We start from the raw sequence: 72,089 nt of genomic DNA on the forward strand, positions 1-72,089 counted from the left end.
AGCATATAACGTGCATAAAATTTTTTCACGAAGTAAATGTTTGATGAGCTGATAGCATATGGATACAGGAATCTGTAATTTATTATTTTTCCCAGTTTTGGACACAAAATACACCAGGAGCAGGTACATTAGCACGGATATTTCAATCGTGGAGAAGGAATTTTTATTCTGTGCAACTAATTCGAAGAACCGCGCAAGGAACATAAACGCTTGCTTCATCGGTAAAAAAGAAGACTCCAGCATCCCCTTAATAATATCACCGACGAGATACTATTAAAGACCGACATCTTTACGGGAGTTCGCGTCTTTGTGAATATTGAAGTGATTAAGAGTTAAAAACTGATAATATTGTACTAATTTTATGATTTATTAGTTTAGTAGATGTATTTATGCATTTATATCTCAATAATACTCGATTTTTCTTTAAAATTGAGATTTCAGTGTAATTATCATCAAAGTTTGATTATCAATAAAGATGATAAAAAAAAAATTGCAGAAAAAAAATCGTGATTTTTTTGCAATATATAGGATATTACAGCTTTACAAGTATGTATATTTATTTATGGGACATTTATGTAATAAAAAATCATGAATTTAATAATGCGTGAGCCAAATATTTTATGTTAATAATAGCAAATTTATATCAATTGTCGGTAATGTCAGCGTTCTTGAATTACCTCCGGACCCTCGAGGCCCTTTTTATACCGCCAAAAATTTGCTCAGGGTTGACGATCTTTAATAATATCTCGTCGGTGACAATACCTATTGCCGAATTGTGACCAACTGTCGAAAACGAGCTGTGCATTTAATTGCCCTACATTTGAATTCAGTCGTTGGCAGACTTTGGTTGAAGATGTCACCACCAGAGGCGGTTGGCAGATCTGAGGACGCCACGACAAATGGCGCGGTCGCTTCGCGAAACATTGTTTTGAAAAGTAACGGCGACGCTGGTTTGATCGCGCTTGTTTCACCTTAGCGTTTCGACGTTCGGAATACAGTGCAAGGGAATGTGGTGAATTTGACACAATGACGGAGTTCGAGGAGACGCTCGCACCTACGGAATTCGACATGTAAGTAAATCCACCAAGTAGATCCTTCCCAGACTCTCTCATAAATCCCCTCCGCGATCCCTCGCACGTGGGGCTTCCTGGGTTTGTAAATATAAATAGACACATATATTTTTGCCGCTCGTTGAATACCCCGTGCAATGCCTTTTCCTTCGAGAGCAGTCAAAACGCACCAGAGATCCAATTCGTTATTTACTTGTGTAAATTATAATGATAAATGACTGTTTTGTATTCATTTGTTTACAGATCATTTTTTTTATCTATTTCTAATCGATATTGTCGTTTTTGGACTGTTTTGTCACTTTGTTATAATTCCGTCTTTATCTTTCTATCTCTATTTGAATCACTTTTTTATCTTGTATAAGTGAAATTATGACAAATTATCTCATATCTGTGACTCATGTCTATTTAGCTTGGAAAACTGAATTCTTTTTGAGGAAAGTATGAAGCAAATGACATGCGAATGACATTGTTATGTCATATAATTTTACCACATGTACTCCACGATGAATCGTGAATTCACTCATTGTTTATTCATTTAACAGCGGTTATCTCCCTGCGAGGTTAAGGATCGTCTTACATATCACAGTGGTTATCAAATTCTCGTTTGTACGCTACGTCGATCTTAAACGTCAAGGGCGACTTCGAATTCCCAGTAATTTTAATCGGAAATTAACTCAACCCGTCGAATTGTTTACAGCAGAATTTAGCTATGTAATTTATCATCCTTAATCTAATTTTTTTGTGTTAGATGATAAAAGATAAATTATCCTATCCATGTTAACCAAACAACGCAGATACTGCTTGATAAATTAATCACTGTTTAAGTTAATCAGAATTTAGAAATGTACGACGTTTTTCTACTAGCAATTAGCTCTAATATTTTAATAAATTAGAAAATTAGCAACTAAAATCATACATAATTTTATAAATTATATTTTTTAGCTGCTTATTTAAAAGTATTAAATTATAGATATATTTAATTAATATAGATGTATGTAATTAAAAATATATGTAATTTATAGAACCACACGGAGAGAATTTTTTCTTATAATTTACCCTGAAAATATGACAGTCGTGGGACAACATTGTGTGGTGTGTGTGTATTTCGAAGAATTTTAATATAAATCTCTCTCATTCATTAATAAAACTACAATAAAGTATAAAATAAGTTTGATCAATTTTATTGAAGTGCATGGTAAAAATCTTTAAAATATTGTATTGTATCACAATCACCATATTTTCAGGATAAATTTTAAAAGAAAATTCTCTCCGTGCATATTTGTTACTTGCTAATTTTTTAATTTACTGGAAGTGTAGCACAACCGTTGTTATTAAAAAAGCATCGCATAAAAACAACAGACAACATTCAAAAATCTTTCATATTCTGTAGGAAAAAAGTTGATGCGAAAATTTTCTGCAGTGTTTTATTTTGTCTTTTAATGCAGCATTAATTATTATACATTTACAATTGTCACAATTGTTCGGCTGAGAAACTCTGTCTTCGATCGATGTCAGATTCGTTTTCGTGTTTTTACGATCTTCCATACTCCTCCGTTTTCTGCTTCTGTCATTTACTGTTAGTCTGCCCTTCGCATCGTCTGCTCTTCTCTCTTTATCCTCCCGCATCGTTCCTCCCCCTTTTCCCGACGTATATATGCGTTGCTCTCTTGTGGAGTCCCTTTTTCCCTTCCGCAGCTTTCGTTCTTTGATCTGACAGTACAACGGCGTTTACATTGGCTACTGCGTGCTGATTTACACGTCCGTCGATAACGAAGAAAACGAGAAGGGAGATTTACAATAAATACAAATCATGTTCTTAACGTTTACGAATATCCGTTTAATCATTAAGGTTGCACCAACGTTAGTTTAATTTTAAGCGAGGCTTAAAACTCTCTTTGTCCCTGTCTCTTTTCGATTTTAAAATGAGAGAAGATAGAGAAAGTTTTAAATTTCGCTTAAAATCAAAGTGACGTTGGTGCAACCCGGCCTAAAAGAAACAAATTGAAATTGATTGTGTAATTTCAGTTCACTGAAAAAAAATTATTAAATTTTAATAAATATTTCTTTTAGTGATATATTAATTAAATATTAACTAAATGTAAATATATATTTTTATTTTTGATACAAGAACATTAAGTTTAAAAAATTACTAAATTTTAATATTTTGTTTGATAGTATATTAATTAAATATTTACTAAATGTAAACATATTTTTATTTCTGATGCAAGAACATTAATTTGATTATCATTTTTTATTGAAATATTTATTTTGCTGTAAGTAAATCTTTAGTTACTACTTTATGAAAAAATGTATTAAGACTTTGTTGTGGTAAATATTTTCTCACTGTATAGGAACTTTAACTGATGTAATCCATCGTTTTTATCGAAAATTTATATAAATTTAAACTCTTTTTGACAAACTTATTCGAAAAAAGTGTCGATTATGCAAAATGAATATTATGTAAACAGTATATACAAAATATATCTGTAAAATTGAAATATATATGTTTTTAGACAATATCTAGAAAACAAATAGGTATCTTAAAAAGTATAAAGATTCAAAATCGAATTTTATCTAAAGAAGCTAAATGGAATAATTACTAGAAGCTAAATTATTTTTTATACAAGAAAATGCGGAACAATTTTTAAGATTTATTATATTGTTGTGTAAGGACTAGTTAATATTTTTCAAGTTTTTAAACTTGTTATTAAAGATTTTGTATTTTTGTATTTTTTCAAGTCTCGCACTGAAGAAGAGCTGCAGCCTCCCTCCTCGTCCCTCTCTCTTGTAGCAACTCCATGGCCGACATGGCGCATCCCTCGCATCTCCCCTGTTATCCCCCGCACCTCCATCCCTCTATTTCTACTCGACTCGTGTTGCCGTCTGTCGTCAGTCGTTTTCGGTGCGCCGCGCGATACGCGGTCGAGGTTTCGAAACACGATCCCTGTAGTGCGAAGAATTCGCGAGCGGCCGAGAATCGGACCGACTGATGTAGGACTTCATATACGCATCGCATTTAACTGCATTTAGCAAATCATCAAGATAAGATAGCAGGACTTGGTCTCGACGAGAGAAAAGACTTCATCCCCCTCTGGGAAATCACGATCCATCGTGTAGATTGTCGTGAACGTCGTGAAGATCATCTCAAGATCATCTCCGACGAGTGACATCGACCGTGAATGTCTCACTCTGGACTCGACAACTCGCGAGATTCGATCACGACCGTGAGGAATTGTCTGATGCGTCATCTCGTGCGAGAGCTGATGCCATTGATCGGTCCAGCTACGCGGAGGAGCATAGTCCGTTCGCGCTAACGCTGCCACCCTCGAGCAGAGTGGATCCTAAACTCTTTCCGTACTCTCGACCCTCACGTAGTGAAGGGTGAGAAGGGTTGGAAGGGTGGTATGTCTTGTTTACGTGAGAACGTGAGTGCGATTTCGATAATTAATCGCGGAGAATCATCGTCGTTCACGAGGACCTGATTTTTCCCGAGGAACACTGTCGTGTCCCACGTCTGTTGTGTTTTTAAGGAGACGAAAGAACGTTGATGTTTTTAGGATTCTAAAAGATTTGTCGTGAGGATATTGTATTCTTCGCGAAGAGTCAATCGGTGGTGCGCGTTTCATCTCGTTTTTTTTTTTGAGATCTTTTCTTGGAAGCTCAAACGATACTGCGACGTTGTAGTACCGTGGATTTAGTATCATTCGTGAACGGATCACGTGTTTTCACATCGTGATTGTTGCCAAATTGCTGCGGAATGCTTCTCGGTGGCTGCAGATATTCCATTCAGAGTCAGAATGTGCCGTCCACGAGGACTGGCGCCTGGAGTCCTTATAATTCTTTCCGAAAGTGAGTGCAGTAAATGTACTTAACTCGATTAATCATTGATTTGCTCTTTCTTAAAAGGGCAATAAATTTCGGTGCTACTTACTGTTAACTCTGTCGTTTAACTCTGTACCCAAAATATAATTTATCTTTTTACTATTTTCTTAAATTTTTTTTTCTTTACTATTTGATGACTTTGTTAATATAGGTTCTTTTTTTCTATGTAAATTTTTTATGGAACTTTTTAATTATATTGTATACGATTATATCAAACAATATAATCGTATACACTCTAAAAAATGTGAGTGTAGATTTAACACCATGTGGTGTCTATATAATTTTCACTGTGTTGATGTTGAGCACCAACATGGTGTGGATTTAAATCATGGGTTTTAAATTCTCATCATAATGATGTTAATATTAACACCAACTTGAAGAATTATATACACACCGCATGGTGTTAAATCAACACCCATATTTTTTAGAGTGAAGTAAATTTAAATAAATTAGCAGGATTATATATGCAATAATTCTTTCTATGCCTGTCTCTCTTTATTATCTCTTAATTAATTATCAATAATTAACATAATTAATGGAAAATTGACAATAAAGGAAAAAATCTGAATGGTTGACAGTAGATAATTGAATGTTATTAAATTGAACATTTCGTCAGATTTTCGATGCAGATTTAATATTTTAAATATTTATGTAATATATCTGTTTCGTTTTTTTTTAATGTAAAAAATTAAATTCTGTTTTCCGAAACACTGTTACTAGCTAGAAAATGCTTTTGCTGTCGAAAGTGATGAACATTACTTTCGCTGTACTGAGTATATTATCGGGTAAAAGGGTTAATGCAGGTTAATGACGAGATCTAGTTTGCCTGCTCTTTGTCTTCTTTATCGCATATCATTTAATGTACATGCATTTAGTTAGCATCCATTATAATATACTTGCATAGTCTGATAGAAACTAATAATTCTATAATATACTAAAGTACATCACAGAATCTGATAATTTATATTGAACATAGAAAATGTATTTTTTTACATTAAACTGATTAATATTTTATAACATAATAATATAATTATTACTCTGGATGTTCTATTAATTACTATTTGTCATGAGACGAAGTTATCGTATCTTTATTCTACATTCGGAATGTAATAATTTTTTTACCATGTTTTACTAAGCAGGAGTTTGTCAGTTACTATTGTATCGCGTATACATATGCATGAGACAAGACATATCGCATTAATTTACATATTTATAGCCTCTTTAAGTATTACTTGGATATCTTGCAATGACTCCGAAAGAATCTTCTTTTCGACAGCCAAGAGTCAAATAATGATAAATAAAAATTTTAAGTCATTACAATATAGACAGAGGAATAATTTATTCGTGCGGGTACACTTTCGCGACATCGTATTGTAAATAAAGTCCTACTGACAGGATCCAGCTAACTATTTAACTGCTCGGTCAATTCGTTTAACGAACCGTTAATTGAGGAAACTTTGCACGACTGACACCTACGTGATAGTTACATGTATGGTAACCAAGTAAAAGTCTGAATTACTTCGTATGAAATATGTTATTTGTATCAGTTGTTTATTGACTGAATATTCTAATATCGCAGCAAAACATTTATAGATAAATAGCCCGGCAAAAATGTAAGATTGAAGCGATAATAAGTACCGTATATTTTACTCGTACTATTGCTGTTTACTTATAATTATTTTAATTACAGAAATTATTTGATATTAATTATGGCAATGTTTGATAATTATAAAAATGATTGTGATGCTAGATTAACTTAATATCTTTAAATATTTCCATTCTTTCATTTTAATTTCCATAGATTGCGCTGTTAGAGATTTTTATAACTTAAAAAGCAGAAATAAGAAAATTATGTAAATCACTTGATGAGATGGTCCATAGATTTATAATGTATCTTTGATAGTCTACTAGTTACTAATATCAGAAATTGAAACATGTGCACATTGCGGTCCATGTGGCTGCTGCTATACCCGTTATATACTTTGTATCGATTATCTGTTACATCCTCCATGTTGTCAGATGATGGTAACTGATGATGCATCCTTTCATCAGACTGCTTCCTCATTTCGTGTACTTACAAAGATGCCTTGTCTAGATTCTGTTTGTTAAAAGAACGTTACGAATCGCTACACATTTGTTTACGAAACCCGTTTCAATTTATTGCATAGATTTTCCAACACTTTATTTTTGTCTTCATTGTATGAACATCAAATTTATCAGAATTTATCAATTCTGAAAGGATGTAGAAAAAATGCAAAATTTAAAATAAACTGTGTAAAGTAAAATTAAGTAAAATTAAATTGAAATGTATTTCCAAATATTAATATGAAATATTTTCTTTCTTATGCAATAAATCTAATAAACTAACTGTCCCAGTGATATACTTATGTCTGGACATTTACACAAAACTTTATTTATTTGTTTATGTTATTATTAATCTCAAATACTTTTTAGCATAATCTTTAAATGCAATTAAATTATAATATTCTAATAAAAAAAACATTTGAAATTAATAATAATAAATCTTGTTTAAGTGTCCGGGCTTATGTATATCCGGTCGACTGGGACGTTTACCTTAGTAGTGATAATTTTTATATGTATTTCACGAAAATTATATACAGCAAAAGATTTGAAAAAAAATCGAGATTAAATTTCGACAGATAGTTTCAATCTTCGTCGTAATTTAAAGTTGAATCACCTCACAATATGTCATACAAAAGGATCTAAATGAATCATATATCACGTCACGTAACACATAATTACAGCCGGGAACGAATTCATGTTTAGCGCTGTTATCGCATCATGCGCATCTTGCACTCGTCTTTGGGACCCTTTAACGTCATCCGACACGCGTGTCCCCGGTAAAGCTGCAAGATTCCGAGAAGTCCGTATCCGGAGTGGTTAAACCTGTAAGGGTAGCGATGCTTAATATAACGATGTCGGATGCATACAGGGGTAAAGTCGGAAAGCCGACAGTTGTGTCTTCTGCATCTGCTGCTCGGACATGTTGACGAAAATTCAATTTCCAAATCGGAAAATTGTCTGAGCTGATAATTTCATTTCTCTTTATGATATACATAATCGTAACATTTAATTGTTAGAACATTAGGGATAGTTTACATTATATAGATAAATAAATAAATCTTAAAATTTAACATATCAAAAGAGTTAGAATTCAGCTAAAACTATAAGTTTCAGAGAAGTAAAGTTATTTTTTTAAATTTTGAGAGAAATAGTTATATGTTATATTAATAAAAAATCAAAAAAGTTCTTTTTTTAGCATTCACATTAGGCGTTTTGCTTTCTGCTAGATGGGAAATAAAATTCGATTTGTTTGTAAATAAAAAAATAGCTTAAATATTATATCATTCGAAAATTATGCTCTTATATTCGCTTTATTTGCTTTCTTATCTTCCGTTTACCTATGCTGTTTTTATTGCAGCGTTTTTATTACAGCAAATTTTTAGTATAAGATAGATGAAAGTAGATAAAAATGGATGGAGGTTTTTGATATTTACATAAAAATTAGAAATGTGCAAAATGTTCTTTTGAACAATTCAGTTTATTTATTTTGTTACATTTTAAGTATTTCAATATTTTGTTGTCATGTTGTGGATTATTAAAATAATAGAATTATATTCGGTTGGACTTTAAGATATATGATAATACTTGTCCATAAAATAGCTTCTGCGAATATTTTCAAGGAAAATATCAGTAAGTACGACAACACTAGACATGTGTACCATTTGTATATGTACATTTGAATTCTCTCTTACGTAATATGAAATTGTAATATTCCTTATGTCTACCATATGGCTTCTATTTATAACCGAAGATTAGACACAGATACAACAACTCTGCGAACATATGTTTTGTATACGTATGTTAACTTATCAGTTAAATTATAATCTGCACATAAAAATCTTGCTCCATACTAATTAATATTATATCTATAAATAACTTAAAATATAATTTTTTATACACTAGTGTGTAGAGTAATAAGTCGAGCTAATTAGATTAGTCAATTTAAAGTAACATTTATATGTTACTAATTATGTATGTAGCAGCTGTGGTCCAGTTTAACTTCGAAGTCTCACTCTCTTCGGGGAAAATATACAATTTCCATGATACCCATTATATATATATATAGATCCTCTAATGTCGTGATCTTTAATCGCGAGCACACATTTTGTCATATATTAGTATTGTATTAGGCCCTATATTAGTAGTGTATTTCTCTTAGAATGTTGCTTTTACACAAATGTTGCCTGAAACGTGATACTCTTTGTACGAATCCTGCACTGTTATTCGTAAATGCTTTCTATGGCTATTTTTAGCCTACGAGATTCAATAGATGTATTTCGTAAAAAAAAATCTATATTCCTGAATGCCATTCTTTTATCTTATTGTTAAATTAATTGAATAATTTTGGGACAGTAAATTTTGCAGAAATAATTCAATTCTATAATAATTGAAAAAAAATTATTTTCATGAAAAGTCTTATTTTATACTATACTTAATACTAAATAAATAGGTTGCGAGATATCAAATGATTTGAGAAGTCAAACTTGAAGTCTCGTTACAGTATGTTGAATCTGTGTGTTAGGAAAAAGAGTCTGGTTGCATTAACTGAAATTTTACCAGAAATTTTTCTCAATGAATGAAAAAATAGAATAACAATATTATATATAAAGGAATGATAAAGAAGTGCGCATTATATATTCTCCAAGCTTTTTCAAATTCTTCACACATATTTGATTTATATATACCTATTTATTGAACAAAATTGACTTTCTTAAATAAAATATTTAATATAAATAACTTTAGTAGCTTCTTAAAATTCCGCACGCAAAGACAACATGAGTCATTTATCGATCCTGAGTCACTGTAAATTTCTTGCTTGCTCCACACCTATATTATTCACGTTTTAGTTACTATCTGGATTTATTTCTTTCTGTTTACGCAATTGACGGAATTTTATGTAGTTATGTACTTTAGATTTATACATATATGCACATAATATTATACATATTATATGCTTTATATTTATACATTCTATATATACATACACATATACATTATTCTATGAATTCTAATTTTACGGTGTAATTCGATATTCGTTATATTTTTAGATATTATTTGTTTTCATTTTTTATTACAATCTACGTAAGTCAGCTCTTTCATAATAGTTTCGATTTATATTTATTTAAATCTTATAAAAAATTTTTCAACTTTTAACCGCGTTATTTAACTGTTCATTTTTATTATTTTTAATTATTTACCTATTTTAGAACATCTCGGATAGCCTTCTTGGAGATCTTGCATTGGTTTGTTGATGTGATTCGCCATGCAGAATGACGTAGAAGACGACGGGCAAGGCGCAGATTAATTACTCATTTTGAGTCGCAGCGTTTCGGAAGACGAACCGAAGAGAGAGAGAGAAATAGAATTTTCGCGAAATCTAAATAAAACTTTACTGGAAATCCTGTGGTTCACTGCCGCTCGTTCCTTGTCCGAGAGAGCTGCGAGACGGCTCGGCTGCAGCGGATTAATAAACCCTCTTATATAGCGAACACTTTGTGCCACCTTAAACTATACCAATAACGACTTCTAGGTAGAGCTATGGTCCGAGTGGAATAAATTCGGCATGAACGATTAATTTCGCACAACAGGCTTTGTTCTACAGCCATTACGAAAATTACTTGTTAGGTTTCACTGTTACATAATGGGAATTTCAATGGAAATATTCTTCTGTTACAATTAGCTTTTTCCTCGTAAATCTTTAACAGTCATTTAATGGATTTTATACTGTAGTTAATAAAAATAATATACATGTATTTATTATCATGGAAAACATATATACTTACAGAAAAGTATAATCACATGAAATTTATCAAATAATAATATAAATTATTAATTACTTATTTTTAAAAATACACTAGATTACGACAAAAAATATACAGTATTTTTTTACACAAGAGATTATACAGATTATACTACAATCTTACAATTAATATAAACTTAATATGTGATACATTACTTTTAATTAAAATACTTGAACTGATAAAGAATCGCAAACGCGAAGTTTCGAAAAATTGCAGGACTATTAATAACTAAGGTACTATTAATAATATCAGCAGGCAAGTCTCATTTGCACTCTTTATGCTCTTGTAAATCATTGTCCACTCACTTACGTGTCGAGACTGGCTTTGTTAGTTTTTTGGTTTAAATGTTCCATCGGAGTCCTGAAAATAGAATCTACTGCTCACTTTGATCCTTTTCAAATGTTTTATTTATTTCGGTTCTTCTTATTTTCTACCAGGAACATTCTCATACCATTTTTGGTCTCATTCCGAAAATAATTGCTCATTCACTGTTTTTTTATTATCTTTCATTTTAATAAGGCTAAAATTATTTGTTGTATGGAATTAGTTTTCTTTTCATATGTGTATATTTTTGCATGAGCTAGGCATTAAAATCATTTAATATGTATTTAAAAAATTGATATCTAAAAATATTCGTATTTTTATTTTTTTATTTAATTACATCATTTTTTACTGTATTAGATATCATGATCAAAATTATAAAATATTTTATGTTGACAGTTGAACAATATTGTGATTCTTTTTTTAACTTTATTTTACTTTGTCGTAGCACCAATGTGCCGTTGCAGGAGATCACAATGAGTCAAACCTTGCCATTGACGAACGGTGAGTAACATTTGTATATCTTATCGAACTTAATAGTGATAATTTATCAATAAGAAATAGAAGTAATGACCATAACGATCAATGCTAGATAATATGATCATAATCTTTATTAGTACAATAATATTATGCTAGTTTGAAACTAGCATTATAAGGTAACTAAAATTACAAAATCAGTAATATTTGAGATAAAAATAAAAATTAAGCTTAAATAGGAAAATAAGGGAAATAATTAAGAATTTAAGAGGTAAAATCGAGAATCAGATATTAAAACATTTAATTTGTTTCTCTTATATTATCTATGTGTCGTACTTCTTCGATGATGCATACAATTAATATTTCTTTCGCCGGGAAGAGCGTTCCTAAGAATAGCCGGATATAATTTTACGCTCTATAAAGGCGAAGGCGAGGCGGAAGATCATAGCGATCGTACATCGAACGATTACACTCGTATTTATTATTTACGGCCTCGTAGCGGCGATTACTTATATCATATATCAGCAGAGATATCTCGGCAGATCGGTTCACCACTTGATTAAGTCGTCATCGATATTGCAGAGTACGACAGGGACTCGATTATGTGGCTTTTTCCCTTGCACACCCACCTTTATTGGTCATTTCCCTTAAGTAATTGAATCCCCCTCCGGTTCTATTTCAATTACGGCTACAGATGTAACATATATGTGATGCTGCTAGCCACACTTTCAATTATACTGCTCCTAGTTGGTTACTATTTGTTCCATTCGAGAAATATAACAGGCGTTTATCTGGAACATTACACATTTCCTCGTTATTTAAGCGAAATTTGATGTTTATTTTTTTTATAAATTTAAAATAAAATAATTATACACATCCTCATTAAAAAAACTCAGTATTAATACATAAATTTATTATCTGATTCTTGGATTGTATTGGAATTTAATTAGAATTCTTAAAAATTAAAATTTTGCCACAGTTTTCTAATTAATCTTCATCAAAAACATTAGGTAAAGCAAATATACAATTATCTGTAGAGAGTTAATATAGATTAGAATTTTGTCAGAATTAGGAAAAATTAGTTTTTAATTTATAAACAAATATATTTTATATATTTCTATTTCCGTCTGACAATTGGATTTCATAAGTCTGATGCCCAAATTTTCAATCGACGCTATTTGCTCGTCCAACACAAACAGAAACTATTTTCGACACAAGAGCCATAAGCGGTTCTCAGCGCACATATGTTTTTCGTGATCAAATGTGAATGGGTCTTTTAAATTTAAAATAATTTCAGCTCGATATCTTCTTTGTGAATGAATTCACGGATAATTTCACGAGTATAAGTATACACGTATCCAGTTTATAATCGAGATAACGTACACGTCTTCTCATCCGCTCTCGAACGGCGAACATTTACATTTGTCCGTTCAGAGGCCGCGTGAAAATGCATATAGGGGTCGCCGCTAATTTGTGTGCCGCGGTATACAGTTCATTACTCCCATTCGCATGATCTGCATTTTCCGCCGTTAGCTTCTGATTGTTCGACATTGTTCTACAGAAATTCCGTTGCGGATCAAGGAGGATATTTACGCATCCCCCAGGGCTGATTGAATCTCAGTCATTTGGGTTTAGCGAACTTACAGACTCGAGCTGAATATACCGCAAATACACACATACATTTACACATTTTTACACACTGAAAGAACGATTTTGCTGAGTGATTTAAAATTTTGCTAGATACAAATTTAAAAATAACTTTGTTGAACCATGAAAATAATTTTGTTGGAAACTCGAAACTGGTTGCGCTAGAATAAAATGTTTTGCGGTATTACTTATCATTTTTTAACTTCTATACATAATTATTTTCATGATCCAACATAATTATTTTCAGATTTGTGTCAAACTAAATTTTAGATCCTTCAGAAAATTGTTCCTTCCGGGCACATATACGTATTTTTATGAGTGATAGAACGGTAAACAATGTGAAGGAAAGTGAAAGCAATCTAATTTAAGAATAATTAGAAGAATAGGAACAGGGAAAATAATACAATCAAGAACAAAAACAAGATGTCCCTGTTTGATTTAGATGGATCAAGAAGTTTCCAGCGGAAGTTAGCTAAATCTCATTTTTTATTTATATTTCTTAATTAAAAAAAAAAAGATACGCTAGAGCACATAACACTGTGGCCGCCTAATTGTATCTCACGCGTGGTGCGAGGTCAATGAACTTTCTCGTTCGCGATTTTACTCGAGCGAACGAGTAAAATTGACATCTACAGTAACAATCTCGCACAATATATCTACCAATTCTTACGCTTCCGCGAATATGTCCAATGTCACTTTTGGAAGTTCTGCTTGATATAAGTTGGCCTATATAGAGAATGTATGGAAAGCTTGGAAATTAAATTGCATATTAAATTATATACATTAATTTTTGAAATTATAAGTACCGTACATAAGCAGAAATAAATTACGATATGAGTATTTTAATGTCCTATATGGATTTAATAAAATATTCAGTGATTCAATTTTTTGATTAATATTTACAAATAATATATAAAAAAGAACTAGTCGTGAAATAAACCATTAAATTCAATAAACTCTTGATAATTTTTGCCAATGATGTAATCAGAAATCGGTATTATAATATCATTAATATGGATACATTTCTCGAAGTTTTCATTTTAAATGTTAGAGATTTAAAGGGTCCGAACGAGCCATATGATCCAGGGCCTTCTCGACCCAAATTTTATAATTTATTCGACGTCATCGTGACAATCTAGCAGTGCTTAAATTATATCAATTGAAGCACATCCGCACTTCGATTCAGTTCTCGAGGGGATCTAAAATGGTAAAATGGTCAAGGTCATGGGTACAATTTGTATGTCGCAAAACGAAATAATGCATAGGACGCAATTAACATTGATATTTTCGAATCCCGTCGAAACGATTGTTTATATCGTCTGAAAAATGTCTGCCGCGATCTCGCGTTACAGGAAGCGAGCATTTATTTTCGTGGGTCCAGAAGCGCATTCGTATATAACGACGGGTAGGGGAACCATTCGAACGACACGAAGTGGCCAGACGTAACGTGTATTTATTTCTATAACACAGGAGAAAAATATAATTCTTTATTTGTTTCCAGTCCCTTATAGTTTAGTAGTTTAGTTAATAAAAAAACATTTTATTTTTAATTATTTATAATTAGAAAAATTATTTCCTGTTTATGAACACATAAGTCTTATATCATCGCAGATATTAAACGCGATTCCGAAGTTTCATATTTTTTGTTATATTCTGCATCATAATTCTGTATGTACAAATCTAAATTGTTTAAGATATCAATTTTTACGATATATCAATTTAGAAAACTGGAAACATTAGCATTAATAACATTTCTGGGAGTTGTCAGATTTCGTTGAAGCTACATTAAACGTACATTTATTATGTTATGTTATAATAATATATTTAATCTGTGACATAAATAAATAATATAAAATAATATTAAATATTAAATAACATGTTTAAAAATTAAAACATTAAATATATTTGTAGAAAATAATTTGAAATATTAATTGAACTATTCTTTTCAGTTACTTTCCTGTTTCTTGACTATTCTAAGATATGCTACTTCGAATTATATGCAATCTTACATATTGAATTTTTTATGTGACATATTTAGTGATGTACACGTTTGATTCTAACAAGATTTGTATTTTTAGTGCATTGTATAAAATTACATGTAAAATTTATTTTTTAAGACCAAACCAATTTCATGTTTTGCAATCACATTCTGTCAATAGTCTGTTAGGGGTAACGAATGTCGTCGAGTCACTAACACGTGGAGTCGCACCCTACTAGCAGCCGGGCTCTCGAAATAACGGCGATATCGTTTGTTTCTAATCCAGGTCTCCTGTAGAAATTATTGGCCCGCTTCTTGTTACCCGAAGATGAGCGAGCCAGAGCTTCAGCTTCAATTTTGCGCCTCCGTTAGAGACAAGTACCGGTCGTTCAAAGACAAAGCTCTTAATAAGAAGCTATTTCGTGGATAATAGTAACGTGGGCTGATTCATATATACAGGCGATCATTGTGATGCGCCAGATGTAATATATTAATAGATACAAACTCTGGCATGAGAGCCTCAAATGTGTAAAAAAAAAATTTTTTTGTTGTAAAATTTAATAATCAATTTTTAAAATCATTTCTTTATATTAAATTATATTATAATTGTATACATATATATCATTATATATGTATATGTAATTTATTTATAAAATCAAAACGTATTTCGTTAATTGTGCTTAATATACATGTTTGACCTAGAAAATCTCAATTTATTTAACTCGCAATGATTATTCTGTCAGGGTACCATAATTAATTATTATAGTACTATATATTAGTAATATAGTTGCATAATACATTACCAGACTAATAGTCTAGAGTATTAAGAATAATAAAAGTGACAGCGGATTCACTTTCAAAAATATTCTTGTCGAGGCGAAAGTAGGAGCAGCGGAGGTCTTTAGTCGGCGGTAAGATTTTAATTGCCCGCCGGGGACTGACCAGATCGGAGATCTGGAGAGAGCGGAGGCTGACCTGCCAAAATAAAGATAGTTTAAACCGTTCTGGCCTAAATGTGTCATCTATAAATACGCGAGCTCGCTCTCTTGCTTCGCGGCATCTACTCTCTGACGCGAATCGATATCGCAGTTGCATTTTTGCCGAAAATCACCGGGGCACGTAATAAAAACAACACGATCGACCGGTTAAGCAGGAAATAGATTTGTTTTAGTGGGTGCACAAAGCTTTCGTGTCTCTTCCGCTCTTTCGGGATTCTCGGAGCTTTTTACGTCGGCTATTAAAACACGTGATGGCCTCCCCGCCGCGCCTATGACAGTCGAAAAACGAATTTATGTTTAACGTTACGACGATATTAACTTTTGTGTCCACGACAAAGTCTTCGTACTCGTAAAATGCTTCTGGAACAACCACGCATGTCTAGAAGTTATTCTCCTTTGTCTTCTTTTGCGCAATGTACAAATATATTTTGTGCATATTTCTGCATAATATATTTCAAAGGATGCAAAACTTATCTTCGTAGTACAGTGAATTTTATATGAATTGGGTTTTAACGGAAAGACGTAATTAGAATTAGGACGCTACAGCGCAGTTAACCTCAGCAATCGTATTCCACGTGACAGCACGATATTTTGGACACGAAGAGTATGGAGAACATCGTTACGTTAATTAGGCAAGATGAATCATTCTTGTTCCACCGAGAAATAGCCATTTCTATGTATCTTCGTAATTTCGGCATAGACTTGTTACAAAGTTGCTATTATCGTATGAATCATGTGCATAGTGCTTGTAAACTGCTTTACACGATTTATCGCATTTCTTACAAGACTGATATTTTTCTTCTCAACTCTTTTCTATCGGTTCTGAATGGGTAGCATAAAATCTTTTATCATTGCAATATAGCTATAGTAAAGATATAAAATATCTTGTGAATCTTTTAAAGAACATTTTTCTTTTATCTTCGTTTATTTATATTTTAATGGGGTTGCATAGATCTCTTGGTATAAATTTAATTAAAATTCATAAAAAATATTGAATTTATGAAGATTAAATGCCATAACTGTTTACTGCCCTTTATGCGAGTTAAAGGGCGGGGTATTCATTGAGGCTTTTTAGGTGCGATCAATCGGTAAATGCACGTGGACGTCTGACCTTCGACAAGTACATCTATATGACATTACACACGCGCATTTAGAACATAATTTTAACCACAAGTTATAGCCTTGTGTCTTCGGCGTTGCGCTTGTTGTTCTGTCGCAGTTAGTGTTTGTACAGCCGTCGTATAAGTCTCCTTTGTGGTGCGGTGTCTTGCTTGGTCCCTTTCGTGAATTTGAACGTACGTTTCAAAATGTAACGACTTCAAAAACGCGCTTTTCGTGGAATGGGATGCGGTAGGTCGCTGCTAAGATCTTTTCTCCTCTCGAGGAACCGCGAAGACGAGCCAGTAAAGATCGAAGTTATGTTCGGTATGCCGAATTTTGAAAATTTACTTCATATTAAAATATATATTATAATAAAAAAAAAATATGCTGATTAAAGTTGAATCGATGTGGAACATAGTAAAAGTGAATATGAACTAATTCCTATTTTGTAATACCGATTACTGTTAATGATACGTTAATAAATTGATGTAATTCAATGTCATTGCAACAGCGAATGAAATTGTTTGCGACTATTTGCTTGCTGTTTGTTAGCAATTGCTAGCAAGTGATAAATGAGAATAGTTCTAAAGGTTGTGCAATAGTACTCTTTGAACGTATGAATGTAAGAGAACGAGGAGAAGAAAAGAGAGAAGAAACGACGATTAACTCATTCAGGCTAAATTACGAGCACATCTCGGCTATCTGGACCATAAAGAAACTTTTATTTCTAGTTATATTGAAATACTTATTTTTTAAATAGAATAAGAAATTTAAAATTTTTCTTTTTGTAAGATTAATAAATTTATATTTATAAAGATAATTTTAACAAATAAATAAAATTAATATATAGGATATAATAACAATGCTCATTATTATAAAAAAATTATATAAACGTAATAATTTAATTTTCTTTAAAAGTGAAATGGGAAAATACATTAGTTAATATGTGTATCAGATTTTCTTGGAATGTTTGCGTTTCGACTTGAGAGAGTGTTAAAAAGTCTTTTTGGCGCTCGATGATGCGCCAAAATAATTTAATTTCAAAGGTACATGGTGACGGCGCCGCTCGATCTTCCAAAGTAAATTTGGCATCAGTGAGATTTGCCTAGACGGGCTAAAAATAGACTGATTGATTCGGAAGATACTTTTTAAAAAATATTCTAAAAATAGTGCGTGTATGAAAAATATTCTAAAAATGTACACGTGCATGATTTATCTAAACTCATACAAATTATAAGAATATTTCTTATACTATATTATTATGTAAAGCTAAAAAAGAAAGTAAGTGGCGCTTCTTTATATTTATATAGATAATCTAAAAAAAGAAATTATATTTGTGGACGAAAATATAAACAAAAATTAGATTTTTATGAAACGTACACATTTTTTGGAATAATTTTTTGGACATGCATTTAATAAATATATGTAAATAATAATTTTTTTTAATATGTAGAATTTTATATAATAGTTAAAAAATATGCTATTATAATCTTTTTAGGGAATGTTCTTATAAGAATGTAAGCATTGAAAGTAACTGAATGGTGTTCTTTTATTTGTATCGTCTTTTTTTTATTTGTGACATCGAATGAGGAAAATCGAGTATTTTAAGATGATTAATTTCGGGTTCAATGAGGTACATGTGGCAAATCGTGGTTGTTCAAAATTTATACAGATTCCATCAGCACGTGTCGGAAATAATGCAACCAAAGTTGGAAACGTGATTATTCGAATGACAGATAGAAAATTGAGCTTGAGAGTTCATCTGCGATTACTCGTGTCGGCCTTGCACATGATATCGTCGCATTGCTCTCGTTTAAGGTACCACGTACGGGAACGTGTGGGAACGCATTATTGATGCAATTTAACTTGAAGAGTATACATATATTTGAAGAATAAGTAGAACAACAGATGTTAGCAATAATTGTTTGAGTTATATTGCATAAACAATTTCAGATTTGGTCATTTGTAGATTGTTTATGTAACATCAAAATTACTTGTGTTAGAAAACACGAAATTATTATTTTTATTTGGATTTGTATATTCGATATTCGAGATACGAATGTATGTGTATGTTATATATATATATAAAATGTATATTTTTAAAATTAATCCTTTATATTATTTAATCTTTATAATTAATGATACATAAATTACGAAGTTATGAATTACAGTGTTTTCAAATAATAATGCAAATATTATTGTACATTACTTTTTTATTTATTTTTGATTAGTTGTTCATGGATATAATTATAATATTAAATATTAAATTTATAATCTTGAATTGATAGTATTTATTGTCTTTATGAATAATTAGTATACACCTAACTTTATACATGCGTTTTAAATAATTTTATTTTTACATTATTTATTTACATTATTATATTAAAAAATAAAAAGATATTAAATTAATATTATTTAAAAAATGTTAATTAAGTATATGTGAGCAGAAATTATTATTTATATTAGAAGAATGTTTCATAATCACTATTAAAATTCATATTAATATGTGTTTATTGTACGTTTATATATAATTTAACGAATTTAAATTTATCTACAAGAAAATATCTGTTTCAGGTGGAAGACCATATGGTGAAAATTCGTCCGGAGACAAAGACAAAACAACGATGGCACGATCAGGAGATGGTGGAGGAGGTGGCGGAGGTGGTAGTAATGGAGTAGGTTACGGTAGAACAATGAAAGAGTATGAGGATGAATTAAGCAGTTTAAAAAAGGAGAACTTCCAGCTTAAGTTACGAATTTATCTCCTGGAAGAAGGAAACCCTTCAAGAAATGGCATCACTTTTTCTGACGAAGATGTTATCAAAACGAATGTAGAATTGAAGGTTAATTAATATTCAGTACACTTAACAAATAAAATATAGATTGTTTCTATATGATGATATAATTGAAAAGAGAACAATGTTTTTGAAAAAAATTAATCAAACATATCTCTCTCTCTCTCTCTCTCTCTCTCTCTCTCTCTCTCTATAGAGTAAAACGTTTTTATATAATCCTTTTATACTTTTATTTTTGTGAAAAATATTCGAAATGATTGGAAAATATATTTGAATAGGTTTATATTTAACAGATCTTGTTATGAATTATTTTTGTTTATATTTGTTTTTTTGACATTGTCAATATCATAACTTGTTTTATACTAATAGTTTTATTCTAATAGCTTTTTTTATCAGTGTAAATTCTTCACTTTACACGCCATTTTTCGAAAGAAGTTATTATGATAAATATATTATAATTATGTATCATATAAAACCTGTAAATCTATATTAATTATTATATGATACTGTTTTATATATTATTAATAACTAACCATGAAATGTTGGTATTTAGGAAGAGTTGGAGAAATTGAGGAAAGAATTGGTGGAAAAGCAGGTCCTTCTTAATCAGGCAGCGAGAGCTTTTAAATTATATGAGGAACAGAAAGCAGCAACTTCTCGTACTCAAGATCAATATCAGCAATCGCTTGAAAAAGAGCGAGAAAAAGTAACCAAGCTCGAAAGAGGTAAAAACTTATTCTGTCTGCTGCACGATTATTATACAATTATTATATTTATCATTATTTTGATAAAATTATCTTGCAATATATATAAATTTCATTCTAATGAATTTATTATTGTAATTACGTATTTATTATAAATAAATTCTTTCTATTATTCCAGAGTTAGCGGAATATCAAGAAAGAGAACTAGATACATCTATGTATTACAAGGAAACATTTGGTATCACTCCGGAACAAGCATTAAAAAATGCGGAAAAGTTACGACAGATGGAAGAATTGGTAACTTCTCTTGAAGCAGAGGTATGTTTGTATAAAATGAAGTTTAATAACTCTTAAACTCTGTTCCAAGAATATAACTCTAATATTTTGAGACATAAAAAGTTTAGTTAATAGTACTATAAATTTCTCGTTATCTGTTCTATTAATATATAGGAATAAGAAAGTTTTAAATTATATGGATTTAACAGGATTTAATTAAGTATTAATTAACAGGATTTAATTAATAGTTTCGAAATTTCTACATATTCTTATTCCAGAGATATCCCTTCCTCCAATTAATATATAATAGTGTAATTAAATAAACGTTATCAGCGTTTATTTCCTTTCGTTGCTACAAGTTAAATAATTTCAACAGTCTTGAAAGAAATTAGTTAAAAAATTCTTGCTTACACGATGACATGATTAATGCTTAGAAGAATTCATTGACAAAGCCTATAAGTTTTTATTATACATGATTAGTAAATTTTTTATACTTATTTGTTCGATTTTTATTGCAATATCGAGAATACGTTGTTTCATTAAATAGGTATAGTGGCCTTAAGAGTATCATAGAAGGGAAAAATCAAGGAGAACCGAAGAAAGCAGATAATATGAATTAAACATTTTCTCTCTTGTCTCTTGGGAACATGATACGAATTTGTTCTTTTCATTTCATGATCATAATATCTATAAAAGGAAAGTGGCACGCAAGGCGGAGAAAGATTGTATAGTATTTGTGCAATATGTGATACATTTGCTACATGATCTAGGTGAAACAGATAACCGGCAGTTTGGAAGAGGAGCGCAGTTGGACGCAGGAACTTGAGAACGAGCGAGATCAGTTCAGAGAGCGATTAGACGTGGAAACGCGGTTGCGGGAGAAGCAAGACAGTGATCGAGTACAAAGTATCGACAAGCTGCGCGACGAAGTAAAGGAATTGAAGGATCAACTGTTCAAGAAGGATTCTGTTGTGGAACAATATAAAAACGATCTCGCCGAACAAGACAGACTCATCAAACAGAAAAGCGCATTGTTAGAAGAAAAATGTCAAGCTTATGAAGAAGTCAGTCAGGTGTCCGAAAAAAGAAAAAACCAGATCATTCAATTGAGGGCATCTGTAAAATCGCGCGACGACGTCCTCGTAGAGGTCAACAATAAACATCGTGCATTGTTATCACAGGTGAATTAAATTTAATAATAATTAAATTGATGCTTTTTTCTTGAAACAAGTAACACAATGTCCAATTGTTTTACATGTGCTAGAAAAACTCGAGTCTTGAAATAGGTATTAATTGTTTTATGATTTATTATGATTTACATACACAACCTGACATTACTGTTATCTTTTTTTCTTAATGTTAAATATCTTACAATCGCACGAATTTCAAATCTTATTTGTATGTAAAGGAACTGTGCTATAGATTCTTTATTTATATTTCTTTATTTATTATATTTACATTTGTTGTAATTTATTGTAATTATATCTATTGTAATTTATAATTATATCTGTTATATACTTTGTAGTGCGAAAATAATTATGGCAAGCGTTCGCCGCCTAATAGTCCCTCGGCTGTAATTTCATTGACGAGCGATTATATATCACTATCTATGGGGCAAAAGGTATCTTGTGTTCAAAGTGCAACGAAGTATGATGGTGCTTATGATTATGAATCAAATAAAGAAAGAGCAGCGAGTTTGAATTCATCATTAAATGGAGATACCAGGGAAATCAGGCATCTTATAAAGGTTAATAACATTTCTTATTACTTGTTCTGCTATAAAATGATCTGGCAGGCTATTTGATTTATTAAAAAACTTGAATTGCAGGAACTGGAAGAAGTAGACAATAAATTAAAACAGCACGAGGATTCTAGAAAGCAGTTGATATTAAAACTATGCAACTCTCAGAAGCAAGCAGAAAATGCAGAACAGAAATTGAAAAAGATGGAAGGCGAACATCAGAAAGCCATTAAAGCGATACAAGGTTTCATGGAGCGTGAGCAACAAATGCGAGACACGGATTCTCATAAAGAACGGCAGATTGTAGAATTGGAGGCAGAATTACGTAAAAGAAGGAACAGCCACGGTCCCGTCTCGTTGAAGGATCTCGGCATTAAGAATGCGGATGATTTTGAAAACGATTCCTGCAAACAGGTCAATATTGCGATTCATGTCTAATCTTGTTTGCCGATCTCTACGTTTCAGAATTGTGTATTTAATTGTGATTGAATCTTTAAACTATTAGAAAATTATGTTATGTATGGCATAATTTTTTAAATGTTGTCTGGAATCCGGAAGTGTAGAGACGCTTTGCTTGCCAAGAAGCACGATAAGGCAACTTAATATATTGAACATTTTTCTCTTTTTTTCAAAATCATTAAATTTACTTAATTTCTGCTTCTTTTCTGCTTTATACCATCATTATTATGATTGCATGTTTCTTATTGTTTTAAACTATTTTACTTGACTGACAATTGCTTCGCTTGCAATGCATGACTGAGATTATTCTATATAATGTATTTTATTTTGAATTATCTTGTTTTTTTTATTATTTCTCTTGTACTTTTTATAGTTTTATACATGATAATTTTCTGTTATTTTTTACGAGACATATGATGTAATTATATGTGTAAGCCAGATAAATTTTAATAATACATATTTTATTTTTGTTTATTGCACTTTATTGCAACGTGATGTTCAGAATATACAGCAGATTGTATTATTTATATTTTATTGTACATAGGAATTTGCACATTTGTACAATTTCATAATTTATTTGAACAATATTAATATTTTAGATAAATATTAACTTGAAAGTTAATTGTTTCTCTAAGACTTATAATTTTATTATAACAATATTTTCAGAATTCTCATAATAGTATCATGAGTTTTTCTAATATATTTATTGAATATATATTTCGTAAATAATATAAATAATAAATTTTTTTATAAAATTTTTTTATAGGTTTTTTTCCATAACACATGTAATTTTACGTATGCACATAAGATTCACTACACTGAGAATAAAATAGTCCTTTATGCTCTATATTATATAAAAACGTTTTACTCTAGATGTTAAATTAATTTTTTTCAAAAACATTGTTCTCTTTTCAATTATATCATCATATAAAAACAATCTATATTTTATTTGTTAAGTGTATTGAATATTAATTAACCAATATTGAATATTAATTAACATTACATTCGTTTTGATAACATCTTCGTCAGAAAAAGTGATGCCATTTCTTGAAGAGTTTCCTTCTTCTCCAGGAGATATTTATTTATATAAAATGCTCTTTGTTATAGAAGAGCATTTCATATAAATGTATTAAATACTTAAATTCGTTTTTATACTGCCATATTAAATTCTACATTAAATTGTATCTTTTTATTTAACATTTATTTTATTTTTACATTTTAATAAATTGCTTTTGTACTTTATTTATGTAATTTGATATAGATAGTAAATATCTACAGAACATTATTTTTTGAACTATTGCTTCCCTAATTTTTTATTATTTATTGCCTTCGGATTACATATATTTGTATCTTCCATAATTTTTACTAGATTTCTCTTATCTTTATCTTGCAAAGCTTTGTCGTTGTATAGTTTCTCAATATTATAAAGTTTTCTAAGTAGTCCGTTGCATTGAGAAAGATTTTGGAGCGCGACTCGTCTGGTATCTCGAGAATACCGTGCGGGAAGACGCGGTCGTCGTCTATTAATAGAGACCGCCGTCTTTTCTCGCGGCTTCTTACGGTGTATGTATCGCGATACGCGGCAGTCCTCATACGAAAATTCATCTCGATCGATCAGCCGCCGTAGCTGCGGTAGTCCCGAACGAATAATAATACAAGAATACAACAATACGAGCAACAACGATTCATCGCCGATCGTCCAGCAATCTCGACGATACGACTACTACGAAAACGACTCGTGTCTGTACGCTCTGGAAATAGCGCACGATTGCTCTAATACAGCACAAAGGAAGGAAGTTGTTACTTTGCTCTATGTGTCGAATAAGTTGAGAGAGTATAAAGAACCAAGAAATTTGTGAAAATTAAACAAACTGTACCTTTTTAAAAAATTTGAAAAGTGAAAAAGTCTTGTTAGCGATTGCGCTCCATGAAAGCTATAATAATTTCAAATTAGCCAGTAATTATAGATTGCCAGATGCGTAGGTAACTGATATTGGCGTAGTCTTTACTAAGGATATTCACCAGTGCTGATCACACTAGCACTGACGTAGAGTATCTATCCGCGAGTCGATTAATCGATCGCTGCTTCTGTTGCTGTTCTTTAAGTTAAAAGTTTAACAACTAAATATGTTCTCTTGTCTGTGCGCCTCAGTGCGGATGGAGGTAGGTAAAGTGTTGTCGAGAGTGCTGTCGTCAGAGCTATTTTCCTCAATATCCTCATTAAAGGATATTGAGGTTGTTGTACTTAGACTAATGTTTACAGATTTTCTTTTTGTAGTATGCTCTTTCAACTGCACATACAATAGGTCAAAATTTAAAAATAATTTAAATTGAAATGTGAATAAATAAATTATTCAAACAAACATTTTTAATTAAATACTTCTGACAGATTAAATAGTTTATCCAAAAGCTAATTGATAATATATTTTATAATATGCATTTTATATTTATATTGTAATTTGATTAATCTTAATATCAGTATTTTTAAAGCTATATAGAAAATAAAGAAATTGATGCTTAAAATACACCATACAATATTGACAAAGACAGAAAATAAATAAGATAAATATTTAAAATAAAGAAAATTAGTAATTTCGAGTTAAAAAAGAAATAGATTTCCTAAATTTATTAAAGATTCTGTGATTGTGTGTGTGAAAGAACATTCTCATAGGTTGAAACACTATATATCTATAGCTTATTAAAACTTGCATGTAATGTATACTTGCATGTAATGTACTATTACATGTTACACTTTTATTCGCGAGATATTAGATAGATTCATAAGTTAAAATTATATCTTTACTAAAATATTAAATATTCTAATTAAATGTCTTCAGTGATTATAGATCATGATATTTTTAAAATTATTTTCTTTTTTTTATATTTTTATGCATAAAAACATATTGCTATCAATTATTAAAGTAAAAACTTGCTATTATATTTTTGTTGGAACAATTATTCTCCAAAAAGCTACTTTTATTACATAAATTTCAAGTACGACATATTTAATAAAAAAAACAGGAGAGATTACAAGAAATGTGTTTTCCTTTTAGGGGCCGGCGATTGTTACACTCGTACCGCCACGATGTTGGTCTAAGAAAACGAAAAGTTAACAAATTATTGTAATTGTTTCCCTGCATAAGAATGTATAACTTGCATGTAATGTCTTTGCATTTCCTTCTTTTCCCACTTCTCAAAGGCACGTTTCTTATATTATAATACTACATGGACTTGATTTTATTGTAATCAAAATTATATATATGAATAAAGCATTCCCTTAGTGAACTTAACGTTTTGAGTTTTATTGATATGGAACGATACTTTATGCTTGCAGCAACGTTTCGAAGAAATGGAAAGTAAGATTAGCGATCTGCGAGACCAAATCGAGACAATAAAAGCTGAGAAGAATCTCCTGGAAACACGCACGCAAGTCGAATTTAAGGTATGTCTAACGCAAGTATAATTTCTTATCCATTACCGATATTGTCAACTATGATTTGCAATTGCAATTTCTACATAATAATAAAATAACCAATTTTATAAATAATTGAATGACATTGGCTTTTTAATTAAATTTTATAATATTGTATTTTTATTTATATTTTATTACATTTTGGTAATTATGTTGTGTTTATTATTACACTATTTATATTTCTCTTTGATGAATATAATTAGTAATTAATTGCACAAACAATATAAACTAGAGTTCAAAAGAGGAAATATATATAATATATTATGTAATATTATAATATTTGCTTCAATCAGCATAACGCTAAATGAAAAATTGGTTTAAAGACAAAAACGCTAAATGTACGTTGTATTCGGAAAGTAATAAATTTATTATAATAATTTTTATAGTGTATATTCATATTTTAATAGTAAATATATTTAAAATACTTTTGATTATAACTACGATATATACAATTTTATACAATTTTATTTTATCTTCGTTTATTAAAGCCAATTATTCTCAAAAATACAAAATTTGCGTATAATATATGTGATTATATGCTAATTATTATCTATCTATATGTAATAAATAATTTTTTAAATTCAATCTAATTGCATATTCTTATATATGTATATTTATCTTTTTAATACAATTAAAAAAATAAAATTATGCCTTTTTTATACAAATTTGAATAAATTTATTTCTTTTTTGTTGTGCAGGAACTTGAAGTTCGTCTTCTTGATAAGGAGCAAAAAATCGAGATCTTGGAGATGGAGAAACAGATTATTACGGAAGACTTAAAAAACAAAATTGCCGAACTCGATAAGCTCAGGCATGCTGAGATGAATAATGTGGATGAAGTTAGTACTACCGATTATCGCGACGATACTCTGCCGCGAGAAGATCTGCTCGAGCAGTTGAATGAACGGAACACCGAGGTCGAAGAGAAGAATCGCAAAATCGAACAACTGACAAAGGAATTGCAGATGACGACTCAAAATCTGCAGATGTTGGTCAACACAGAACTCTGGAGCAAGAACAAAGAGATTGCTAAGCTGCACAATCACATGACATCATCGTATAGCCACGATAGAAATCGTAATAAGCCCGAAGTTATCCAAGAAGCCGATAGTAGCGTGCAATTGACGAATCTGATTCGCGAACTTAACGAGATCGGTGTCAAAGTAAATTTCACGAACGATATCATCCGACTCGATTACATCAATGGAAATGAAAAGATAGACGTGAAGACACTAAATGGATACGTACAGAGGCTGTTGACTCAGCGGAATGATCTAGAAAAGGAAGTGGACTATTTGAAGTGGCTGAAGCTTGTGTCGAAGCCTGACATTTCCGCGGAGATCGATGGTTGCGGTAACGAGACAGAACAGGCGAAGAACTACTGCGAACTGCTGCGCACGCATCTGAAGGATCTGGTAAAGTTCATGAAGGAGATGCTCAAGAATACCGATCGTGCGGACACTATCGGTAACGAGCATAAGAAGATTGTGCTGGACGTTCTGCTTAGCTCTAAGATACTATCGGATGATTTCGTGCGTGCTCTCGAAGGCATGAACGTTCAAGATGGTATAATTGTGAATGATAAGATTGATAGTTCCGTGAAAAGGAGTCGGTCCGAAAATGTTGTGGAGATGAAAAATCAGGCGTCGCAATCGGATTCTGAAACGTTCTCAGAACCCGATCGGATCGTCTCCATGGCCAGAATCGGTTTGCAAGAGAAGCAACACAAGAACCTAAGCCGCTCCAGATTCACGAAGTACACCAAGACCTGCAGCGACTCCGAAGACTCCGCAGATTATGTGCCTTATTATAAGACTTACCAGAACGACCTCAGCGATTTGGATATGAGCCACCAAATACAGGAGCTGAAAGAAACGAATGATTTGTTGTATTCTGAACTTAGCGCCCTAAGGATCGATTTGACCACATGTTCTTTTGATTGTGTAAGTATATCTATATATTTTTAGATCACTAATCATTTGCGCTTATTAATACGGTTAAATAAATATTATTTTTTAATCAATCATTTTTAAACTAAAAGATTGATGTATATGAATTGTTAAAAATTGAAGTAATTTATGATATAAACATATTCCATTAATTTAGAAATTTATAATTATAAAAGCTGAATTTTATTTACAGACCACCGATGAAAAATTAACGCTGTTTATTACGAAATTAGAGAAATCTCAGAGGCTTTGTGAAAAGTTGCAAGCTTCTTTGGAGAAGAAAATACACGAGTTCCACACGTTAAGAAAGGAGAACAAGCAGAATTGCATTCGCAAGACGCAATTGGAAAAAAAGATCAGTGATGTCGAGCTAATGGCGAGTGAAATTACCAAACAGAAAACAGAATTTTTACAGTACAAGGAAAACTCCGAAAGAAAGACTACAGAAACTCTGTTAATACTCAACAAAGAAAACGAATCGGTAAGTGCGTGCTGCTTTTTTTACATTGATTATAAGAATTGCCATAGAACTGCAGTTATTTGATCCATTTTAGTTGCGAGCGAGAATTAAACAGCTGGAGGAAGAAACCGAAACTGCCAAAGCAACCATATCCACTCTCAGACAAGAATTAGATCATCTCACTCTTTCGCACAGTCAGATATTTGTAGAGAACACCAAGTTAACGAACGACAAATTGAAACTTGAGCAAGATATAAGAAAAATGGAGAATCGATACGATGTGGCTGTTCGTTCGCTACACGATAAATTCAGCAAAGAGGTAAGCAAAGTTAAATTAGTTTATGAAAGTGTTCCCCGGTGTGTGTCAGCACTAATATGTGATGTAACATCGCCGTACACAGATATGCGATCTCAATCAGATCAACGATTCGCATAGAGCAAGAGTGCAAGAACTCGAAACAGCGAATAAAGAATTCAGAAGACACATGGCGGTGTGCGAGGCTAGCGATTCGACGGCGAGTTCGAGCGGCGTATCGTCGATACCTACGGACGCTACGCTCAAACAAACTTGCGATATTCTACAGGAATATCAACCTTATAATGTTAGTTGCTCGCCGTTTTCTCTTAGTGTTAATGCATTTTATTTATGGAATATATTAAAGGTGGATATTGTATTTATGAATGCATTGTCCACACTTTTAACAATTACGAGTTGTGAATTATACGTAATTGATACCCTAATACTTCATCAATAAACCTTCCAGCAATTGCATGTAATGCTACATAAATAACATGCACATATTATTTTACATTGCATATTATTACACATTAAAAATGTTCCATAAATTGCTGTTATTTATTATTTTAATATAAAGGTTTATAAATTGCATTATTTATGATTAATTTATATGATTAATTTATATAAATTACAGATATTTTATAATTTTATATCGCGCACTCCTTTTTGTTTAAAATTTTCAAACTTGTGAAAGAAGATTTAATAAGAATAAGATTTAAACTTTGATTTCTCTAATTTATTATAGAATTCCCAGTTTTGGCAACCGATGAATTACTCTGCATTCGGAGGTCGCAGCAAATCCAGTTGTTCGCCAGATTTGGGAATAGAAAGCGACGCTGCTGTTACTATAATAAGACCTTTGAAAGATACGTTAAAGATCACAGAATCTATGACTAACTTATTAAGCGACGAAGACAATGGTAATCATAGAGCTCAAGATTCAAACAGTGAAAGTCCATTACCGATAGAAGGTATGTTTTGAAAAAAAAAAATGTGTTAAAAATGTTATGAATATGTTACATCCTTTTTGTTTTTAAAAACTTATAAAGCTATTTTCATCTTATAATTTTTATTTGAAAGTAATTAGTCTTATTTAATAATATTTACTTTTGAATTTATTTTAAAATAATTCAAATGATTCTTTAATGTTATAATTACAGGTCTTGAAGAGGTGGAAGCTTTGAAACAGGAGAATGAAGCGTTAAAACGAAGACTGGTGAAAACTAGGAAAGCACTGGAAGATACATTTGAACACTTATCAACTTCAAACAAGAATAAGAAAAACGTTGAAAAAGCGATAATAAAACAGCTTATGGTTACAAGAAGTATCCTAAAAAAGACAAGGACATTCGATGAACCTTTGGACAATTAAGAGATTACAGACTGATGAATCAAAAAATATTATACACAAAAAGTGAAAAAGGAAATAGAACTATGGAAATTGTTACTTGTTGAATTGTGTTCTCATAGATTTACTATTCATTCAATGTATCGTGTTTTATCTGCGTTTCTCATTTATCTCTTCTCACATTTTTCCCGAGATGAGAGAATTAACGATACATTGGTACAAAAAAATGTAATACTCAGGCGTTACGTGTTATGAAATTTTTAAACGAAGAAGTTTTCTAAACGACAAATATTTTCATACACAGGAGAACCTATTTTCGCTATTTAAAAAAGAATACAAAAAATGTAATGAAAGAGAGCTTAAGATGAACTTGTACATTGAGATTTGTATATATTTATATAGAATACGCGCATGATATTTTTGACATTTTTGTAGATTTTCTTTCATTGTGGAAAAGTTCTTCCAAGTGCTGAATACGGCGCGAAAGCCGGTATCAAATCCTGTCTTCGTTTACTGATGTATTTTGCTTTATGAATAACAGAAATTTGCGTATGTGTGTACATATAATAATTATAGTTCATATATCGTTATGTAGCATCTGTACATAATCACCATGAATAAAGTGCCATTGATATGCAGAATTTGTGCGTTAATCACAAGTGTGTACATCATGTTGATTATATTTAACTTTTCGAACTTCTGCTTTTGAATTTCCGTCGATGACCTACACCTTTCATTTTCGAGGCGGTTTAGTCACACTTGGTAATGTGCCGCACACGATACTTGAGAATGATAGAGATAAAACCACGCACGGAGATTAAGATTATGATAGAATTTTTATTATCACTCCATGACTAGATAATAATATAAAGATCCGTAATAACTCATAGTGATGTGAAGTTTATGAACTGCGCCAGACACGCGAATTCCTTCGACCGCACATCCGGCGAGGAGCGGAGAGAAATACTGTACAACATTAATCTTTCTTATAAGTCTAATATACCTTTCTTACCGTTTCCTTCCGTTCGCGATAATCGTATCCGTTGGTAAAACGTATGAGAGCATGTAAGAAGACAAGGAGCGTGACGGGGATGGAGAGTTGGGAACGGTACCGAGATATATACAATTCTACAATGACGTTCTTGCGCTTTTGTCGCTGTTGCCGCTCGCGTTGCATGCTAACATACCATTTAATAATAATATGAGACGTATTTGTATTAATCAATCTATTACTGTTCTATTTATCCACTTCATTACGAAATCGTTAAAATTGCAAAGTGCCACAAAGCATACCTCTTCTGCTATATTCTGTATATGTATATTATGTTTATTTAAAATCTTTGTGTAAAAATCTGAAACCCCTTATTTTTATTATATTCTTAGCAGAGAGGTAATATAATACATGAAAATATTAAAAAAATTATAATAATTCATAATGGCTGCGAATGTTTATTTTGCAATTGTTGAAGTTTTTTTTCACGTTGATTAGATTACACTTTTAGATCTGGAGGAATAGTCCTATCTTTATGAAGAAAATTTCCACAACACCGCAAAATAAATATTCTGCTAAACGTGGCCACTATAATCTGAAACATTTTACCATTCTTGTGAACATATTTTAATAACAGTAAGATACTCAATTTGTTAATTCATCTAAGATTCATATTATTATTCTATGGTTATTTCACTTAGCATGGCTTTATCGTACATTCAATTTGTTTAATTTATTTTTCTTCTGTTTTGATTATCAACATATTTTGCGACTTAGGCCTCGAGAACTATTTTTCAATTTCTTTTCTGTATACACAATGACGCGAGTCACTTACAAGTTATCGACGGCTTACATGACCTCGTAGTCAAGCAACGAGATGCAGTTCGAAATTACTATAATTTTGATCGTTGTACAAATTGGCGCGCAAAAATAGCATAAGAATGCACGAGATCGTACAATTCTACTCAGATTGTAGCGACTTTGCATTCGTTTTACAGAGAGATTTCAAATTTATATTAAATATAGTAATTAAAACATATCCAGTGGAAGTAATACGGACAATATGCGTTTGTATAAACATTTACAAATGTAAATTAAGTGAATACTGTTTAACGTAATATTGTTGTGCATGTTGAAACCTTTGCACGTCAATCTTTTATCAACTAGCAAGAAAAAGTTTCCAATCCATGATTATTCAATTTTGAAAAAGAAAACTATTTCTATACAATATAATATCAAATTCGGAAGAAATGAAAATGTATTCATTCACGTGAATATAGTATAAATTATATTATTGGAGCTACTAAGTTGGCATAATTCGATTTATTTTTTTTTTTTATGTTTTAATAATGCACAGGTAATTAAAAAGTAATAAGATGAATTGGACCAACTTTTTCCTACAGGTTTTCCTAATTCATACTATTTACAATACACACTTCAAGATTTTAGCGTCACACGCAAGCAAAGTAAATCGTCAGCACGTATGCCTGATGCCCGATTTTCAGAATTCAAGTCTTTGAAAATCGCTCAAACAATGTTAAAAATAAAACAATTATTTTATCTTGATCAAATATCGGAAATAATTCCTTATTTCTTCTATTATATATTCTATCATTCTTATTCGATGATAACATAAAGCAATAAGATAGTAATTTAGATTATACAAAGCATTTTATCTCGACATTCCAAGAAATTACATACTTTTATAAGAAAATATAAAGAACAAATCTATCTGATAAGAAAAAAAAGGATCATACATTCTTTTGTAAATTTATGAAATTTTGAATTATATGTAAGCTATATATGTATTAAATTGACTTATACTTTGATACTTTTTAAAAACTTGTTCTATGAAAATCGGACTTAGAGGCAGTATGATACGATCATACAGATGATCACATTCGTCGTGATGATGTGAATTCGTTCAGACAATATCAAATATATGTGTGTCATAACTCATTTCTCTAAAACTAAAACTTGCACATATCTTGTTATAAAATCTCGACGTCTCATTTTCTACAAATTGTCTTCCGGGCTCGTTAGAGACTAAAATGAAATAATAATTATCATAGATCACGACGAATGGATCCGCGAACAGTCCGGGACACGTTTATCACTACCTCCTATTATTACTCGACAATCAAACTCCGAAAAACGAGGAACTTGTACATAAATATATTTAGATTAGTCGTAGTATCGAATGCGAATCGTATGTGTGCCATAAGGGTATGACGTCGATACGGTCGCTCGGATGACGAAAGATCGTGAGGAGGGACGGTGTAAAATACCAGCATAGAATAACTTGGATTTGGACCACGAGGGACGTTCACGAACATCGCACAATCCGTCGTCGTTGAAGACCATGTCAATTATCGAAAATTATCTCGAAATTTTTCTCGTAATTTATCGCAGATGATCTACCCAAAAATTAATTCAAATTTATCCTAACATTAATCGATATCCTAACACTAATCAATAATATAAAAGATTTAAAAGCGAAAAAGTGATTTCTATTATTTATTCAAATGTTAAATCACTAAAATGATTATGATGATAAATTGTTATAAATTCTATAAATTACACTATTCCAAAATAAATTAAAAATATAGATATTGTATAAATAAGAAATATACACATGAAAAAATAATATACATTTTACATGAAAATATGAAAAAATATCAGATGTAATAAATTAAAAGATTATCACATTTTTAATGAAAAATAAAAATTCATTTTCGCTTTTGACCTTCCATATATACATAAAAAGATTTTAGATTTTCCTTGCAGTAAAGAGATCAGAATAGAATCAAGCGGTGAACGTATTCACATTTAATGAATTTTACGAAATTTATTATTTTTTATTTGAAGTAACACACCGGGAAAAACTTCTTCAGCTTCCCCAGGGATGACAACGACGACGAGGCCAACACCGACGGTCTCAAGTGAATGCCCCGCTTTGCCAGCACGTTATTCTATGTGGTATTTGGCGACGCGCGGTTTTGGCGGGTTATGTGGCGTAATGGGAATGGGAATGAGAATGATGGTGAGCATGCGGGGGTGGCGGTTCGCCGAGCCAGGAGTCCGGCGACGGTGGGAAGTCGGGGTAACCACCGCCACCGCCGCTACCACCGCCACCGCCGCCGCCGCCACCGCCGCCTCCACTCGATTCGTTACTCAGATCCGACGCTGGTCCTGGCACCATGCCGCCCGGTCCCCCTGGAATCATATGGTTTGCGTCAGTCGTAAACTTGCGACTCTCGCACTAGAATAGTTTAACGCTCGAGTTTCTTCTTGTCTCAGCCCGAGTATATTATTGACCACTAGCGAGCAAGGCTCGTTTAAAATGGGAACTGACATAAAAGCTGAGAAAATTGATAGATTTGGGAGATCTCGAAAAGCGTTATAAAAATCAAAATCTCTCGACACTGTTGGAAGAGGGTTGACGAAATTGAAGGACTGAAGAAATTGCGGGAATTCAGAAAATTGAAAAAATTAGGAAATATTAGGAGGCAGTTTCGAAGATTTGAAGATAATAGAAAGAGCCGAGAGCGTAATTTTTTAAGAGTACGTTGCTTATAGTAATTGACGTTGGACTTACCGAGAGTGGTATACACCGAGAGACCAGCGTCCGGCGGATATGGGAACTGAGGTGGTAAGGACGGCGATCTGGACGTTGAGAGATACGGAGGTGTTGTCGCACCCAGGTATCCGCGGGGCGGTCCACCCCCGGCTCCGTTGCCACCACCTGGACTCGCACCCTCTCCATCCAGGCCCATGTTCACCACTGTTCCGTAGCTATCGTTACTCAAATCTACAAACAGATCGTTTGTCTTCATTAGGTTTCAGACTAGCAATTAGATGGAGAGAATGCGTATTACATCTTTTAAAGATATAATATAATATAACACTAATATTCTATTCTAAGAGATCTGCAAAGAAATATAATGATGTGAATTAGGATATATTAAAAAAAGATGACTAAAAAGGTGCTTTCAGTCACGCGACGGGAGCTATTTATTTGAAACGAGTGATCATTCTAACGTCGTAAGTTGAAAGTCGAAAGTCGAGCCAGCGACTGGCGGCATCCATTGTGTCTGCGTCTCTCAGTACTCAGATGCCTGCTATCCGAGGGGAGGACGGTCTCCTCAAATATTCAGGAGATCGCGGAGGCTAACTGCCGGCTCACCGTGTCCGAGATTTCAGGAAGATTGCGGGCCATCCTTGAATTTATGCTCGCTATTACCTGCTCTTACTCGGGAACGAGTACCATATAATACATCGCTCGTTTAGATTGTTTCGGAAGCGGCTAATACGATTATTATAGAAATAACTTTGATATATAATTATTTTATATAGGAGAAAGCACCTTGTGAATGATAGCTGCCAATTGCATGTGCATATTTTTATACAGTATAGCATATATATTTATATTGCCTTATCACATTTACCTATTAAATGCCTTTTTGATGTAACATAATTTTTTCCAATGCTTTCTAATGCTTTTTTCATTACTTTTTTTCATTGTTTTCATATTTATCATTATATCAAGATTTTGTAGTGTAGAAGTTTATTTGAAATTTGACTAGTACTAAAATCTGTTTTTAAGTTTGAGCGAACAACAAATGCTAATTTAACTAAAAATCTTTTATTTCCCAAAATTCAATCTCAAGACTTTAATTTGATTAGAAGCTTTATTTCAACGTTGAAGGAACCAATTTATTACAAACTATAGTATTTATAAAATCGAGATAAATTGCGACACACCAGAATTATGCTTATCTTTCAGTTCTTTCTGCATTTTTTATTGCCATCCTTGTATTTATATCAACAAAATGATAATGCAATAATGCAACTCACCGTGATGACCAAAGGTGGAGTCCAAGTCTACCTTTAGCTCATCTTTGTCAAGTAGCTTATCGTGTCTAGGCGAATGACCGCCTGAACCGGCACCTTTCATACTGCGAAAATATTGCGACCATCTCGTCCTACCAGCATCTTTCTTCAACCTCTTTTCTTTCGCCCTCCTACAAAGACCATAATGAATAATTAATAACAACAATCAATAGCTAGTTTAAAAAATTTTATTTTAAAAACTTCCGAAAATAAGATCACTAATTAAGTATCATAGATTTGGACTTTAAAAAAATTATCAAGAAACAATTTTCCAAATATTTATAATAATTTAGCAAAATATAGGTCCATCTAAGTTGTTTGGGATATCTTGTTGCGCTTAATCGTCAATTATTTTTTCATAAACAATATTACAAAATTTTATTAATATATTTGGATATCGTGCTAATATAAATAGTAAGAATTTATAATTATAAATTAAAAAAAAAATATATATATATATGATAAATCTCCCACTTTATTACTTTGATATCACGTGTTCAATGGTTGATACTGAACATAGATAAAGTAATAAAAAATGAATAACTTGTAGAATGATAAGCATACTCGTTATGATAAGTACTCGATTTTTTATGATAAATATTCTAACGTCTCATAAATTTCTACTCTCCATTATTGATTCGTTGAATAGCGAAAGAATGTGTATCTTATCTCGTCGCGACAATCTGATATTAATCTCGCATTACGTCAAATATCGGTTTGACTTTTCTGGAAAACTACATTGCACGTGTGCAATTTTATGTATTTACGTGTTACATAGTATATTTATCTATAGCCATTGATAGGCCTTATTTACTTATCCGTCATGTTATTTTCACGGGCTTTCTAATATTCTGATAAACGACTGGGATTCTCCTTTCATAGATAAAAGAATTTTTCGCGACTGATCGTTACTTTCCCTACTACAATATCACGTAGTGCTACTTGAGCGATAAGAGGGAAAAATGTGCATCCACAGTTATTACAAAGTACAGCGCTTGTGGTGTATCATGATCTTGGGTATGTTGAATAAAACTGAGTAAAATTAGCAATATGTATGTATACAGAAAGAGCGATTTTGCTGAATGTCAACATTTTTTTTGCAGCATTGCTCATAATGCGAATTTTCTACATAATTATTGTAACGGTTCAACAAAATCATTTTCAAATCTACATGTATTTAAATGTTTGGATACTTTAAATCTGCAATGTGTTACTACAAAAGCGTTCTTTCCTGTGTAGACGTCAATTTTGTTATCATAATCTTTAACTCATTTCTGGGATTTATAAAATCCAGACAATAAATTAATACCTCTACATCATTTTCATTATTAAATGATACATGACGTATAATTTTCGAGTAAAAATTATTTCGGAAATTAATTGGTGATGAAAATTAATTTCATTAATTGAATTATCTAAAATGAATTATCTAAAATTTTATGTAAAAAGAGATATATATTCGGAGACTGATGTCTCTCAACATCTCCGAATCTCTCGATTGCCTCCATAAAGGGCTTCGGAAACCATATTACAGGCCACATCAGACACTAATACAGAATCCTGATGAGCCAATGCTTCTCTCTTAATTTAATAATTTCGTCAGGATCTAAAATTATCTTATCTTTTCTAACTTCTCTATCGTATTCGCATCATGAATGTTATTCACAGTGTGTAATTTTTTTAAGTCCAACTTTCAATTTTTCTTACCTATTCTGAAACCAGACTTGAACGACGCGCATATCGAGGCCCGTGTCTTGAGACAGCTGTTCTCGCACGTGCCTTGCTGGCTTCGGACTGGTGTTGTATGCCAGCTTGAGAGTTTCGAGCTGCTTTGCTGTGATCGTCGTTCGTGGCCTCTTATTAGGTTGATCACCGTCTATACTTCCCCCATCTGCCAGTTCTGAAATGTCGTATAAATTACATATTATATATCTTGTGGAAACGTTTTGTTTAATTATTCAATTAATAATATATCTGTTATACAGCCTTAATCATAATGAATAAAGCACCCCAAAAACTAACATAAACGTTGTATTGAACTGCTATAGAAAATTATTTTAAATAAAGACAGTTACGAGAAATAATCCTTTCTTGAAAATGCTATCTGTTGGCAATTTAAAAGGGTTACGTAAAAATTACTTCTTACCTTTCGCCTTTGCCTGTTCATAATCGGGCTTGCAGACGAGCTTTCTATCTTCCATGAGATAAAATTCGTCACCAGTGTCCAGTTGCCGAGAGCAAAGAGCGCACGAGAAACATGTAAGATGATAGACAAACTCCTGCGCCCTTCGTACCACCTGCGAAGGTGCCAACCCTTGGCCGCAGCCCGCGCATTTTGTCCCGAAACGCCTGCCACACCAACAACATACAATATTTTCACATTACATTCACACATCAATGACAAAACTATACAGCTGATATGGAATTATCGCGATTTCGTCAAATTTAATCGATCGAATGATGATATTCATTACTTTATTCTTATTATAGTATTAAAATGTGATTAAGCAAGATAATTCTGTAATAGTTTAACATTTCAAATCAAAGATTAACAAGAATATAAAAGTAGAATCCAGAGATTTCAGGATTTTAAGAAAAATGCAGTTATTGTATTCGTATATATTATAAATGATTTTCTTAAAGATAAAATTAATAAAAACGATCAAAAAAATTAATAAGAATAATATTATAACTAGCAGTAAATATTATTATAAATTGTAATAAATGATATATGCCTTCATAGAGATAATTTTATACGTATATTAAATATAAATCTAAATAATCTACATAATATTTTGGAAATATTAATTTGCACGTGTATATGTACAAGTAATATCGTGATAACAATTATTGGTGCTTACTTGAAGAAATCATCTTTGCAGAACACATGGCCATTTCTCGCGAAACATTTGTCGGTCAACCTGGCACCACAGTCCCGACATGTAAGACACCTTGCATGCCAACACCTCTCCAGGACCCTTAGAACGTATTTATCCAAAATAACTTCCTGACATCCACCACATTTTGGTATCGTGGCTGCAACATATTGATCGATGCAACGGATATAATAAAAAGTATAAAATGGAATTACTATTAATGATAATTATCGTATATTATAAATTAACACGCACATATTGTGAAAAACAGTACAAGCTGCACATACAAAATAGTTTTTATATTATATCTGTTTATATGTATATTAAATTTATTATCATTATTTTCATACAGTTTATTATACATAGATTAAATATCTGTTAAGAGACATCACACTAAAAATCAATCTCAATTACGGCGTAAAAAATGTCTATGAATATTTTCAATAATACGAATGCTCTGAAAATATTTTTCAGAATAAAGATGGTCCAACCATTCAGAGAAAATGGTCCAACAGAATTATTTTCAGATCTGTAGCTATCTAAATTGTTAGATACTTCAGCAAAATCTTTCCGTGAAGGAACCCGGATAATTTTAACAGCTTTTGGAGCTATCCACTAAACCGGGACATTATTTCGTTTGTCGACACTTACAATGAAGGATCGTTGGGATATGTAGAGGCAGATGATCGAGTTCGAAGGTGGGCTGATCTAGAGGATACATATCGCCTTGTGATATCGCGGATCCGACGCTGCCCGCATTGCTACGCTGTTCTTGACGAACGCTGCGTGATTCCGGACTACTTTGCGGAGTTAGGACGTCGTGCCGCTGCGAACGGTACATCCCTTCCAAAGGAAGAGCCTCGCACCCCAACAACTCCAGTCTCATCTTAGTCATACCTGCCGCCCGCGCCGCTTTAACTCGTAATCACAGCTGCCGCTATTATCTACGAGTTCCTGCGATTACAGCGAATGCAGTACTCTATATGAAACATATCAATGCTTCTTTTTGCTCGAGATTCTCTTTATCAAAAAAAACGTAGAATCAATGCGATATCTTCCTAATGGTTACGTACAAGGCACGATAGAAGGGAAGAGTATCTTTGGAAAATCCAGGTTTCTTGTCTCAGAAACGTATCTAGTGGAAGTAAATTTGCAGACTTTTAAACAAAAAGATCTTCAGACGAATGCATTATTAATTCTTACAGGACCGACACATCTCATTAAAACTTTCTTGCTACCTTCCTGTTGACAGTCTCCAGAGGCATATTATTGTAAACTCTTCAAAGTTGCTATTGGCATTTAATCCATCTTAATTGCACAGTTCAGTCTTCAATTAGAAACTTGGAGTTCACGAAATTGTACGAAATTCACTCAAACAAACCCCTCAACGTGCATAATCGATATCTTTGGTTGGAACTTTAGCTAAATCATGATTATGGATAACATCGACGTGTACTACGAAGCTCGCCATGAAGTTAGAATAATCCGAACAAACAAGTTTGACGTATTTCCTCAAGTTTATCTTATCGCATCGACACTTCTATGAATATCGTGACGTAAGAAAGACACTCTCGTGAAGCAGCCGTCGCGACGAGCACGGTACGAGGATACGCGCACGACTGGTTCACCAGGAACGATGTTGCTTATGCGCACGTGACACTCGTGGGTGTGGCGGCTGATTGGTGGGGCAAGTGCCTGGATTATTGGGTGCGGTCGGCACCCACGCCAGCGTCCGGTAGGTGCCGATTGGAGGGATGCTCGACCGCCCACCAATATGGCGCACGCCACCAACGCCGTATGACTTCGAGTGCCGCGTTGCTGGGGTGCTGTCGAGCGCCCCGAACGTGGCGTGGAAGATGAGAGGATGAGGGGATCTGGAGAAACGGAGGCGAGGAGACACCACGTCGTTGTCTGATGTTCGTTGATGGTGGACGATATTAATCCTTTTGAACGAAGAGCTTAAGGTGTCTGTAGTAAGATGCTGGCGAATGTAATCCGATCTTTTGCGTTTACGTCTTTTATTCACGTTGTTAAACGCTAGACATCTTGAAGAAGAGGTGTTGAATTTTAACGTTTGTAGATTGTTATGTACAAGTACATTTCCATTAATGTGTATTAATAGAAGAAAACGTCATTTAATGGACATCGTTCATTGACAGTATTAGACTACAGAAATGTAATAAGATAACTGCACTCAATAATGTTCTAGGTAAAAGTTGTAATTTTTTATGAGCCATCAACATTGGTGGTCAGATTCAAAATAGAAAATATTTTTTAATAGCAATATTAAACATTTTTAATAAATAATGAAAATTTAATCCATATAACTATCTAAACAGCAATTTGGGTCATATCGGATACAGTTATCTTACTTGAATTTTTTTGTAATTCCCCATTTTTATGAAATTAATTATTATTAATTGATACTCTAAAGTAAGAAATATATCTCATCTCGCCGTTTATAAAAATTTCGTGAAAGCATATTATTCGCGATGGAGACATTCAACGTTTATCACGCGATATTATTTATTAAGAATAAATAAAAGAATCATGTAAAGCACATTTATTGCAGTATACATATTGCAGTGAGATAAAAGAAAGCAAAACAGGATAAACCTCATTTCGTCGGATATTAAAAATCCCCCTAAAGTATATCTATATCGTCTACGCTTAATAACTCAACGCTGGTCCGTCGCGGCTTATTAATGCGTCGCGGCGGCTGTATTCATCGGAATCGTAGTGCAAAAGAATTCGAGAGTCATCCCCTGGGAGCTCCTTTGAGCTGCTGATTCTCCTCGATTCGGTAAGCAACGCGGAGCGTGCCGTACAAGAAATAAAAGGATAGCGTCTGTCTGCGAACGAGGAGCCCAGAGTGAGAGGAGAAAATGAGGAAGGAAAGAAAAGGAGGAGGGAGAAAGAAGGTAAGAGGACAAAAGGAACCGAGCGAAATTAAGAACAGTCACGAGGGATGAGGGACGCCATTTTATAATTTTGCCCAAGATCATTCACGTATTTCTTCTGCTCTCCTTGCCCTCCTATCATTTCTGTTTCTTCCTTTTTACCTTACCCTTAAGTCCGCACGTGCATTCGACTGTACGGATCGATTGCACGCGTATATAAACGCGCACAAATCGTAAAGGCCGTAGTTGCGATTATGGGACGGTCCCTTGATCTCGGTTTACTTTCAATCAGTTATTCTTCATGCTTGACTCACGCATGCGATGAATCAGATGCGTTGAAAACAAGAAAATTATACTTAAAAAATTATATTTTTATAAAATTTTTATTTCAACATATTATTTTACAATAGAAATCTATTGCAAAGAAAAAAAATTGATTCTGACATACATATATCTGTGAATAAAAGAGTACTGTTTTGTATGAAATTTTGTACGACAGTATTAATCCATTCTATTCAGTTTAGTATGTTCTCGCGAAAATTACCTCTTTTAGTTGACATTATTCTTCTATACTTCGTATATAACAGTACATGAAATATGAGCTTCGACTAAAAGATTAATATCATACATACAGAGCGTGACTAAATTCTGAGATTTATTTATTTAATACTACTGTAATAATTCAATTATTGATAAATTACTAATGGTAATCACTCCACATTCTACTTCGATTTTGCTGAAGTATTTAAAAATGTAGCTGAATATAGATCCAAAAATAATAATTTTAAAAAAAATAATTTTGTTAAACTATCAAAATAAATATGTAGGAAACTTAAACGTGATGAACAATGCTGCTAAAAATGCAACCAGCTCGAGTGTCTTACTGATTATTTTCATATAATTCAATTAATAAAATTATTTTATTAATTTATATATATATTTAACTAAATTTTGAGAAACTCGAGCAAAATTATTATGTACCTACTTTTCAAAGATTCCATGTGCATATTTTAGCTATGATTTTTAGGCCAATACTTCCCAAAGATTACTAGTTGCGGCAATTTAATTGATCGCTTTCATGGACTTGGCTTTTACCATGAAACGGCCACATGTTCATGCAAACATATTTCACGTATACAGACATAATATGTCGAACTGAGAATTCGCATAAAAGCCTGATCGATCGAAGTGCGATATTTCCCTAATGCATCGCGTCGATCGTTAAATTTTCCACCTGACCACAGGATAACAGATGGTACGGCGTTATTCTATGCGCACGGTTTGATGCCCATAAAATCTGTCATGCATACGCGTCGTCGATATTACGTCGCTAAAAGGGTGTAAGCCGAAAGTAAGCCACGCAGCAAATGAACGTCAGAAATTGTCTGACTCTTGTATCAAGTATCGTGTCACGCGAATGCATCAAATATATACATATATGAGTATCGCATACAAATCGCATAGAAGATTTGAATTGTATAGTTATCGCGTAAATTTTGAATCAGCTATGTAGCAGATTTTGAACTAGTTTTTTAATTTTTTAATATTTCCAACTTTACACTGAGACTTGCATTTTTTATAAATTTTCTGCTGTATATATCAAAATATATATGTAAAGTTTATATTTAAAGCTTAAAATTTTCTCCTGTTTTATCTACAACTGGGGCTCTCCGAAACTCTACAAAGAACTTTAGAAAATAATTTCTGTACAATAAAACTTATAATTTAAATGAGAAATTACAAATTAAGAAAAAAAACTAATAAGTTTTTATAGACTCCTTAAATTAAAATAATTTAAAAGAAACATAAAACATACAGTACAGGTAATAGGAGTCAACGCTGGTTATCAATTAGCGCAAATTATATAAATAATTAAATTATCGTATGTATAATTTCAAATTATGACTTACCTCACAACAGTTAACGGTTCAATTTTGAGATATTATTTTCCAAAAACGTTGGAGATATTATTTTGTTATGCAATACTCCAACCATTGCGCTAGGGGAAAAGATTGCTGATGAAGACTCAAACCAAGAGTGGAAACGTTCAAAGTCAAGGTTTATATTAGGACTTAATTCCTGCCGTTTTTCGTCTCCAAAATTGATTTGTTACGAAGGGAAGATGAATGAATACCTTAATCAAAGTAATTTCCTCCATTTTCTACTTTATTACTAATTAATAATACTTTATTAATAATACTTTGATTAAGGTATTTCCCTTCGAAACAAATCAATTTTGGAGACGAAAAACGGCAGGAATTAAGTTCAACACCTAATATTTTTAGTACTAAGAAGAATTGCGCTACTTGATAACCAGCGTTGACTCCTATTGCCTGTACTGTATGTTTTATGTTTTTTCTAAATTCTTTACAAAGTGCTATATAATTTAATTAAAAAAAAAGCTTGAAGAAATTGTATAAAGACTGATTTTATTGCTAGCAACGTGATGACCGATTTTTTTGCAATTGTCGACACGCCATCGACTTTCCTTTTATGAATCAAACGTGAGGTTTTAATTTCGACAATGATGATCTTCTCTCGAAATTGGCGATGACAAGACGAAGATGTCTTTGCGATTGCGCGACCTCGTGACTTCCGTGGGCGTCTTTCTATTCCGAGCTTCGATCACGCGAGCCCACCCTTTGTCGGTTCCGTCGCATACACGTCGACACGCCTCCAGAAGTCGTCCGTCACCGTAAAAAGCGTCGCCGTGGGGGGCTATAGGGCGAAAACTCGTGGAAGGGTATAAAACGCATCGAGCCGCTCGTTTCGCGCATCTACGCCTAGTTCGCGCATTTACAGTCGCGTACGATTTTATCGATATAAAACCTTCGTTTTCAAGGGAAAATCTGTTCCAATACATGAGCGTGTGAGAAGAAAAAAGCTTTTAATTAATTAATTTAATACAACAAACATTTAATGTCCATTATCAGTAGATATCTTTCTCGTGTGTGCACATTTTTCTGATATTTATCTAATAATTTATTTCACAATGTATCCACATTAAAGTTAAATATATATATCTCAAATGTCATTATCTCTCTCATTTGGATGGAAACTTAGCTTTCCATTCAACTGGTTTCAATCTTCATCGGGAAATACCAGCTGGAATCAATTGTCGCGGTTCTATACTCACAATTAGCGAACGAAGAAGCGACCGCTATGAAATATAAAGGTCCATATACGCGGCACGTTTTTTAATTTAACTTGTTCCAGAGCCAGCCAGAAGAGAAACGGGGAATGGGAAGACCCGCGCGGAGGTAGTCTAACTCAGGGGATACGACTGCATATAATCGAATTTGCACCGGGGAGATCTCTTTCTCTATGGGCGTTTCCATTACGTTGGCGGGCAATAAATTACGCTACCCTTGCCGCGTAAATAGGTTTGAATTTATGCTGCCTGCTTTGCCCCATTTACGCATATGCTTTTTATTCCTCTTCCAACGAAGCGGCGAGCGTATCGGCGATTCCTTTGGCGAATCGTTTAGTTAAATCGAGTTGTTGCACAATAGATGCAGTTTTATATTCTTTGGTGGAGAAGAATCAATGAAGACACCGTCATTAAATCATCACGTATAATGCACCAATATTATGTGGTAATATTGTTGCATATTCCACTTGCCAATAATAAGCTTTTATAAGATATATACAAGATTATTGTTATGCTAGTAATCAATTGTATAAAATTTTTAAGTATTTTTATTAACATTCTAAATTCTAAATTACTTGTGTTACTAGAAATCATGATATATAGATGACTCAGCAAGCATATTTTTTTAATTCATTTTTCTTAAATAAATATAATAATTCATATGTTTTTTTTTATATTTAGTAAGATTTTTAATTTCTTAATAAATCTTTAATAGCACACACACACATAACAAGAAGTACTTACATCAAATAAATTTAAAATTACTTACTTCATAAATTGCTATTAGATCAATATGATTTAACATTTATGTTATACCTTTGGTAATGACAAGAATTGATATGTCTATTACATTGTCTGTATTAGTATCTACATTTCTAAGTATACTATATATAACCTAAAATATATATATCGAAATATCTGTAACTCAAATGAATAAAATACATATTAAATTTAAAGTTAATCAATCGTTTCGGGAGTGTACAATATCAAATTTGAGAAACGTGACTTGAAAAAAATTGGTGCGAAAAATCTGGCGCGTGCACAGTTTAAAGAGAAGAAATACAATATTTGCATTTAATTTGTAATGTCGAAGCTCTAATTATTTCACTTCGAATTTGCAAACGCAGGTCTAACTTGTGAACATTCGAGAAAGTTCGACATTCTCGGATCAAGCGTAGTCAGTGCACGCAACTTCGTAGACCAGATGTGCGATTGTGCCGATGATGTCGATGTCGAGGAAAAGTGAATCTCGTTGAAGGTAGAACATACCCAGAGCGCGGATATCTATATCAATGTGCCACTGGCGAACAAGGAAGAGCGATGCGGAATGAAAAGGGCGCTCGCGTGGGTGCGCCGACATGATAGAACAAACCATGAGCACCCTCCTCTACATCCTCCCCGCTTCCTTCTGTCTAGAACCGGGTTCAGGTCCGTAAACCCCGCGAAAGACCCTTCGCAAAGCCCCGTACCATTGTCGTTGGCTCGAGCAAGAGACCTCTCTCTCTCTCAAGCGTTCCGACGATTAAATGGACTTAGGCGACATACGGACGTGCATTTGCCCGTTATACCAAACTCGATGCACTTGCGCGCGGAGACCTTTCCACCTCACCTCACTTGGATTTGTCTCTGGCAGGTAAAACATGACTGCAGGACACACGAGGGAAACGTGGGCGGACAAAGAGCTGTAAAGTCTATTCAAAGAATGAAGGACCGCGTTTTGATTTCATTCAATGAAATTTTTATCTTAACGTTAACTCTAATCAACATTGAAATTACCCTCCAATTGATTCTGATTAATACACTGAAAAAAAATCTTAATTTCAAAGAAATATCTCTTTGCTCGTATTAAAAAAAATTATTTCTTTTTGGATCAATGAAAATTTCTTTGAAAATACAATATCTTATTTTCAAAGAAATTTTCATTGATCCAAAGAAACAATTTTTTTTAATACGAGCAAAGAGATATTTCTTTAAAATTAAGATTTTTTTCAGTGTATAATTAGAGTTAAAATCATAGTTATAATATATTAGTATTTATTTGTCAATTGATGCCAATAATAATTCAGTATCAACTATAGGAAATAATTTATTTCGCAGCTGGGGCGTAAAAATACTTCAGGTGATCGTTCGCAAAAAATCAGGGTTATTTCCGGGTTAAATAATTTTGCAACACAGCCAAATTTTAATGTGTCAATTTGAAAAGTAACGCGATTTGTGCTTCGCCAAAGTTTCATGGTTCGGGTTTTAAAAAGATCCGCTCATGAATACGGAACTCGCGTGCATCGAACGAGGGAGATTCCGATCGGCAATAAAACGAATCTGACGTGCCTAACCAACGATATTAATAAATCCAATATCTTCCGACCGATAAAACGGCAACCGAGCCGTCGCGCATTCGTCTCCATACCCCACCATCCGTTCGTGTCCCCGGCCTAATAAACAGTTGGCCCGTTCGTCGTACACGCATGAAATCGTCGGAAATTGTGCAAATGCGTATAAAATACGCACAATGTGTCCGCGGAGCCGCGTAATATGTGTTGCGGCTCACGGACCTTCGATAAAAAGGCACCAGATACCGAATCGCCCTTCCCCAGATGATCGGCGCAGCGTTTTCGTTTCGAGAAAATTATCATTAGTCAAATTATCAGAAGCCATAAATCTTATACACATTTTCTATATTGTGTTACAACCCATTTAAAAGTTAAGTAATTTTAACTTTCATCCGATATTTTTTTTTCTTATTAATTTCGGAAGAATTCTGTCTTGCGTTAATCGTTGAGATCATTGAGACATCGAAGTAATAATATTAGAAGTAAAGAAAATATCAGAGTGTTGAATTTTAACTAACAATAAACATCTTTGTAGACATTTTATAGAAATTTTTTTATTACATTCAAATTTTATAGACATTTTATAGACATTTTTTTATTACATCCAGTTTGGCTATGCCATATATTATACTACAAATTTAAGTCAATGTGCTTTATCTGAAAGATATATCAAGAAAATGTTCTGTATATTGATTCATTTTTTATTACATAAACACTTATTTGATCCACCTCCTTTTTGGTGCCGATTAAAACCAGAAGGAAGAATGATCGAACTTGAAAGAGACATTAGATATTACAGAGATATTACGATAATTTATGCACGAACCTGCGAAACCTGTCAAATCACGGCGCCATCGGCTATAATCGTCACCAACCGTATTATCAAAGTAACGGGGTTTACGTTCATACGAATAGAGCAAGTGCTACATACATAGAATATACGGGGGGGTTCCCTCGCATGAGAGGATGATACCCCACACGCATTATTTATGCGCACCGCCCATTGCGTGTCATGAGATATACACGCGCGCGCGCGTGCTACGATCCACGCATATGGGGACATTAACTACCCCATTAAACATTTTATCCACGTGCTCTTTCGGTACGAAAAAAAGGACGTGATCGTACCTGGATGGATTCGCCTGGCGAATCCATCACTTTGTCGATACGCAGTGGGGTCCAAATGATGCTTACAAATTGTGCGAATCATATCGCGATACGTCAAATTTTATCAGAGATTTTTTTAATTTAGCAGTCTTACACTCTAACTTTCTTACAGTGAAATCTCACTACAAAAAAAGTGGAAATACACTTTAAAAAAAAAAGTGAAAATATTTTACTTCTTGAAAAAGAGTGACTATTTTCTCTTTTTAGAGTGAATTTTTACTTCAAAGGAATAAAATCTCCCTCCAAAAAAGTGAGATTTCACTCTAAAAAGAGTGAAGATCGTTTCTTTTTTCAAGAAGTGAAATATTTTCACTTTTTTTCAAGGGTGGTTGCATTTTCACTCTCTTAGAATGAGATTTCACTCACTGCAAGGAATTTAGAGTGATATTTAATTTTACGCAGAAACTTTAGATTTGCAGAGAACTTTTTAGAGCGTTAAATTTAAATATTTTCAAATTTAGATAGTTTAAAAAGTCAATAGATACAACCATACAACAAGAAGCTCTGTGGTCTTCAGTTTCTTTTATTAAAACAGCTCGTTGTGTTAGACAAATTTTATTGGTTAATGAAGAAAGAAGAATAATGAGTCAAAAATGTTCAAAAATAGAAAGTCTCGCACTCGTTTTGAATTGTATACAAGTTTTTCTATCTATTCTAAACAGACGCGTTTTATACTTTCTATCTATTCTAAATGGACTTTGTCTGATCGATGACGTCCCGTTTACGACCGTAGTACTCATTTTTACTGGCGTCCGCTTAACCTACTTCTGTGAATCGTAACGCTTACGAATGATTACATAATAACACATATAATAGAAATATCCACACATTCACACGCACGCACGCACGCACGTCCACCTGCGCTTTCACACGTCTGTAATGTCGCTCGGAATATGTACTACGAGTTAGAACATTTAGCGAGTACATTAAGGAAATTGCGTGGACTCTGTGCACCGCGCCCTGCCACAGACCACCTCTCACACTTGCTCGTATTAAAACACACACGAAGAAAGCTTTAGCGACTAGAGATAGTCTTTTCCGAAACAGTGTCTCTCAAAACCTTTAAAAGTTTAAGACAAACTGAAACAAACTGAAGAGACTGAAAAAGGTCAGAGCGCTTTCGTTTCTTTTTCCATTAAAAGTGGCTCTGACTGGATTAATAAATTTGAATAAAATGCCAAATGTTTTTCAATAAAAATGTCAAGATGTCAATAGTTTCCAAATTACTTTTTTTCCAAAAGAATAAAAACGCCAGATTAAATGGATAATGTAATCTCTCTTTCTTTATGATATCCAGACATTGTTTTTGCTTTGACTGTTTGGACTGACTTCCTGATAGCTATACGACTACTTCTGTCGTTTGTTCCACTTGAGAGACTCTGCCCTCGGTTACTAGAAAACGTGCTCACACCCTTCGGTGCATCAGTGTAAGTAAGGTGGTGCAGAAAAAGAAGAGCACGCTTGGATGCTGTATCGTGTGGAGACGGAGCGCACGCGTGGGGGCGAAATGAAGGGAGATAACGGGCAGGAGGGGCCTGGAGAGAAGACAGAGGGCCAATGGGGCGGAGAGGAGAGCTGTGGATCCAAGGGTGGAAATGGGCTGCTCTACCAGACCCCGGGTGAGACAAGTAGGGTCAAGTGAACTAAAGCGAAACTACCGGAGACGGGAGTGTTAAGGGGACAATATACCGTCGCGGCGGGGGTTGAGTCGAAGATGGGTTTAATCTATTACCGGGCGACTCGGGCCAAGTGGCTTCTTGTTACATGCTCGTTTGGACGAGACGGACTCTCTAAACCGATCCGATAGAAAACCTGGCGGTTTCAACGCGGACGAGAGTACAGACGATTTGACATCTCCGAAGTAGTTACATCGGATGAGAAGTGAACGTTTTCACGAAGAAATTTTTACGCAACACGAAAAGCATATGAATTATTACAGCCTTGTAAAAGAGTCTGCTCAATGGTTTGATGCTCGATAAATTAACTTCTTCACTTCTCTCCGGCATGTTCATGGATTAATTTTCTCTTTATTCATAACTTGCTGCGATATGTAATTTCAGAACGGTTCGAAATTATTGCTATACGAAAAGTACAATTTTGCTGAAATATCTAAAAATTTAGCTAGATTCGGAAATAATTTCGTCGGACCATTAAAATAATTATTCTTTTCGCACAATCGCAAGCAATTAGTATTGCATAGAAAGAATGATTTTGCTGAAGTATTGAAAAATTTAGCTAGATACAAAGCTGAAAATAATTTTGTTGGACCATCAAAATAATTACTCAAGAAGATATGATGAGCAATGCAGCAAAAAGTTTTGACGTTCTAGTAACCAGTTTGAGTGTCCTATGTAATTTAATTTTGTGTTGTAAACGTAAAACTTTAAATAAATTAATATATGAAAAGTCAACGTAATGTATTTTACGTTAATTCATTTGTCGAGGTTTGTTTTCGCATTCATGGTACGTTGATTTAATTTTCGGAGCCGGAAAGGCAGATGTCTTTAATACCTCTATTATTTCGCCTTTTTCCTTTCCCGATTGACGAATCATTCTCACCAGGATTCGTAAGCGAAGCGCGACGTCGCTCCTACGCAGATACGTTATTTCCGGAAAAGGTCAATGAAGCCGGAAATCAAAGGGCCGCTAGGTGCTCGACGTAGCGGGACGTTATTAATTTATATTTCTCGGCTCGCCGAACGCAGCTGCTTTTATGACTTTGTTTTTATGAGAATAATTGTAATTACATAATACTCTTTAAAGTTAAAATATTATTTAGATAATTCTTTTAATGAAATATTATTTAAATATTATTCTTTTATGAGATATTTCATTGTAATTATATATCCTCAGCATAAAATAATTTTACTTCTGTTAATTACTTTAGGTTTTTTAATAGGTATATAAAAAATTGAGTATTTTAAAATAATCAATAAAAATATAAATGTAATATAGTTTCTATAAACGTAATGATTAATGTAATATAATTTTTTTGAACGACCAAGTTAATAGTAGTGTCTATTTTATTGCATTAAATTATTTCTTTTAGAATATAAAAAAATATATCACTTATTGGATGCATTCAGAACAACAACCGCTCACTGAGCGCTCAGTGAACTCTTTCATCTGATTGGTCTATATTTTAGGATCTAATGGAATCAGATGGAACAGCTCACTGAGCACTCAATGAGCGATTGTCGTTCTGAATGCACCCATTGATACGTTTTTCTTGTAAATACAGAAACCAGTTTTGAAAATATAGCATCAAAATCCGAACTGCTAAAAAATTATACTAATTCCAAAATTTAAGTTATAGTTTCCTTCATGTATATTAAAAAATTCTTATAAGAGAAAAAGAAGAATTGCATCAATTAAAATATTCTGTATCTCGTTTTTAGTAAGTGCACTTAATTAAAAAAATTATAGCGCAAAATCAATGTTCCATTCAATCCTACTGGACTAAATTTGACGTATAAGATTTGTTGAGATTCGTAGCCCTTCGTTTCGAGGTCCTGCGATGAAGTTCGTGGCGCGAAGCGCGTGTAACGAAGGATTCGTTTCGATTCTCACATTATATCACCGGCGCACGTCCCCAGAGATAAGTAACAGGCCGAGGGAATTCGCCTGGGAGTTATGGGAACGGCACGACAAACACCAAACCCAAGAGTATCCGATGTACGCGCTAGCATATTGCGCCAGGAAACCCGTGGGGTCTTCCGTGCCAGGAGTCGAGGTCGAGCGAGAGGAAAAGAGTGGGACAAACTATCGCGGGTGGCGAGAGGTGGATCCGCTTGTAGGGTTCCAGCGTACGTGCGAGCGACGTCACCGCAGCCCATTGTACTCGCAATCGTCCATAGTCTTGAGTTGCACTTGATACACACCCCAATGACGACACCCGCGGGTCCATGTCGATCAGAGCCTACAACGCGTATTTCAGCATTTTCTTTCAGCCCGCATTGGTGCTTTATCATCTACGCTGCGTGAAAACAATCTTCAACTGTACTGCAACTTTAAGAATAGTTTCCCAAAAAGGATGAAGCAAGGTTTGAGATTTATTAATGTTTGTACTCATTGGCGCTTTGCTTTGTTTTGCGTTTAACTACGCCAAAACTTTTTAAGGTTCTTGTTCGCTCACCACTATTATTTCAGATTGTGACGTCAAAAGCGAGAAAATACACAATAAAGATTCTTGCAAAGTTTATTAATGTGGAAATATGTTTTAGTAAAACAATACTTACAGTCGGCAGACTCGACTTGTAAAATATATCGAAAACTCTCCTTATGTTTACAGTTAATTAATAAGTAATCAAATAAGTATCTGAAAATTAAAAATTAAATAAGTAGCGTTCACAGATGTGACAAATTGTCTTAATAATATATATAGAAATAAGTATGATTTAATTTTTCTCTGAAACAAGAAGATAGTTTTTTATACGTTTTATAAATCTATTTTATCGATCGCGAAAAGTTTGTTTTATTTCTTTTCAAGTATAATTTGCAAGAATTTTTAATGTATGTTTTCTCGCTTCTGACGTCATAATAGTAGTAGTAAGTGAACAGAATTCTTAAACGATCTTTCAGGTCCAATAAGTAGTTCCTGATTTTATTTTCAATTAACTCAGAAATTATTAGCACGATATTTTAGCTACAAAAATACTGATTGTAAATTGATCGAAGAAATCTGTTAACTATTAATTAATGGTTGGAAAGAAATCTGAAATTACGATCCAAAACAAACTACATGTGCTAGGATAAAACCGAATAAATCCCTACAATGCTGCATGGTGTCATTTTATTTTTCTCATTGGAGCAATTAAATGCCGTAACATTAATGGCAACGTTAGGCAGGAGCTTGGAAACTGGAGGTATCTCGCAAGATTCTCGTGTTTGTTCCTTCCCCGCATTAGATGCTTACTTTCCGAAAACTATACAGATTACAGGTGTGGATTACAAGAGCCGAAATCAGTGAATCGCTGTAATCATCGGGAATATCGCATGCCGCGCGTACGTTTCCGCAAACGAATAGCCAGCGCGGGAAGGCTCGGCCGCGCGCGTTTCAGAGACTAGAGAGTTCCTGAAGCGAACCCCCCTGGATTCCCCCGGGAAATCAACGAGGCATGAGACTTCGCTGGATCTCGGTAGGTAGGTAGAAAAGCGCGCACATCGACCGACGTGCACGTGCGCCCGAAACACGCGTGCCAGCTTTTACGATCGTTGACAGTGCTCTGTAGCACACCCTCGTTGTTCCTGCCGAACGGCCGCTGTCAAGCCAGAAAGACCGAAGGTGAAATCTGCCCTTGTCCTAAATTTTTGTGTTTCAATTGAGTCGAACGAAGATTTACCCTTGAATATTACGCGATGGAGAACATCTAGAAACATCCCTCTTTGGAGTTTCTTAGAATATACTTAAAATATATAAATGTTCTCTTTATATAATAAAAAGGTATAAACGTTTTAACATGTATAAATGTTATCTTTGATACCTAATTCTAAAAACATGCACGCGTGTATCTTTTTAATAGTATTATAAATTAAATAATATATAATCAATGTTCTTTAACTTCAGAATTGGCTAACAATAATTTTCAAGATTCCAACTTTCACTTTTTTATTTTATTAAATTGCTACGTTTTTTTGCTTTAAGTCATAAATTTTTTCATTCTCTTATTTATCAAAAAATTAAATCTTTTGATATTCTATAATAACTGTGATACTGCATCGCATCGATGCAGCATGCACAATTGTTAAAAGTTGGGATGTTTGTGTTTGTTGTTGAGATATAAAGTAAATGCTTCAATCACGGAAATAGTACAGAGCGAAACAAATATATATTCGTATGGATGAAAACGATCGGCCATCGTTCTGTTTGCATCATCATCCTTTGATTTATCCAGCGGTCACGTAGTGGACACTCCGTATGCCGACAGAATCCAAGGATAACGATTATTATCGGTTCCTCGCACGCGCCGTTATTTGTTGAGATTAATTGAAACAGGCTTATACGTGATTCGGATTTTCTGATTTCAATAATTACATACAAACACACTCGACAGATTGCAAATATAAGCTTATACCGATTCTTATATATATAATTTTCGTATAGATATAGATAATTTTCGTATAGATATAGAAAATGTTTTAAAAAATATATAGAAACTTATGTAGTATATTAATATGTACATACTTCAATAAATTTAGAAAACAAAAAAAGAGAGAATTATATGACAATTATAAAATTGATAAAATATTTTTTATTATATCATTCATTTATTACAACGACATAACTCAAGAAAACAAAGTTTTCCAAAAATTTCAATGTTTCAAATCATTAAAATTATAATATTAATTTTGAAATGCAATTTAGATGTAATAATCGATTGATAAAAAGGAATAAAAATATGTTCTTTTAAATTATATTTTCTCTTTTTCCTTTAAGATTCCATTTTTTTCTGCAAGCAATTAAAAATGACAATTTCTTAGTTATGTCGTTATAGCAAATGTGCGACATGTATTTAAAAAAATTATTTCAAATGATTGATTGTAATTAATTGATACAAAGAGAATTATTTTTAATTTGTTAATCCTTTATATTTTACTAAAAATAAATTTGTATTTTCTGTTGCATTTTAACTGAATAAATTACGATCGTTCAAATTGAAAACACTAAAGAGAAAAGTCATCAACGTCGTGCCACTTCATCGAGGGCGTCGCACGGAAATTATTCGGACCTCCACCTGTTACTGTGGTGTGTGCTGAAAACCTGTAGGGATGAGCTTCTGAGTGCTATCGATCGCGTCGGATCAATGGATACAATTATCCGGTCACGTGTCGGGCTAACGGCGAACAAGTAGCCAGGAAGAGAATGGAGTCAGAGAACGAGTCCTCTCTTCGATTCTTCGACACCCGCGACATTGATAAATGTTGCACGCGTGACGCACATTCTGTCACTGGTCGCGTCTCACAGGTTATTCGAACAAAATGTTCACCGACCCTTTCTTCAAAAGACAAGTGTCCTTTGGAAATAAAATTGGTGCCCGCTTATAAATGGAGCGTTACTCCATTTTGCGAATCGAACAACGAATTAGGAAGAAGCTGTATAATTCTCTGTGTTCATTTAAAGAATGAATACAGAGAATGTAAAAGCGTAAAACGTTCCAACTGGGGAAACCGAGGAAAGATAACGCTTTCAAAAGCTAGTCAGAGAGAGAATATTTTAGAAATATTAAATCCCTAAGCGCATGTATTCTTTTCATGTTCAACGAGGCTATTGTTAAGAATTATTGTTAAGAATTCTAATTAAGAATTATTGTCAAGGATTCTAGTATTTTAGCAACATTTGCTTTCGCAACAATAATTTCACGTTGATTTTAATTACCGCGTTATAACTCGTGAATAGTTACAGGAACGGCTAAGAAAATTCTCCCGCGGGATACCACAGCCTGATAAAATCCAGATCCGTTCTCCCCGATCTCGAGGGATGTGGGCTCTCACGATCGACGACCTCGTGCCAATTCTCTATCGACGATAAAGGACTGAATTGGACGGAGATTCGAATTTAATAATGAAACTTTGCTGCGGTGGGGTAGATCGTAATCAATGATACTCGCGGAAGTTACGAATTAATTGCTCCAAATCTTCTCACGAATGGAATAAAAGATACGAAATTGACATGGTCGATAATTGATTTATAATGCTTAAATCCGTTGAATTTCTTTATTAATCGATCTTAATAAAATTAGATACAAAATTAACTTAGTTAGAAAACGCATTGATGCCTTCAGTTTCAAAAAGTATTCCTTTAATTTTTATATGCGTGATAATAATATTACTCAATTATGATAGTATCTTTAATTAAACGATTGTAATCTTTTTTAATTTATAATATAAAAGTTAAAATCTAAACTAATTTGGAAAATAGTAACTAAGTACGAAAAAAACAATTTTGCTGAAGCACACCTAAAAATGTAACTAAATATAAATCTAAAAATAATTTTGTTAGACCACCAAAATAATTATATAGAATTCTCAAGCATGATGAGCAGTGCTACAAAAAATTTTATTATTCCAACAACCAGCTTGAGCTAAATTTTTAGATACTTGGGTAAAACCGTCCTATTCGTGTGGTAATAAAAAAAAAACCTTCATGACATCATCCTTTCATAATACATTCGCACCTTCAGTGGCAATAAAAACGTTTTAATGCACGTTTTTCAATATCTTTCGCACATACATATCTACGCTCGTAATATTTTCTTGCACGCTTCGTTATAATTGAGGACTCGCGTGTGTTTATACATGCGTAACGATTTTGCTGGCGTCCATACCTCGGCAGGTTGGGTAATCAAGCATGATGCTTTCGGGCTTCGAGCGCACGCTCTATTTGCACCACGCGTCATAGCTACGCTAATAACGTCCCATGAGGACCTAATGTCGAGTCCGTGCTCGAGCCATAATCCGAAGCATGCGTGCGTGTGCACCGTCACGTCACCCCTGCAGATTTTCCTTAACCATGAACCTCAAGGAGAACAATCAACATATTCTTGTGAAGTAATCTACTAATTTAAAATTTTAATAAACAGCCTTTATCCCGGAATAAAACCATTTCTTCCATTTGCTGGTTTTTGAATGGATTCAATAAGTTGTATACAAGTCTCAAATATTCATTAATTAACGATATTTCTCGTTAAAGATTCGAGCAACATTTCTTCTAACAGAATTTAATTACGTATTATTTTGTTAGATTCTGAAGTTTTAATTTTAAATATCGTATTCCTTAAAATCCTATCATAGTCAAATCTATCAAACGTTAACTGATGTATAAGACTTCTCTTAAATATCAAAGGAACAATCAGAATACAATTCTTTCAGTTAAATAACGCTTTGTTATTTTTAACTTTCATATGTGTGTCAAAATATAAATCAATTCATTTCCCCATACAATATAGACTTTTCAAGAAACGTCCTAAAAGCATCCAGAAGACCATTTCTGTGTACCCTAAACTTAAGGATAAAGTGTGCTGTGGTTAGTTTTAAAATAAAGAATGTCCACATTAACATATACATTTATAACAAATAATAAACTAAATTTGAATCACAAATACAATACATTTTCTTAAATTAAATTTTTAACTTTATTATTTTAATTAAACGACATATTGAATAAGACCTATAAAAATGATTAACTCAAATTAGATATAATTTGACATAATAAATTCAATAATGTTCGCCTTGCATTTAATGCACAAACACAGACATTAAAATAATCAAAGCTAATATCCGTAAAAAGCTAATAGCTAATATCCGTAAAAAGATTATAAATAACAAAAACAGGTATAATTTATTTTTCTTGTATAATTTATTTTTCTTGTATAATTTATTTTTCTTGTGTAATTTATTTTTTCTTATAAGTAAATTTAAATTAATACGAAAGATAGAAAGTTATATCCAGGCACTCCGTTATTCGTAATCACGCAAAATTCATAGTAATTGCCAACAGCACTCACAAACATCTGTTGTATAAGACGAAATATTGCATTTTGACTTAGCATTTCGAGTCATATATGGAATGTTGTCGCACGTATCGGACGTGTTATAAATCATACATTACGATCAATTAAAATAATTACAGATAAGTAGCCTTCGTGCAAACCGTATCGAATCAATCTACACGTAACGTCGCTCTTTAACTTGTTGCATAAATAAGATAGGACATGCAAAGTTCGTGTCGTACTACCTGCGAAAGCAATACAATAAAATATGTATACTTCCGAGACTAACGATAAGCATGACGGACAAGATCTCGTTATAGGAAAATTATACATTTAACAAGCATCACTTATTAGATCAACTTCAATAATTTTTCAGTTAAAAAATAATCGCGTAGGTTTTAATGGTTTTAATTATCGTGTTACTTAAATAATTTCACAAGTTTCGATGATTTTAATTATCGTATTGCTCATTATTTCGCAATTGTTTGCATTGTGATTTCCGCATGAATTTTCATACAAATTTTAATCACCGTGCAGTCTCAGTATAATTACTGAATGGATGAATTGCATTCTCCTTAAGCTTGTGTTAGACTGACTGGTTTAGGACCTTTTGCGCAGCGAGTCGAATTTAATCACTCGCAGGATTCGTTCTTCGCGAATGGAACAAAGGCGGCATTTGAGTTCGGTATTCGGGCGAACAAGCTCGTCCATCTGTAAAAGTCAGCGGCGTCTCCCGCGCAAAACGGAGCCTCCTAGATTCTAATCAGGGGCTGCGTGTACCTATTAGGGACGTTCATTGTGCGTGGGTGTACCGTGAATACGACAGGGGTAAGTCTCCCCTTCGGGATGGCCCCATCGAAAAGCCGGGGATCTGACTTCGCTCTCTTTCTTTTGTCTCTCTCTCTGTCTTTCTTTCTCTCTCTACGAGACCGTCACTTGTCACGTATGATTATGTGAGCGATTCCCTTATTCCAAGCTACAAACACACGCGACGTATGCGACCAGCACGGGGTGTGCATGATCTATTCAAATATATGGATGTTCGCTGACTGGCGATACAACAAAAAAAAAAAACAATGATTCCTCATCATAAAATAAATCGGTGCATAAAAACAGAAATTGATTTCGTTCAAAATTAATTATACAGTTAATAAAATTTAACACGTTCGTTATTTATTATAATTAACTTTTAATGCATGGATTGTAAGTAAAAAATTTGACATTAAATTTTGAAGCTTCCCCTTTTTGCTACAATATTTAATAACAATGTAATTTTTTTACTAGAAGTTTCGTAAAACTAAATAACAAAATGGAAAAATACAAACTAACCAGAGAAACTAATAAGCTTTTTATATAAACTCCTTTAATTGAAACAATTTAGAAAGAATATATGATAATAACGTAACGTACAGGCAATAGGACACTGGTTATCAATTAGCGCAATTCTTCTTAATATTAAATCTAATGCTTTAATGTATTTCACATCAACTTAGCAATTACAAAGTCTTTCGACTTAACATCCATAAAATCCTTTCTGTATCAGCTGATTGCTTCAGTCGTTTATGCGTTATGTCCTTTAACAAGTTGTATCGTGTGCAATTTCATAATTTAATTTTACAATTTTATGAAAAGTCATAAGAATTATATTTTTATCACTCTCTCTTATCTTTTTTTCCCTTTGCAAATACACACACCCCTTGAGGTAACAGCAACGTGCCGGACTCGCCATCGGGGTTAACGAGCATCAACGAGCACGAGATACGCCTCGTGTAAAAACACACAGCGCGACGTCGTCCTCGTGCGGGCTTCCAGAAGTTATCAGGCTACTTCCGAGGCATCGCTCCTGCCGGCCGGCTATCTTCCAATGATCGCGCATCTGTCGTGCATTTTGGTGAATCACTCCGTTTCACGGAGCGCTCGACGGGCGTTGCTCTATATTATGGCTTCCACGGTCCGCGGGTGTTCCGGGATATTGCGTTCCCGATATAGACCAGCCGACTGACTAGCCGGGTCAGCTGCGGAAGCAGCTCGTGCCACCGGCGAAACCATAAGGCCCGCAATTATGGGGTTTGCGGTCGACCCCGCGATGATTTGTCGGCCTCTTCCTCGGTAATTAACGGGATGACTTTCAACCGCGGCGCCGGCGATTCCGAATCTTCCCGCGTGATTTTTTTCGCTATCCGCCGCCCACATGAAAGCTGGGGTCTCCAGCTGATTTTTCAAACGTCAACGAGTTCCAACGATTTAATTAAATAGATTCGATATAAATTATTGTGTGTGTGTGTGTGTGTATGAATAAAGTTTCTATTTTTAATTATTTCCAATCTATCTCCAATACAAATAAAAATTAATGACTTAAACATATATTTATATTGTAGGAATTTACTTTAAACAAATCTTTTAATTTTTAATAGTACTATTTCATAATTTTACAGCCAAATCTCATTTAAGATATATTCTTGCAAATTTTCTTTCGTAATCTAACTCATATTTTCCGTTTTATTGACAACGTCGTTTTGTGTCAACAACGAATAGTTTTCATTTATATTCAAAGAACAACGTGTATGTTATAAATATACAAAATTATATCATTATATAATGAAACGTTATTATAATGACCACTTTCCACCAGGGAAATTAATTTAATTGATATTATTGGATGTTATTGAACGTTTTTTTTTAAATAAACGTTTATTAAACGAATTTTACTGCACATCCATTGTACACGGGCGTATTGTTTGTAAAAAATTTCATATTATGTTTTATTAAAATGTAATATTAAAGATAAATCGGAAAAGCGCCTCTACTGCGCCCGCGGCGGAAGGGACGTTATGAAATTTTATTCCCGCTGGCCGACTCGGATATTATTTAGCGCGTCGCGTTTTGGTGTGTGTTTACCAAAGCTCTCCATTCTGCGACCACAGAGAGAGAGAGAGAGAGAGAGAGAGAGAGAGAGAGAGAGAGAATGAAAGAGAGAGCCTGCTTGTGCAATCGATATATGAAGCACCGCGACCGCGGCAATCCCCGGAGAGAATCGCGATATGTATTTTCAGAAAGCGCTTGCATGCTCTTCGAGCACACCCTCGCCAGTTCGCGAGCTTCTGTTTGCACGCGGTACCTTTCATCCCTGGCTGTTTACCGTATGATCTTATTATTTCATTCGTCTAAATTTAAACACTTCACCCCTGTGGTACCGCGGTTTGTTTTCTCGACCCGCCGCGAGACGATACGGTACCGAATAATTCGATCAGAGGGGCTCGCCGTTCACCCGAGGAGATTTTGGTAGTGGCGAATTTAGGAAAACTTGTCGTGATTTGAAACTATAATACGTATTATAGTTTTAGAGAGAAAGAGAGAGAGAGAGACAGAAAAAGTACTCTCTCTATCATTTCGAATGTTGAAAAGTATAAATAAAAAATATTTAAGTAAAAAGTAAATTATGTACAAGCATTTTAAAGATTAAAGCTTTAGAAGTATCACTTATTATAATTTAAAGGGAAAAAATAATTGACATATATATGATATATATAAAATAAGAGTAATTTTTAAAAAGTTAATCAAAGGTGAAAAACGCAGTAGCTGTATTCTGAAGCAGACTGTCTTTGATTTTTATGACGAGGAAAAATTATATTGTAACGGAAAAAACTCAAAAGTGCTATATCTATAAGATTATTTTTTTCAAAATGATTTTCGCGTCGCGAAAATTGCAAAAGATGCTAGGCGAATAAAAAATCATCGCGGACCCTCGAAAGCAAGCTGATGCGTTAACCACGTTACAGGCACTGGTATAAGCCAAACCAAACATTGACATGTTCAATCATAGCGATCTCTCATAGTCAGCTAGAGCGATGACGGAGAAGAAGAGAAAAAGGAGGAAAAGAAAGAACGAGGGAGGCATGAACAAGCACATAGAATATGTAGAATCAAACAGAAAAAGATAGAGATAGACGTAGAGAAAGAGAGGAAACAATTGAGAGAGAGAGAGAGAGAGAGAGAAAGAGAGAGAGAGATCCACATCGTACACCATCTGGCCTCAGAGGGGGTTGGCACTAAGGGGTAGAAATTGAAATGAAAACAGGGCGCTACCCCAAAACCGTGCCGCGTCTTTGCTATGGTTGTCAATGAGGGCTATTAGGGGACGATATGTTTTTCTTCTTCACAGATTTCCTCTGTGACGCGTTGACTTCCACCTAGACCTGATGATGAGAGCGATTATCGTTCATGACGAGCGAGCAAAGCGGGAAAAAGTTCTACGTGATTGTTATCCATTCTCTATTTGTAATTGACGGGTACAATAAAACGCAAAAATGTTACAAGATATCATTTGCGAGATTATCATTTAAACATATTAATTTCAAGATGTAAACTTTTGAATAATTAACTTCTTAATTTAATATCTTAGGTTGCATGATACATTAAATTAATAGATAATACTTCAAACATAAAGCTCATGCGAAAGATTTCTTTGTTGTACTAATAACTTTATAATTTTTTTTTTTGTAATTTAGAAATTACAGCTTATTATTTAAGAATCTCATTTTTATTTTGCACGCACAAAGTGCATGATTCCAAATGATTTTTTATCTTTTTATCTGTCTCTAGTTTATGTTAATCCTCCGGAGCTGACGTAAAAAAATCTATAACACAATAACTGATACAATTACTGAGTAAGACCCGCTTAATTTATGTTAATTAAAAGACACTGATTTCAAGGAGCCAAAATAACATAGTATAAAAAAATGAATGTTAATTTTGTAAGTATCTCAATAAGGTTAATCATAACATAAACAAGATATCTATAATATAAATAAAATTAAATTGTTTCACGTTTTTTATAAAAAAAATTTATAATTGAATACACCGTCAGTTCCGGAGAGTTAATTAAAAATGCATTCTTTATGTTACTTCCAAATTAGTCTGCACTCATAAATCATCGTGTTCAATATTGATCTTTTTAATAACATGCTCTGGTAGTTTTTTAATATAAATTTATAGATAATGATATATTGAAGTTCATGAGTGACTCTACGGGAGCACAAATGATGACATCGAATTCGTTTATAGCTCTAATTGAAGTATGCGGGCAGTGCTCGAATTCTAAATATCTGCGGGTTATTTTCATCATATTATTATACAATTGTTCGATGGGTAATGATATACCCCGCGTCTACGAACTATATAGAAATTATAAATTATCTGACTAAAATTACGAAATTAATGTTCATTACGTATGCATATAAATTAACAAAATAATAAATGTCATTATGTATTAATTTCGTGAATTTCGAAAAATCTAAATTTCGTATGATTATAACTAAATATTATTATGATGTTATAAAAAGCATTTTTTTAAATTTTATTCACGATATTTTAATTGTAAGAGTTAATTATAACTTTTTTAAAACCGACATTTTTATATAAATTTAATTTTATCAATATTTATTATAATTATTTGTATTATTATTATCGACAGCATACTTTATCACAGTATAATGAAACTGTATAATTTATTATATTATATATTTGGCTTCATATGTACCATATTTGTATACATTCAAACTGAGAAGATCGTAAACCGAGAACTGCGTTTATGCGTTTTCGATCAGTGTGTAAAGAAAAAAAGCGAAAAATACACGTTACACGTGGTAACGATGTTCTGAATAGTACTCGAGTTGCCTCGACGAGCACTTGGTGTAAGAGCATTGAGAAGGTCACGTGTCGACTCGTGCATACCGGATGTCATGGTTTTGTCGTATTTAACGCCTCCTCTATGGTCTATTCACTTCGTGGTAAAAGCATGGGCGGTTCCTTTTCCGCCTAAATAATCAACAACGAGGTGCAAAGTCCTGTGCCATGAGAACGCAATAATGCTGGAGAGAGAGAGAGAGAGAGAGAGAGAGAGAGAGAGAGAGAGAGAGAGAGAGAGAGAGAGAGAGATCCCAAAAAAATATTAACATTACGTTAAAAGCTAATAAATGTCATAGTTCTTATCTATTTTAATTGACTGCAATTTTGTATATTGTACTATGCATTCTTGTAAATTACAAACAAAGGTTTCTAAATTTCTCAACGTCTCTTCATTATTAGACGGCCATTTTTAATGGGAGAATTATGTTATGATGGTGGTACGATAGTCGGCACTCCTTTACGTTGACATTCGCCGTTACTGGCTTATTTCACTTATGCAGATAAGCGGACATTTTCACGGACGATTACGTGACGAGAGCATGGGAACTGGACTACGGAATGCCTCGATTTAACGTCGCCATAAATCTACGCGTGATTTGCAATGCGTGCCACGGACGACCGTGTGGGATCCCTCCGGTGAGCGTAGGAGTGCCGCATCAGGTATTGTTCCGTGACAACTATTTTCGTCTACAATGGGCATTTTACAAAACCGCGAAGCAATGACCGTGATCGATTATGGTTTTGCTACGGTACCGTTTATGAACGATCGACTACATACAAGACAAACGTAAAAGAGATTGTTAATTATAGATTTTTTTAAGTGCGACCTACATTTCAGAAAGTACATCTTACTATAAATGAGGAAAGAAAATTACGCCAGAGGCCAAGTTTTATTTACAGTTAACTGTTTTGCTGAGAAAGTATTTTTGAGCAAACTTGACTTTTCCGTAACGCCAATTTCTGGCGTAATTACGTAATTATTTTTAATTTTCTGGTATTGTAATAATATATTTATATTTGTATGACAGTATTTTTTTTATATGACAAAATTTGTTTATATGACAAGATTTATATTTATATGACAATATTTTTAATAGTATGGATTCTGCTTTGGCCTACTTTGTCCCTACGTTCGTAACTCTCATTAATGCATTCGACAAGTTTCCGTTTCGCATTTCATTGATATATTGTTCCCTAATGATTTTCCTCCACAATGTTATCGTGGACACCATCCACTTACGTATCGCAGGAAAGAAAAGGGGGCAATGGGGTTGTTGAAGAAAATAGACTATGGGGGACTAGAGACACAGAGATAGATAGGCAGATAGCTATAGATACTGGAAGAGAGAAACGGTGCGAGCGTACAATTATCCTAATGGAGCCGTGAACACCAGCACGCGTTATCGATTCGACGTAAGCACTTTTATACTGACTCTCTACGTAACTTATTAAGCTACACTATATAACTTAGCACAACCTTTTTTATCGTATACGTGAATTCTTAATTCACGCGTGTTCTAATGGATCTTTCATAGCTTCTACTTCAAATACGTTGACTATTTTTCAAAGAAGGTCCTTCTCTTTTCCTATTACTTCTTAAAATGTGGGATAACTTTGAAATTATAAAAGGAACAAGTACAAAGTGAATCAAGAAATAAATATAACTTCAAAATTTAAAATAAGAGATTGGTTTGTGTAGAATTAGGTAAGAATTCAAGGAGAAAATACGTGTGTGGGGAGGTAGTTATGGAATGAAGATTAAAATACCGTAAAAAGTAATGTTTTAAGGAAATTGTGGAAAGAGAGAACTAAGAAGTTGAAGAAGAGGAAGAAAAATAGGTCTAAGTATTCAGGCATAGCATAAGTATGGAAAATTATTTGTTAGAAGAGGAACAGAAAAACATAAGGGAATAAAGAAAAATGTTATTATAGTTTTATGTGAAAATTGTATTGGACTAATACGATATATATATATTAATGTAAATTAGTCTAATTATATAAAAAGATTGTGATATTTAAGATAAGAAAAGAATGTAGGTTTAGGTGTAACAGTAATATTTAACTACCAGATTTTAATTAGCCGTTAATCATAAGATATGGATGGATGTAAGATATGTATGAAGTTAATAAAAGACAATAAATAAACCAAGTACCCTTTTGGCATATAAGCTGAAGTAATAATAATATTCTATATTCTATTCTAAAGTTCGAAAATGAAATTTGTAACGAAAATTAAAATTAAAAGAGTACAGTAAGTGTGGAAAGTATTTATATAGAGGAAAAAAGATCTTATTTATAGAAAATAAACATTAATTATCAATTTTATACAATGAGTACTTTTGTCCTAATAAAAACTAAAGAGCTTTACATGTTTCTGATTTTAAAAGCTAAATTTCTCGACTACACACGAATACTTTTGCGCGTCCAAATAATACAATTATTCATTTTCGTTTATTTTTAAGATAATTTATATATTAATTTTTGTACATCCTTGTAAAATAATTGTGAGAAATATGCAGCCTATTTTATTCTTAGTTAATAAATCGTTAATTAACGTTTACCTTTTAAAAGTAAGGCTTTTTTTAATATTCTTCATTGTCCGAATACTTTTTGTACTCACTGTATATCGTCCAAACGGTGATTCAAATCATACGTTTTTAATCAGAGAGTTCTTTTCTCTATCTTCCCCCAAGGAAGGTCCCTCGTTCGAGCAAACTGTAAAGTCTGCCGCGAAGCCATCTAAACGATTATTCCCAATTAACGGGCGGCCCACGAAAATCGGCAACAAACCCAGCGGGAAGGCGATCCTCGTGCATCGACGCACACGAGAGACGTCGGAATGAACAATCCACTCGTCAATACGGCCACGTGCTTGCACGTGCCAGGAACGTGCCGCGACAACTGGTGCCCCGCTCGCGCCATGTGCTCCGATGAATATGTACCACCCTGTATGTTGGGGGTGACACGCGCATGTTGCTTCGCAGGGTGAAGGATTACTTCGCGAGACTGTTACTTTTTCTCTATCTTCGTACAAAGGCGATATATGAAGTTTGCCAGACCTGAACGCCTCTCATCAATCTCTCATGTGACGATTCTTCTCTTTACAAAAATGACCAGCAGCGATGCTCCTTGAATTGCGAGCCATCGGAAATTAAATGTCCCTTTTGTGTTCATATTTTACACGTATCTCAAATAAAACCAACATGGAAAAACAGTTAAAGTATCTAAAAATTTAGTCAGATACAGATCTGAAAATAATTTTGGTGAACCATAAATAATGATGTAGAACGCTTAAATGTTGATGATAATGCTACAAAAAGTTTTAACATTCTAGCAATCAGTTTAAGCATACATCCTACATAATTATTTCGATGGTCCAAACGAAATTATTTTTAGATCTGTATCTAGCTAAATTTTTAGATACTTCAACAGAACCATTCTTTTCGTATATGCTACGCCCGCATTCCAAGCGAATATTATGCTTTGAAGTGAATGACGGTATCGACGTCGGCAATAAAGCTCTCGAGATGTAACTTCTAATCGACAATAGTATCCCGTGACCAACTGTCGCACTTAGATCGAAGTTGAACGTGTTCTGGATAACATATGGGACAGAGTCGAGTGTCTCACAGTATTTCGTGACCCTTTTCGCAACAGACTACTTCAAGGATTGATACCATCATTCGAGCTTTCTCGTTTGCAAATTGACACACTCTCAACCTTCCCCTACATAGTTTATCTTCCACCCAATTTTCAATCTTATGTCTTTCCCAATAAAGAGCTGTTTTTAGTATTTATGTATAACCTAGATAGCACATGCATGTCTAAAAGACCTTATAAAGATCTTATAAAGACATCTTTTGAGATATACATGTCTAGAATATCTGAAAGGCATCATAAAGACGTCTTCTAGACATTGCGTGTTGTCTGGGAAGCGATACAATTTTAGTAGGTTTATATATTTAAATATAAGTAGTATAATTTTAGTAGATTTAAATTTCGATACAAAATGATACTTGCATTTATTTTTGTTAATGAAACCAAATCCTCGACATTGGCTTCAAGCCTTCAACACACTCACTAACATTAAGCTTCAACACACTCAAATCTGAATTAAAATAATAACAATTCAATATCTAGTTTAAGTTTTAAAGATGTTCCCAAAATGTACTTATCAGAGTTATACAGAAAATAATATAAAGGAATAAAATAAAAAAAAAACACTCACATTCTTCCTTGATAGTAAAACGGCTTGGTGCTTTGACTCTCCGTTCTAAAACAAAAAAAAAGAAAATGTAAATAAATTTAAGAGCTGAATTAAAAATAGCTTCCCCTTAAAACTAATTAAAAATAAATTTAAATCAACGTATAATAAAAAAATTGAAAAAAGAAGGAGATATGCTGTTTTATAATGATGAAATGATAAAATTTTCATAATTGGATTTAATTTGCTTTAATAAGCTTTTGCAGACAAGTTTAAGTTAAAATTATTTTATGGGTATTAAAATTAAAATACTTTTGTGCTTTTTGTTACACACGTGCGACCACATAAAAAGTACTCTATAAAATCGTAAGAAAAGCCGTCAGTTTACTACTTATACTATTCCAGGATCACTAGAGATTTGAGTGCGCGTCGACACAATTGCTGAATACGAGCATCGTTCACGTATTCTGGGATTGTGAGCACCATAACTTTTTTATAGGACAATGTGTGTGTCACTAACATTTCAACTTGCCTGTACTTTTATGCCAAGATAATACATAATTTACTCATCACTATTATGAGTGAGTTCTAGTATATTTCGTACGACGTGATATTGTGATTCGCCACTTTTTTAAATTGCAAATTATTAAATTACTTGTTCGCATGATAGCCTTAAACGTATCGCATGTACAAAAATATTTTTAGATAATATAATTTTCACGTACATGAATTAATCATATCATACTTTATACGATAATTATACTTTTTTTGTATGCGTCCGTGTAATTTACGATTCAGATTAATTATAAATATAGCGAATAAATATTCGAGCGTTCAAAGAATATTTGAGAAACCGGATAAAATAATGAAATTACGAAATTAAATATTCCTCTGAAAAATTAATTACAAATTTCTCTTTGTTATAATTATTATAATATTATTATAATGAATTCTAACAAATACATTAATTTGGATATTTCAATGAAACAGGAGAACAATAATTTGCATATAAATTGCAAACGAAATAATATTTTCAAAACATATATCCTATATTAAATATAATATTTATTGTAATAATTAAAAATTTATATTATTTTAACTATATATATATGTATATACAATGAATTCATGATTTTCATTTAACTCCTAGTTTTCTGCTTTATTTATCTCTTTTTGTATATTAATGTATTATATACAGTTATCTAAATATTAATTTAAAAATAAAAAAACTTCACTCGTTGATTTCAAGCCGCCTGATAAGAATTCCCGAAAAGTACTGATAAAACTATAACGCCGTTAATCGCGGCATATCATAAACGGAATAAATCTGTGTGAAAGTATTCATGCATTTAAACTCTACTTCTTTGTTTCTCGATTGTCTGTGCATGCATGTATTGTGAAATCACATTAACCATTAAACCGCGGTATCGCAATTTTAATGTCTCGTTTTGCGCAGCTTTGAATCGAACTTCACGCGATCAACACAATAGCAGTTAACATTTTGCTACCGTCGAATTAAAAGAAACGTCCTAGAGTAATTGATTCTTTGATGTTACATTTTCTTTCTTTTCCGCGAATTTCGTGTAATAAGTGTATTCAACATCAACTTGTAAAAAGTAAAGAAAATATACGAAAGGTGAAATTGATGAGATTTCTTTGTGTACTGCGCGATAAGAGTTTTCTCTCGGAGGGATAATTTAAGAGTTAGCAAGGATATTTTCCTTTTGGAAAGTTTTCGCTTCTTGTGGCTGTACACAGGAAAACATTGAAAAGTATAGAAGTTTCAACTTTTGAACTTTTGTAAAGATGAGCAAAATCTGGGATGATATTGATATCTAAAATTTCTTCTTAAATATAATGTAATATATTATATCTATCAAAATCTAATATAATATTTTCAAATCTATATTGATTTCAATCTATATTGATTAACCAATCAAAATTTTATTCAGACGTGGATTAATCAAATTTAATTTCAAGTCAGAATTTTGAAATAATAAATAATAACTAATTTGATAAAATATTATATCAAATTAGAGTAAAAATAATGAAAATGATTTTCTAGTAATTATACATTTTTACATATATCTAAATTTGTAATAATATTAATATGGAGATAATAATTTTAGTATCATAATTTTTCTATATATTTATTGTAGATTATTATTTTTCCATCCAAGCTATTTTTTCCACAGTCTTAAAATTTTGTTTCTCAAAAATCGGAATATCTGTAATTTAAGTCGAAAAACCCATGTGATTTACATCTATAAAATCGTTTCCAGATTAAATGAGCGGCGGAAAACATGTGTAATATTTAAACTCATGTCCTTTCGAATCCACGCAATCCTGATGCCGTGTGCCGGTGACATAATCGTAAGGTTACATAAACGCGGCCTAAACACCATTTAGTTCCCATCATGAGCCACTTAATCTCCGATCGCGTAAACTCCCAGTGGCAACAACGAAAGGGAACCAACAAAGCATTGTGAAGAGAAAGAGAAAGATGTATGTGATTATGTTCTCGACAAACAGGAGAACTCTGTCCCGCAAGAGTCACGTGGCGCCGTAGAAGTGAACACCACCTCTCTCTTTCAGTGTAACACTCCAAAAACTTACCCTATGTGATAGGCGATCGGCGAGCACGCCTCCAAGGAAAACAACCCCGAGGCCTCGGGCTTGTGTTCCCACGTATATACGCTAACTCAATCCCAGAATTCTCCATATAACGGTTCGGATTACACGCCGCTTACATCCGGAGGATGCCATTGAACCGATCGACATCCGAAAATTTCATTTCAATAATTAATATTTAACAATTATTAATTTTAATAAATAATGCAGCAATATTTTTAATTATTAATACATTACGAAGAATAAGACACATGAACACGTACCTTTTTCTGAAAAAATTATATTAAAGTTTCTATTTCATTTTACTTAAATATAATATATGTAGAGACGGCTACAATCAAGTAAACAAAGTTATAGCTAGCTCAAAGCATTCTACCAGAAAATGAAATAAATGTGTTAAACGGAGAACTGAAAAGGATTAGAATTTTCTGAAAGCGCAATATTTTTCATATATTCAGGTTATGAAACTTTGTACTCTACATTCAATTTTAGATAAAGTTTACTTTAGCAAAATTTCAGTTCATATAGCTTGATTAAAAACTAAAGTATGTACAAAATGTTAACAATATTTTAAAAAAGAGATAGAATTAGAGAGCGGATTATTGTATTGCTAAAAAAATTTATTCTAATAAATTACCTCAGCATCTCTCTATGTGTTAGTAGCTTTATAAAATTTCTTTTTTATAAGATGTTAAAAAAATAGAGACATATAAAGTATATTTTCAGTATATTTAGTATATTTAGTATATTTTTAGTATATTTAAAATATTTTTAGTATATATAGAGTATATTTAGAGTATATTTCATATATATATATATATATATATATATATATATATATAGAGTATATTTTCATATCCCATAAACTAAGTAACTATATAAATAAGTACATACATATTTATATACAAA

At 33.0% G+C, this 72,089-nt stretch overlaps 2 protein-coding genes and 1 pseudogene across 8 annotated transcripts; 1 reads left to right on the forward strand and 2 right to left on the reverse strand.

The window, feature by feature from the left end:
- Positions 1-919: 919 nt before the first annotated feature.
- On the forward strand, positions 920-31,502 carry cnn (phosphodiesterase 4D interacting protein centrosomin). 7 transcript variants are annotated; one of them, XM_018517992.1, is made up of 15 exons: positions 920-1,070; positions 11,607-11,662; positions 19,934-20,202; positions 20,708-20,879; positions 21,037-21,176; positions 21,905-22,315; positions 22,660-22,881; positions 22,963-23,289; positions 26,669-26,776; positions 27,505-28,749; positions 28,949-29,236; positions 29,310-29,534; positions 29,617-29,817; positions 30,259-30,484; positions 30,674-31,502. In XM_018517992.1, the coding sequence occupies exons 1-15, from the start codon at positions 1,027-1,029 to the stop codon at positions 30,883-30,885; spliced, it is 4,146 nt and encodes a 1,381-aa protein (XP_018373494.1). In that variant the 5' UTR covers positions 920-1,026; the 3' UTR covers positions 30,886-31,502. The 7 variants fall into 7 exon arrangements, with proteins under 7 accessions (XP_018373494.1, XP_018373493.1, XP_018373500.1 ...); XM_018517991.1 differs by lacking the exon at positions 920-1,070 and adding an exon at positions 4,730-4,919; XM_018517998.1 differs by lacking the exons at positions 920-1,070; positions 29,617-29,817 and adding an exon at positions 4,730-4,919.
- LOC108767880 (uncharacterized) lies at positions 2,638-3,958 on the reverse strand (annotated as a pseudogene).
- A 3,281-nt stretch (positions 31,503-34,783) lies between the features above and the next one.
- On the reverse strand, positions 34,784-40,522 carry Lim3 (Lim3 homeobox protein). The gene is made up of 7 exons (XM_018517950.1): positions 40,273-40,522; positions 39,607-39,781; positions 38,892-39,094; positions 38,453-38,645; positions 36,710-36,876; positions 35,451-35,663; positions 34,784-35,068 (listed from the first exon to the last, which is right to left on the reverse strand). The coding sequence occupies exons 1-7, from the start codon at positions 40,514-40,516 to the stop codon at positions 34,860-34,862; spliced, it is 1,404 nt and encodes a 467-aa protein (XP_018373452.1). The 5' UTR covers positions 40,517-40,522; the 3' UTR covers positions 34,784-34,859.
- Positions 40,523-72,089: the final 31,567 nt, after the last annotated feature.

Source organism: Trachymyrmex cornetzi, unplaced genomic scaffold (assembly GCF_001594075.2).
Source record: "Trachymyrmex cornetzi isolate Tcor2-1 unplaced genomic scaffold, Tcor1.1 scaffold73, whole genome shotgun sequence".
NCBI classification, from domain to species: domain Eukaryota; kingdom Metazoa; phylum Arthropoda; class Insecta; order Hymenoptera; family Formicidae; genus Trachymyrmex; species Trachymyrmex cornetzi.

Coding starts and splice junctions, on each gene's coding strand:
- cnn (XM_018517991.1), top strand. CDS start 4,828: ATGCTTCTCGGTGGCTGCAGATATTCCATTCAGAGTCAGAATGTGCCG. Junction 22,882..22,962: donor AAATCAGGCATCTTATAAAG/GTTAATAACATT, acceptor CTTGAATTGCAG/GAACTGGAAGAAGTAGACAA. Junction 28,750..28,948: donor CCACATGTTCTTTTGATTGT/GTAAGTATATCT, acceptor TTTTATTTACAG/ACCACCGATGAAAAATTAAC.
- Lim3 (XM_018517950.1), bottom strand. CDS start 40,516: ATGACTAAGATGAGACTGGAGTTGTTGGGGTGCGAGGCTCTTCCTTTG. Junction 39,782..40,272: donor TATCCCAACGATCCTTCATT/GTAAGTGTCGAC, acceptor AATATGTTGCAG/CCACGATACCAAAATGTGGT. Junction 36,877..38,452: donor CAAGTCTGGTTTCAGAATAG/GTAAGAAAAATT, acceptor TGGTCTTTGTAG/GAGGGCGAAAGAAAAGAGGT.